Source organism: Acomys minous (assembly GCF_964271855.1).
Source record: "Acomys minous genome assembly, chromosome: 2".
NCBI lineage: Eukaryota > Metazoa > Chordata > Mammalia > Rodentia > Muridae > Acomys > Acomys minous.
This window is the reverse complement of record NC_140484.1, coordinates 143,854,692-143,926,113: the sequence shown is the minus strand read 5'-3', so window position 1 is coordinate 143,926,113 and position 71,422 is coordinate 143,854,692. Positions and strand designations below refer to the sequence as shown.

Genomic DNA, 71,422 nt, shown 5'->3' with positions numbered 1-71,422 from the left:
AAGACATCTTAACACAAAGCCCTGGTTTGATTCCCATTGTGTATGTGTGTGTGTGTGCGCGCACACACACACACACACACACACACACACACGCATGTGTGAATATATATTCATATATATGAAAGAGAAGACTTTCTAAATTAAAAGATATATAGTCTCTTAATGTTTCAATATTTGCTAGAAATCTGGATTTATCATTTGGAAGGAAAAGCTGCTTTTTATTTCCTATAGTGTGCCTCTGCTGTTCTTCTTAAGACTTATTTTCCCTATAGACAACTTGAAAGGTAATTTCTATTTACATTTATAACTAATTACATTAGGCATAATGTTAGTATGGATCAATTGAAATTCCTTTCATAGGAATATATGGTGTGTGTGTGTGTGTGTGTGTGTGTGTGTGTGTGTGTGTGTTAGTAAAATTGGGGGGAAAAAGTCTGGAGGGAAATTGTAGCAGTTTCCCACTCTCTATCACTTTCCAACACTCTAGAAGCCACTGACTTCCAGATACCGTCTGTTCTCCACGGGCTATAGCACTGATGGTCTGCGTGTGTAATTCTTAACAATGAAAGGAAAAAGGGAATGTAAGTTCAACTGGACAGACTGAAGCAAAATGTTATCTTCCGGGAAATCTTACCAAAGAGAAAGTAACACATGTCATTCAAAGCAAGCTGGATGGAGCGGAGGAAGACTCTGTCATGCGCTGTGGGTTTCCCCGCTCTCCAAGGCATTAGTTGCCACCTAGCAGCAGAGAAGGGAACCTCGGGGCTGAAAGTCTAGGAAACACTTCAAAGGGCCCGTAGCTTTTGGTGTTCGCAACACCGGGGACATCACTGGCCTACCTTGGGATTGACTTTTTCTCTCTCTTTGAGGAAAGAACACAGAACAGAGCAGATTAATATGTCTGAATTATTTATAAAATACTCCCTCCATCATGAAATGTCTATTCTGTTACCCTGACCACCTCAGCAGCAAGCCAAAGGAAAAGGAGCCCTGAACCGTCCCCAACAAGTAATGACAATAACTGTGGAGCCCTGAACCGTCCCCAACAAGTAATGACACTAACTGTGGACCATAGGGAGAAAGACTCGTTTTTAGTACAGAGAGCACTTTCCCAAATAACCTCAGAATACATTCCTGTTTTTTAAAAAAAAAAAAAACCATAGCAACTGCTAGGATAGTAACAGGAAGTTCATTTACAAAAAAATAGAAAACACTTATAAAGGATGAAATAATTTCTTCATGAAACTATTATCCGAATGTATTTTTTTAAAGATGTCTTTTTTTTTTTAATCTCAGTTTAAGGCAGAGGCAGGCAGATCTCTGTGAGTTCAAGGCCAGCCTGGTCTACATAGCAAGCTCCAGGACAGCCAAGACTACACAGAGAAACCTTGTCTCAAAAAAAAAAAAAAACCAAAAGAGAAAAAAATTCTCAGTTTATACTTCTGCATTTGTGTGCATGTGTGGCGTGTGTGTGTGAGTTCAGGTCCGTGTGTACCGCTGTGTGCCTGTGGAGGTCAGAGGACAGCCTCAGGTGCTGGTCCTCACAGTCCACCCTTTCTTGAGTCTAGGATTTTTGTTGTTCATTGCTGCCTGCACCAGGCTAGCTGGACCCACAGTAGTCTCCCGCCCCTGTCTCCCATTTCACCTAAGCTGGGCAAGGGTTAAGTGTGCGCCACTGTATGCAGCTGACCTATCTCCCCCTCCCCCGCCCCAGGTGTCTTACTTGAAGCCCCACTGGCCGTGGGTTTCCTTGTGTCGGGTCGGTCACCCTGGGTTCAAGGGGGTAGCTGTACTGTGCTTCACCAACCTTGGCAACTAAACAAAATAAGTAAAGTTGGCAAAAAAAAAGAAAGAAAGAAAGAAAAGAAAAAGGAAAAAGAAAAAGTCAAAATTAAATATTTAGGGGCTGGGCATGGTGGCGCACAGCTTTAATCCCAGCACTCAGGCAGAGGCAGGTGGATCTCTTTGAGTTTGAGGCTGGCCTTGTCTACATAGCAAGACGCAGGCCAGCAAAGGCTACATACTAAGGCCCTATCTCAAGGAGGAGGAGGAGGGAGGGGGGGGGAAGAAGAGGAGGGAGAGGAGGAAAAGGAAGAAGAGAAGACTTCAAGAGCTAGGGTTTTGTTGTTGTTGCTTTTTGTGTGTTTGTTTGTTTGTTTGTTTTCTAGAAGGGTTACTTGGGAAACGAGAGTGGAGGGGGCGGCTCAGCATGCCCTTCTAGTCTGCTGCTCTTGAGATAGCTCGGCAGTAAGCAGGGCTCCTACAACAGTTGTCTCAACAGGTCAACAGCAGCTTTGGGAAGTTCAGTGGAGTCTCAGAACAGTGATCACGAGAGCTAGCGCGTGCGCCGTGCTTACCACATGCCCAGCAGGAACCTGAGCACTTTATGGGAGAAATCCCCCTAATTGTCACAATGCTCCTAAGAAGCACTGCCTATCTAATCTATCTGGGTTCCCTGCCCCCCCCCCTGCCCCCGACATTTCGGTATGTTCACTATACATGGGTTTTGCCATGTGGTTGAAAATGTAATCTCTCAGCATTTGGCCATTATATTCTCTCTCTCTCTCTCTCTCTCTCTCTCTCTCTGTCTCATTTGTGCTTCACCTCTGAGGTATCTGTTCACTTCATTAGCTCATTTATTTGTTGTTTTATTAACGTCTTTGTATGTTCTAGATATTAGTGTGCCGGATGCATAGCTGGCAACGGTCTTCTCCCGCCCTGCAGGCTGTCCCTTCATCTTTTTCTTCCTGTGCAGACGCATTTTGATTTAGTGAGATCCCGTTTGTTCAGTGCTGGTAACGTTTTCTGAAAAAAAAAACTGAATCCTTGCCTGTGCCTGTGTCTTGAGGTGTTTCTCTTACCCTTTTCTCTAACCATTTGGAGTTTTGGGGTTTACGTTGTCTTTGATCTATCTGGGGTTGGTTTTAAGCGCAATGCTGGGGGTCAGGTTTTCTGACTTGTTCGTGCGAGGCACGCATTCTACCACCGAGCGTCAACCTCCACATCAATCTTCATTTACCAGGCCTCTGCAATGCAACATGAAGCGCAGAGAGGGCAAACACATTATAAAAGACTGCAAAGCTTAAAAGCAGCTAAACTTAAACACAAACTTAGATCTACTATAATCAACCACGACGTTGGATGCCCCAGCACACTCCAGACCATAGACCTGAACCCCCAACTTTGGGTTCCCAGCTGTGGTGGTGACCACTGTCAACTTGGCGGGATCAAGAATCATCTTGGAGGCAAGCCTGATGGGGCGTGGGAAGGGCTGTCTAGCTTACGTAAGGTGGGGCCGCCTACTGTAAAACTGCACTGCAGCATCCCACGGGCTGGGGTCCTCTGCTGCACCAACAGAAGAAAGGAAGGCAAGCACAGATATCCGTCTTCTTTGTTTTTTTTTCCCCATTTTAATTTTTTTTATTTATTTTTTTTCCTCCTTTATTAATTTATTCTTGTTACATCTCAATGGTTATCCCATCCCTTGTATCCTCCCATTCTTCCCTCCCTCCCAATTTCCCCTTATTCCCCTCCCCTATGACTGTTCCTGAGGGGGATTACCTCCCCCTCTATATGATCATAGGGTATCAAGTCTCTTCTTGGTAACCTGCTGTCCTTCCTCTGAGTGCCACCAGCTCTCCCCCTCCAGGGGACATGGTCAAAGGTGAGGCACCAGAGTATGTGAGAAAGTAATATCCCATTCTCCACTCAACTGTGGAGAGTGTTCTGTCCATTGGCTAGATCTGGGTAGGGGCTTAAGGTTTACTGCCTGTATTGTCCTTGGCTGGTGCCTTAGTTTGAGCGGGACCCCTGTGCCCAAATCTGCCTATCATAATGTTCTACTTGTAGGCTTCTAGGACCCTCTGGGTCCTTCTACTTTGCCTTTCTCCCATGATTCTCTCATCTAGAGTCCCACTAGAATGTCCTCTCCTCTGTCGCAGTTTCCTGGTAAGTGAAGGCTTTCGTGGGACATGCCTGTTGGGCTAATATGCAGATATAAGTGAGTATATACCATTTGAGTCTTTCTGCTTCTGGGTTAACTCACTCATTATGATCATTTCTAGCTCAATCCATTTATCCACAAATTTCGGGAATTCCTTGTTTTTAATAGCTGAATAGTATTCCATAGTGTATATGTACCACAGTTTCTTTATCCATTCTTCTATTGAGGGACACTTAGGCTGTTTCCATGTTCTGGCTATTATGAATAAGGCTGCTATGAACATGGTTGAGCAAATTTTCTTGCTGTGTGCTGGAGCATCTTCTGGGTATATTCTTTGATCCTTGGGTATGGGCGCCCTGTGACCAAACCACTGCCTCAAGCTTCTACCTTCACCTGTTCCCTGCCATGAGGGACTGAGCCCCCAAACTGTGAGCCACGATAAGCTCCCCACTTCACTAAGCGCATCTGTCAGGGCTTTTGCTGTAGGAACAGGAAAAGTTAACGAATACACCAGTCTAGACTCCATGCACATGCCCGCCATGTATTTCATCCTGAACCTGGATGCCTGACATCCCAAGCCCTGAAATGTGAGGAAAGTATCCACAAGTATGGCATAAACTCCGCTATAATAGATGTTGTTTTTCACATGGAGAAAGGGAACCATATGCCTCCTACCCCCTGGTGAAAATTTGAAGTGATGTTGCATGTGGGTCTAGGGTTGGAGTCATTGGTTGAGATGCCGATGGAGGCCATAAGAGGGCACTGGGTTCCTGGAAACTCAAGTCACAGGCTGTTGGGCACTAGGACCTGAACCCAGGTCCTCTACAAGAGCAGTCAAGTACCTTAACCTCTGAGCCGTCCCTACTCAGGTCCTGGAAATTACCCTAACCTGCTTCAGAACAGTCTGGTACCACTTACCAACAGCTTTACAGGAGCAGTGCTCTGCTCAGTTTGGCTAGCCCAAACATTTCTGATCAACTTTTCAGCTCCCAGCTAGCGATCAATAGACATGATCAGCCAATTCGTATTTTGTGTTAGGGCTGTAGGAAGCCAAAGGGAGCCGTCACACCTGCCTGGGAAGATTAGTTAAAGCCGCCTATCTTTCTTCCTGTATCCTTTTATGTGTTTGTGCCTGCATACATGCATGTGGAAGTCAAAGACACATCAGGGGTCAGTTCTCTCTTCCCATCATGTAAGTCTGAAGGACCAAACCCAATTTGTTCCTCCACACTTTTTTTTAATGTGATTTTTTTTTTAAATCCATACAAAGAAGCTGGCCTCGTGCATGAAGATTAGCATCATGCCAGTTACGACTCTTCTAACTACATTTCACTGGGCAGTTTGTGTGACACACTCGGTATATATGCAGTGGGAAACACGGCATGGTTCTTGCCTTCCAGGGGCTTAAGGTTTAATAGGGAGAGACAATATATAAACAAGCAAGTGAAGTTAAGTATGATGAGTGATAAAATGGGACTCTGTCTCAGTTTTGGCTGAGGCTCCAAGTAAGTCAAATGCCAAGTATTCCACCATAAAATGGAAAACCACCGAGCGCAGAAAGCCTCAGTCCCCCTACAGCTCCTGACTGTCTGCCCACTCTGGCGTTAACGGAAATGTGACTCTAGAAGATTTTTAAAGCAATTTCAGTGTGTTGTGAGTAAACAGCTTTTTCCTCCGTGATTCCCAGGGAAAGAAACTACAAGGGCTTGATGTCATTTTGCTACATAACCATAGAGTCAGAGACCACAGTGGACGGGTGCCTGGCTTACAGTGAGAGATTCATCCAGTCAGTACTCACACAGCTTTGCCATGTAAGTCACCTTTCTAGACACACACACACACACACACACACACACACACACACACACACACCACACACACCACACACACACACACACACACACACACACACACACACACACACACACCACACACACACACCAGTGAGCAGAATGGACAAAAACTCTGAGACTTCCTAGAGCCAACATGCTGGTGGGAATTTTGCTGATGCACTGAAAACTCGGTTTGGGGTTTGGTCAAAGTCCACAGCTACTGAGGTCTGAGGCAAAGTATTCCTCTGAGAGCGTTTCTTTGGATTATAATGCGGTACTGAAAAGGTTCACATTGAAGGATTTTTTTTTTAAATCCATACAAAGAAGCTGGCCTCGTGCATGAAGATTAGTAATTAGCAAAGAGCTGACGGCCAGACAGACCGTTTACCCCAGTGTGAGAGGAAGACTGACGTATGTTCCCAGTGGAGCAAGAGGGGAGTCCAGAGGACGCAAGAAGTCACTGCACTGTGGGGAACTGTAAACACCCACGGCTAAGAGCTGACCTTTCGTCATAGAACTGAAACCGCTGCCTTCCAGCTCTCCTCTCCCTTCCGGTTTCACCCCAGAAGACAGCAGGGGCACAGTCACCCATCGCCCCATTGCTCAAGCTCGGGAAGACAAGAGCCTTCTCCTTTAATGTTTTTATTATCGTGCTGAATGTGTCCCTGGTTTCAGGTTAGTAATCCACTAATTGGCTTGAGTTGATTTGTTGGCTTTTTTTTTTCTTTTTAACTAGCTAGACCAAAAATGTCATGAGGTTTTGAACATATTTCATTTGAAAGCATGGAAGAATTACGTCCACACTGGGTTTTTTTACCATGTGGGGGAACGAACTTTCTTCAGCATAGAGTTACAGTTGTTACATAGATCACCACAGACATTTGCAGGTCCACAGGAAAAAAAATCCAACTCTACTTTTATTTAGAAGTTACTCTTCTTTGGCTTCTAAAAAGCCTCTAACAGCTCAGCAGTTAGGAACATTGGCTGCTCTTCCAGAGGACCCGGGCTGGATTCCCAGCACATACGTGGTAGCTTATAATCCTTCGCTAACTCCAGTCCCAGAGGAGATGAAGCCTCTTCTGGCCTTCACCAGCACTATATGCACATGGTACATGCAGGCAAAGTACCCACACATGAAAAATAAATAAAAAATAAATTAATCAGGCATAGTGGCGCACGTCTGTAATTCCAGCACCTGGGGAGATCTCTGTGAGTTCAAGGCCAGCCTGGTCTACAAAGCGAGTCTAGGACAGCCAAGGCTACACAGAGGAACCTTGTCTTGAAAACCAAAAAAGTTTAAAATTTTTTAAAAATAAAACTTAAAATCCTGGCATTGCTTAGTAATGACTTTAAAGCAACATGGTTTGCCAAGCTGGTGTTTCTACAACACGTCTTTATTGATTGAATTTTGAGCATCATTAGCCAAATCTTCAAGAACAGGCATAGAAGAGCTAAAACCGAAACATGTGCTTTGGGGCCTTAAGGGAAGAGATAGAGACAGAGAGACAAAAAGAGAGAGAGAACCAAAACTCCATGCCTCTTCTCTTGGCCTATAAATAGAGCTTTTTTGTGAATAAAGAACGAATATCGTATTATTGAAGATAAAAATCAAAAGGGCATTTTTTAAAAAGAATGATAGGTCCGTACCTTTTCATTAATGTAATCAAGATTTAGTGAACACCATATGATATCCCAGGCTTTGTTCCAGATACTATGAATGCGTCAGTAAAAAATTTTAAGTGAGCCAGTTGTGGTGGTGCACACTTTTAATCCCAGCACTCAGGAGACAGAGGCAGGTGGATCTCTAAATTCAAAGCCAGCCTGGTCTACAGAGTGAGTTCTAGGACAGAAAGAGCTACACAGAGAAACCCTGCCTCAAAACAAAAAATAAAAAAACAAAAACCCAGAAAGTAGTATTCCTATCTTTGAATATTTATATGGTTTCCTGCTATACATTTACAATAAACACAGAGCTACACACACATACACACACACACACACATACACACACACACACACACACACACACACACACACACACACCAGCTTTTATGTGAGCTAGTGTCATAAGGATTTTTTTCTTTGTATCCAGAAAGATCTTTCCTTAGTAGGAACACAGTAACAACATTACCATGCCTACAAGTTAATGAGAAAACAACTACAAGTTAATGGGAAAATAAAGGGCAAATCATTAAATAACATCTTTAATCATTAAAGTAACATTGAAGAAACACATAAAAAGGACAAAATAAACTCAGATTAGAAGGTTTTTATCTTTCTGCTCATCAACTTGACAAGCTAGAAGGAATTAACAGTATCCAGTGCTGGTGAGAGTACATATATATATACATACACACAAAGTGGCCTGTTCAGCACCACAAACTATAAGTTGAAATTCAACCTTGTAACTAATACATTTATTCTAAGTGTAAATGTGACTTCCCTTTGACCTTACAAATTTTATAAACTCATGAAGTACTCAAAAGGTACAAGTGTATAAGAATAGTTGTTGTACTAGTTTTAAAACAGCAAAAACTTGGAAAATAACCTAATAGCTCACTAATGAGTTCAAGGCCAGCCTGCTCTACAAAGCAAGTCCAGGACAACCAAGCCTACACAGAGAAGCCCTGTCTGGAAAACAAAAAAACAAAACAAAACAAAAAAACCCAACTCCCCCTAAAATAAAAAAAAGTTAGAAGTACTTTTTCAAAATAACAAGAGGCTGCGTGTGGTGGCACACACACTCAGGAAGCAGAGGCAGGTGGATCACTGTGAGTTTGAGGCCAGCCTGGTCTACAAAGTGAGTCCAGAACAGGCAAGACTACACAGAGAAACCCTGTCTCGAAAAACAAACAAACAAACCAAAAATAAAAATAACAAGAGCCAGTGTTGGTGAATTTAAAGAACAAAACAATTCATAAAGGGTTAAGAACATATAATGGGGGAGGGGCGGTTTAAAAACTGAGAGATTAAAGAAAACAAAACAAAAAATAGTAACCAGGTTCAGACAATTAGTGCACCTGCTGTCAAGCTATGACTGAACCTGAGTTCAATCCTAGAATCCACACGGTGCAAGGAGACAACCACCTCCTTCAAGTTGTCTTCTGACTTTCACTTAAGTGTATTCAGGGTCACAAACACACACACAAACACAATAAACAGATGTAAAAGCAAAAAATGTGTTGTATGTGCACATATACATGAAATATCAGAATGTGATACTAATTGCTGTGAACCTGCACATTTAAGCGATGTGTTACTCCACCTGCCAAGTTCAGATCTTAAAGACCCTTACCTGACTCTGGGTACTCATCGGTCTGTAGATGTAGGGAGGCAGAAAGCACAGAGTCGCATCATAATTCCTAAGAAAACTCGCACCTTCCCTCTAGTGGCCCAATCTACCAGGTACAGCATTTGATTGTGGACTGTAACAGGCCTGGGGAGCTCAAGGTCCGCAACAGCAACTAATGATCATAAAATGAGTGATACGAAGGATGGGCTGTCAAAGTACTGCTAAGTGCTCAAGTTACTCAGACCAGGAATATGAACACATACACACACCACACACACGCACGCACGCAGGCACACACACTACAGCTTTGTGGCCTTTTATGCAGCCTCTTTCAGTCGGATAACTCCCCAAACCTCTGTCTGTGACTGACATGCTATGGGGGACCCCTGCATCATCCAGAGCTGGGGTGACAGTGCACAGCAGAGTGGACCGAAAGTTGGCGAGCATCTGCAATCCAGAGAGGGAAAAAGGGGCAAGGAAACTCAGTGCGTGGCGTGGTGGCCACGCCCCGGCTCTCTCCGCGCAAGGGCATTCGATCCCCGGGGTTTTCCGCCAATCCCAGTTCCTCGGCTCTCGAAGGCCCCGCCCACCTAGAGCTGGAGGGCGGGGAAGCTCTAAACACCGATCCGTGGCTCTGGGATAGACTGCGCTTCCTGCGCCGCTGCCGTCAAAACTCCGCAGGCGTCTCTGACGATCACCGAACCATAGTTGGGGCCGTGCTTCTGTGTCCGCTGCCGGGTCTGGTTGTCGCCGCGCCGGAGCTATGGTGTGTTGAGCCCCCGAGTCCTCGGAGGGTTTGGGGATGAGGTCCGCTGTCGCGGCTGGGGATCGGCCTCTGTTCCCAGCGGGGCGGGGCGGTGGGAGAGGAAGCTTGGCTCACGCACGAGCTCCGGCAGTGATTCAGCATCTGCGGCCTGGCCGGCGAGGAGCGATCTGTAGCCGGGGCGGCCTTTCCACTTTACACGGGGTCCAGGCTCTTCCCCCTCGGCCAGATAGCCGCCCTCGCACCTCAGTTTACTTCGGTGGCCGATTATAGGGGGGCCCGGTGGTCCCTCGTGATCTCCATTGGAGGGAGACGATAGAAGTGGGGGTTGCACCCGACACCGCCAGCGCGGACTGGAGCCTGCACTCTGGTGCTTAGACCATGCGCATTCTCCTCCTGGGTCCATTTAGAGCGCCGTCGGGAAAGGCTCCATTCAGTCACTTTGATGTGTCACCTAGTCAAGATGAGAGGGGAAGTGGTGGGATCAGGTTCAAAACGTAGTGCCCTGGGCTGCTTCCGTTGAGTCCGCCATTCGAACCCCTCTCACCCTCACTAACACTCTTCTCCCATGTGCAGACACACTTGCTTCAGTAATGACACTGTAGCGGTATTGGTTCTGCCGCGGTAACTGTTTGTGCCCACCTCTTTACTGGGGATTTGCGTATTTGTCCGTTCCTTCAGTGGCAAGGTGCGGGGCGAGAGCGCAAAGTTAAACCAAACATACCTTTAACCAGAGTGTAAAGAGAAAATGATATATAGGAAGCCGAGTGTGGTGGCCCATACATGTAATTCCAGCACTCGAGGCAGAGGCAGGCCGAACTTTGTGGGGTTGACGCAGGCCTGACCTACATAGTGAGTTCCAGGGCAGCCAGATTGTGGAGACCCTGTCCAAAGTATGGATATGGATGGACGGACGGACAGACAGATAGAGTTGGGCATGATAGCACACACCTGTAATCTCAGCATGCGGAAGGTTGAGGCAAAACTTCAAGGTCATCCTCCGCAGTATATAGCAGATGAAAGCCAAACTGGATGGCGTGGGGCTTCACGTCAAGGCCCTGCTGGAAGATGTGCTAAGACTGAGGAGAAAAGATGGAACCTTCGAGAGATAGACATTTGAGTCCATCTAAAGGAAAGGCCTCTGGCACATTATTAGAGCCCCGTGTAAGAGAATGGTGTAAGGGAAGAGGAAGAAAAATTGATGTGTGCAGACTTTAGCACTGTGAGTTAGGAAGACCCTGCTCCAGCCATCCCGACAGCGTGTGCATAGTTAGGTAGAACTGCCCTACAAAGGGGGTGCCGTAAGAACGGCTTAGGAAAGCAGCACCAGCAGAGCCTCAACAACTGGACGGAAACACCTGTTGCAATGTAAAAATGTGAGGTGTGTAATGGTCTCGTACTAATCTGTCTGTCTTCCACTTTCAGTTTCGAAACCAATATGACAATGATGTCACTGTTTGGAGCCCTCAGGTAAAATGTTTTATGCCACATCTGTGAAGTGACGTTTCATGGCTACAGGAGGTTCAGAAACTTGTGAGATTATAACCTGGGCTTAATCTTTATTGGTCAGGAGGCTAAGGCCTTAGGATCATGGAGTTGGAGAACAGTTTGAGCAGTTTAGTAGAACCCTATCTTTAAAAGAAAAGGAAACAAAGCATGTGAGATTATGGGCTATAAGCTTTGAGTTGGAATTAAAAGTAGTTTGTTGGTTTTAAAAAGTGAAATTTAATTCTGCTCATCTGAGATCTGGAAACTTTAAATTTTAATTTGTAGAAGGATCTTCTAAGGTGACCATCAGATTTACTTTGTGTGTGCGCGTCTTTAGGGCAGGATTCATCAGATTGAATATGCAATGGAAGCTGTTAAGCAAGGCTCAGCTACAGTCGGGCTAAAGTCCAAGACACATGCAGTGTTGGTTGCGTTGAAGGTGAGTGAAATGGTAGTCCTGTCTTCCTCCCCCAGGAAACAGCTATCAAAGGTAAATTTTACCGGTAAATAATAAAGCTGTAAACTAAACTACCATACTGTGTCTCTATTTAGAGGGCACAGTCAGAACTGGCAGCTCACCAGAAGAAAATTCTCCATGTTGACAACCATATCGGTATCTCAATTGCGGGTCTGACTGCTGATGCTAGGCTGTTATGGTATGTATGGTCCTGAGAAAAGTAGGCATTTTGATTCGTGATAAACGATGTTTTTTAAAAGTACCTGCATAAGATACCTTAGGAAGTTATTAGTATGGGTGTTTGTCTGCATGTATGTCTGTGCATCAGTGTTTCCCTCAGAAGCCGGAAGAGGATATTAGATTCCCCTGATATTGGAGTTCCAGAAGGTTGGGAGCTGCCGTGTGGATACTCGGAATTGAACCCAGGGCCTCTGAGGAGCAGCTAAGCTCTCTCTGCAGCCCTCAGAACATTGTACTTGGTAATTCTGTAAATGCCTTAACGGGTTTGGGTGTGTTACTAAGTATTCCCGTTTCCTAGTTCTTACCATGGTATTAAACAGCCTGATGCTTTTGAAAGTCTCCGAATGTGATAGTTGTTGACATATATATTATTTCAAGCCCTGTACAAGTAATTAATCAGTTGTCTCAGAGGCTTACTGCCTCCTTCTGCTAACCTAGGCCTAGTCCTGGAAGCTTCTAGCCCTCATACAATCTGACCTGGGCCTAGAATGTTCTAGCCTCTGAGACTCACAGCTTAATAAGCTCACCCTTACTTGTTCTTTCTGAGCTCTGGGCTGGCCGGTTCAACCCAGCTGTTCTGGCTCAAACTCCTCTCCCAGCTGATTGATTTAACCTGGCTTTTCTCTCAGCCTGGAACTGCTCTGCTTGGCCTCAGACTAACTCAGCATCTGCTCTAATCTTCTGGCTTCTTCCCATTGTCAGGCTCGGTCCGTCTTCATTTGAATTCTCTGCAGCCCATCTCTCTATTACTGTCTAGTCAAACTGCCTCCTCTTAAACAGCTGCCTCTTAAGTAGCTTCCCTTTCCTCTCTTCTCGTGAGAGTTGAACGTATCCTATTCTTCTTCTCTGATTTGTCACCTTCTCTGCCGCTCAGTTAGACATCACTTTCAGACATGGGTGCTTCCTTCTACAAACTAACTTTACCTTTGTTTGGGATTAAAGGCATGTACCACCACGCCTGGACCCAAGCTTTTCTTTACCTAACACTTGCTCTTCACCAGGCTGGCCTTGAACTCAGATCTGTTTGTCTCTGTCTCTGGATTAAAAGTGTGTCTGTATTCCAGCTGGATCACACAGACCTAGAAGGCCTTTGGATGTGGTCTCTTGCCAGAGCAGCCATGCTCTGAATTAACATTCCTCTACAAAGCCCTCTGTGCCTAAAAGCTGGACACCCTTCTGTTCAAGGATGACCTGAACCAGTCTCGTTTTCTTCACCATGTCAATATTTACTATACATTGATTGTCACAAAGCTCAATAGTATATAATACGGGACTAGAAAGATGATTCACTTGTAGATCTTGGAACTTAAATCCCATTTTATTTATAACATGAGGTGGGAAATAGAGAGTAAGGTAAATTTCTATGACTGTCCTGAGGAGATCACTGTTTCTTCGTGAGAAACAGCACCTAAGTGAAGTGGTAGGACTTGGTGATCATACCAATTACATTCTTGCCTCATAACTTAATATCTGAGACTGGACTAATTAAATAACTTCTTCCAATAAGTACAACACTTAACACAGGGCCTGGAGAGATGGCTCAGAGGTTAAAAGCACTGGCTGCTCTTCCAAGGTCCTGAGTTCAATTCCTAGCAACCACATGGTGACTCACAACCATCTATAATGTGATTTGATGCCCTCTTCTGGCCTGCAGGTGCACATGCAGGCAGAGCAATGAATGAATGAATGAATGAACGAACAAACAAATCTTTTTAAAAAAAGAAAGAAAAAAAGAAACACTTAACACAGGGGCTTTCAGGAAGATTGGGGGTGGGGTGGGGGCAGAAGGGGGACTAAAGTGAAAAGTGACCAAAGCTAATCTCTTCACCATGGTTTCATTAGGAAAAAGAGAAGAGAGGAGTGACAGCTGTGTTGCCATCCTAATTCTAATTCAGCTAGTCTCTTTTAAGTCGGTAGTGGAGTGACACTATATGTATTTCTGCTCTCAAAATACAAAGTAAAGTATGTTGTCAAACATGATGCTTAATTTGGGTATCTAAAATAGTAGCATACCAATATTCAGTTAGTATGAAAGCTTCATTAGTAAGATGCTATATGTGGTTTTGGTGTTGCCTTTGATATATGTTTTATATCTAGAATACATTTTAGCACATTTAACACACTTTTAATAGGCACTCCAGAGGCAAAGCAGGCGGCTCTCTGTGAGTTTGAGACCAGCCTGGTCTGTAGAGTGATTTCCAGGGTGAACTAGAGCTACACAAAGAGAAAAAAAAAAAAAAAAAAAAAAATATATATATATATATATATATATATATATATATTCGAGGCCTGGGGTTTGACTTCCACACTACAAAAACACCCCCAAAATAAAATGTGGTCATCAGATGAGCTGTACGTGCACCAGGAGCCACTGTGGAGAGAAGGAGCACAGCTGCCTCTGATTATTCTTTTTCATAGGCACAAGCTTTTGTCTCCTCTGTTTACCTGGCTTGGATCTCCTCTAGGGTGGTATTTACATCAAGAAAAAAACAAAACTATCCCTCTGTTTTCTGAATCAAAACCTAATATTAAGGCCTGTGGTTGCTAACAGTGGGAAGGACAAGAAAAGACAAGGTACTTCTCTATTCTGTAAGAGCTCTGAGTCTAAGATTTTGTACAAAGAAATAATTTGGTCATTTATTTAGTTACTAGTTTATTAAGCATTTTATATATTATAAAGCTGGTTTCAAACTTCTTCATTTTCCAAACACTCGATTATAGTGATGAGCTGTCCTGCCTCACCTGGTCATTTATTTTTAACACTTTATGTGCTCCCAGAATTTAGTACACACACAAAAAAGGGAATCTGTTTGGTCATATCTTAGCTTTGTTATTTTCATATATGTACTCCATGGAAATGTTTTCAGGAAAGCAAAATGGAGTCAGACTGCTTTGTTTAAATATTTAGGTTATATTCATTCTCTGTGATATGAACTAATTTTATTTATTTATTTATTTATTTATTTATTTATTTATTTATTTATTTTAGCAATTTTATGCGCCAGGAGTGTTTGGATTCCAGATTTGTATTTGACAGACCACTTCCTGTGTCTCGCCTTGTGTCTCTAATTGGAAGCAGTATCCTTTATGTTGGCCTTATAAATGTAAACTGTGAAGTGTTTGGTACTCAGTGCTTGTCTTGGTTATTTGGAATGTGAGACTATAAATCAGATTGTAAAGGTTTGAGGAATTTAATTACTCTTTCACTAGCCTTTGGAAGTAGTTGATATTTCTAAGACACAGCAGTCCAGTTTAAGGGAGCTGTGGCTCATTTTTCAAGAGTAGAGTTCTGAGTGGCGCTAGCTCTCCCCCGGAGCTCAGCCCCTCCATCCAAACCAAATGCGTGTGTAGGAAGGGAGTCTTTGTTAGTGCTCATTCTTGGCTTTGGTAGAATCCAAACTTTGTGTAATATTAGGCCAAAGGAATACTGTCCTGTCACTTTCTTCTAGAAGATTGTGGAGCAGTTAAGAAGCGAGAAGTTGACAGGCGGTGGCGGCACATACCTTTAGTCCTAGCACTTGAGGGACAGGCAGGTGGAGTTCTGTGAGTTGAGGGCCAGCCTAGTCTACATAGTGAGTTTCAGGACAGTCAGGGCTACATATTGAGACCCTGTCTTGAAAAACCAAAAAAAAAGAAGAAGAAAAAGCTAGAAGTTTTCAGTGTATTACGTGTTGAAACGGGCTCCTTAACTAGTTTCAGAGACCCAGGTCCCAACACAGCGGTATGGCCGGAGACCCTATGGCGTTGGGCTGCTTATTGCTGGTTATGATGTAAGTTCCTGTATTACCTAAAAATACCTGACACAAACAACCTAAGAAGGGTTTGTTTTGACTTACGGTTTGAGGAGACAAAGTTCTTTGTAGTAGGGAACTGGAGGTAGCCAGTCACGTCACATTATCACATTACAGTTAGAAAGCCAGAAGAGATGAATGCTGCTGTTCAGCTCCTTTTCGCCTGTAGTTAACAGGACAAAGCCAGTCATTGTCTGAGTGAGTGTCTGGAGCTGCGCCTGGTGGCACAAGCCATTAATCTCGACTCTAGGGAGGCAGAGGCAGGTGGATCTCTGACTGCAAGGCCAACCTGGTCTACAGAGGGAGTTTTAAGCAGCCAGGAATACGTAGAGAAACCTTGTCTTGAGTGGGGGAAAACTATTTGGAAACACCCTCACAGACACACTTAGAGATGTGTCTCCTAGGTGATTTAATCCAGTCAGATCGACAATGAAGATGAACCATCACAGCTATCACAATTACATCCCCACAGTGTTTAAAGCCTAGGAATGTTGTAATCTTTACGTCAACCAAAGTGAAGAATTCCACAGTATGTTTTCTACTTACAGGACATGGGCCCTCACATTTTCCAAACCTGCCCATCTGCTAACTATTTTGACTGCAGAGCTATGTCTATTGGCGCTCGTTCTCAGTCAGCTCGTACTTACCTCGAGAGACATATGTCTGAATTCATGGAGTGTAAGTATACTTTGGCCTATTTTATTTTGTTTACTTTTGCCTCTTCTAGTCTTTATACGGTTAGCAAATCTACCCTAAATGAGGAAAACTAACAGTTTTTAGTTTTTATAGTCTTTAGTTTTTAAAAATCTTAAGTTCATAAAGTGTTATTTGTAGTACATGCTAACTTTTATTTCTAGCTACTAAGAGAATTTTATCAAAATATAAATGTGTCTCCAACCTTAAAAATTCTTGTTGGATTTGGTCTCATGTAGGCCCTGGTTAGAGTTGAAAACCATTGTCCTAGTTGCTCTTCATTAGTGCTGTTTACAGCTCCTGTAAGTCTGTTTCTTCTTCAGGCCACATGGAATCTCTGCGTTAAGTGGGTCATAAATAAGTAAAAGTATAGCCGTGGGAAGAGAGAGTGAGGGTGTAGGATGATGAGCTAGTTTTTCAGGGCTTTGCTTTGCATGGAAGGAAGGCTAAGATCAGGGCTTGTACGGTTTCTCTTCCTGTCTCCTACATTTTCCTGTGGCAAGATAGTATCCTTGAAGGAACTGGAGTTCCCAAGATCACCCAGCCCTTGGGAAATACTTGAGGACTGAGGTCTTGGCAAGTAGTCATTGCCTAGCAGAGACAGTAGCTTGGTCACGGAGGAAACAGGAGCCTTCAGGCTCTCTTGTGTCCCACCCTCTCCTGAGTGTCATGGCGGCTATGTGATGGTTCCATGGCATTTCCGTCCAAGGAGTTTTCCTTGCCGTCTCCTGTGGGTAGCCCCGTTGTAGGCTAGGTAACATCTTTGATGCATGCACATGGGATTTTGTTAAACTTAAGTCTTCCAATGGTGTTTTGTAATATTCAGTTTATAAGTGTTGTGTTTCTTTTGTTTAATTTATTCATATTTTATTCTTTTCATAATGTTTTTTAAAAGATTTGTTTATTATGTAGTGTTCTGTCTGCATATAACACCTACAGGCCAGAAGAGGGCACCAGATTTCATTGTAGATGTTGGTGAGCCATCATGTGGTTGCTAGGAATTGAACCCAGGACCTTTGGGAGAGCAGGCAGTGCTCTTAACCTGTGAGCCATCTCTCTAGCGCCCTCATAATGTTTTAAACAAGGTTTTTTCAATATCATTTGTAGATTGCTCCTGTAAGAAACTGTTTTACTCCTAATGCTCAGGGGAAAACATTCATTTATTCTCTTAAGTATGATGTTAGTGGCTGTGAGATTTTATAGATGGACATTTCCTTCAAATATTAGTTGAATGAGTCTTTTTGTTAAGTAGGAGTTGGTAGTTTATCACATGCATGATACATCTGATTGAAATGGACATACATTTTTTTCTCCTCTTAGCCTGTTAATGTATGGTGTTACATTGGCTAACTTTTCAAATGTTAACCAACTTTACATTCCTGAGAAAAACTACTCTTGACTATTATGCATAATTTTTTTTCCTTGTTGTTGGGTTCTGTTGGTGGTGTTGGTGGTAGAAATGGTGATAGTGGTTTGGTTTGGTTTGCTTTGCTTTGGTTTGGTTTGGTTTTTGAGATGAAGTCGCACTGTGGAGTTGAGATTGACCTGGAACTCTCTCTGTAGCTCAACCTACTCATAATCCGCAGCCCCCCCTTCCCTCCAAGTGCTAAGGTGGGAGGGGTGAGCCACTCATTTGGGTGTCTTTATTCATAGAGGAGATTAGCCTGTAATTTTCTGTGATGATTTTGATTTTGGTATTAGGTAGTACTGACCACATAAAGAGGGTTGTTGGAGACCCTTTAATGAATATAAGAACCAGCATTCTATAAAACACACTTTAACAAACTGGAATGACATTTGTGAACCAGGACTTTTATTTAACCTAGTGAAAGAACAGACGTTTTGTTTTGTTTTGTTTTGTTTTGTTTTGTTTTGTTTTCTCAAGACAGGGTTTCTCTGTGTGCCCTTGGCTGTCCTGGACTTTCTTTATAGATCAAGTTGGCCTCAAACTCACAGAGATCCACCTGCCTGTTCCTCCCAAGTGCTGGGATTAAAGATGTGCGCCAGCACACCTACATAGAACAGATCGTATTTATTACTAAAAATGTCAAATAGTCATTGTTGGTTGATATTAGGTTAGGTTATGCAGCTAACATTATGCTTTTGGCTATTTTATTCTGTGTAGTTTGTCACTCAAGCCACAATTTCAGACTGCGGACTTGATAATTAAAAGAAGCTTTATATGATGGTGGAATTAGAAATTATTTTTAATTTATTACACACAGGCAATTTGGATGAACTGGTTAAACATGGTCTGCGTGCCTTGAGAGAAACGCTCCCTGCAGAGCAGGACCTGACCACGAAGGTAACTAACTCACGGTTCCAGCTGTAGGAGTGATAGTGTGGTTCAGTCCTCAGCCTCAAGAGATAAAACAGTGGGCACTTACGTTATTTTGATTGGGCTGCCTTGGCTCATTGTTTCCTTTCTACTCGCCAAATTATCTGGTTTTGAAATGTCATGTTTAAATTGGGCTTGGGTTTACACACCAGTAAAATTTCTTCAGTTTTATTTTGTTTTGTCGACAATAGATAGTCATGTCTTTGTCTTTTGATTATTATTGTATGTTTGCTTGTTTGAGACCAAGTCTCATATAACACAGGCCAGCCTCAAACCTGCTGTGTAACTGAGGATGACCTTGAACTCCTGGTTCCTCCTTGGCAGGTGCTAGAATTACAAGCTGGCACCACCCTGCCCTTCCTGTATTATTAGAATTGTTACAAATGTATATGTATACAGACACTCTGTAGGTATTGAGAGTATAGTACAACAAATATCTAGGCTTCATTACAGTCTGACAATATATCCATAAATAAATGGCATGCTATACTAGAAGGTGACAAATGCTGAAGAAATAATAACACAACAGAAAGAGTGAGCAACTGAGCGTCGGCCAGTAGTGTGGTGGGTATAATTTAAAACAGTGATCAAGGAGGGCCTCACTAACAAAGTGAAATTTGCAGGAAAGAACTAAAGAAGGTATGTGAGCCATACTGGTGTCTACAGTAAGATTATTCTAATGAACACAAAAAGTCCTGACGCCAAGTTTTCCCAGTATTCAAAGAAAGTCAGTGAACAAGAAGAAAATGAGAAGGCAAGAAATCAGAGATAAAGAGGAGGCCACATTATGTCTGTCCAGAGCAGTGATAGAGAAGTAGCCAGTGTTAGAGACTGAGAAGTTAGAATCTGCTCACAAGTTTGTTAGGGTTGGAGTAGGTGCTTTCAACGTTTTTGACCTGATTAACTGAAGGAAAGGGTTATGATTTTATTGAGATGGATATTAGACTGGAAGTAACAGATTTGGGGAAAGGAGCTATAGAAGATAAAGTCAGCTTAGGATATATAAAATTTAAAATGCCTGTCTGTCCAGTTGGTGATAGAGAAGAAGCAATTTTCAGTGCCCACCAGCCTTCTGTGGTGAGTAGCCTAGGTCATAGGTAAACCTTTTGTATCTATCTTTACATAGGAATGACATCTAGAGAGCAGAGTAGGTATGGTTTCTAAGAGAGCAAATGGGTGATCAGTGTGGGCGCTCTAACCCTAAGAGAGGGAGAGATTAGCAGGTGCCACCAATAGACTCAGGAAGACCCGAGGTAGAGGAAACCTGGAAAATGAGGCATCCATGAGAGCAAATAGAGAACTGTTAATAAACCAAGAAAGATGCTAATTAAAAATTACCCATTAGCAGTGGTAGCCTGAGGACTTGACAGGCAGTTTAAATTTATTCAGGAAGGAAGGGATGGAATCTAGAGAGAGGAATTGAAATATCTCTTTACAGGAGATAGGGTTTTGTTTTGTTTTTTCCCTGTTGATTATCCCAGAAAAATACAAAGTGCTGCTTCGGAAAAGAGATAGCAAATATTTTCCACTGTTAAAGATTTTTAGGATGGAAGAAATTATGTCACATTTGTTGTATAGTTATGATAATAATTCAGTTTAAAATGAAACGGTTATTTAAGAAAGATGAGAGAAGCCGGGCATGGTGGCGCACACCTTTAATCCCAGCATTTGGGAGGCAGAGGCAGGTGGATCAATGTGAGCCTGGTCTACAAAGCAAGTCCAGGACAGCCAAGGCTACACAGAGGACACTTGTCTCGAAAAACTAAAAAAAAAAGAAAGAAGGAAAGAAAGAAAATTAGATACATAGATAGATAGATAGATAGATAGATAGATAGATAGATGGATGGATGAGGGAAATGTCCAGAACCTTGTCTTTTATCAACACAGAAGTGGAAGGATTGGCTGTCAAGAGGAGGTTGGACTGTCGTTCATGGTGATGGGAACAAAGACAGTCTGGACCCCTCTGTCCGTCTTCCTGTTGCTCTAGTTCCTCAGTGACATAGAAAACAGGTTTCCAGCTGTAGGGGAATAGAGAATGTTAGAAGAAAAGAGAGAAGAGAAGGGAGATCGGGTAGGGGTGAGGTTCAGTGACGGTGCTTGCTTCTGACACCAGCCCTCAACACTGGGGGAGGGGGAGGGGATGCTGGGGGTGATGTATAAGTTGTGTGATCATAAAAGATCAGGGAAGTCAGCCAACGCTACACAGAAACCCTGTCTCAAAAAATCGAAAAAGAAAAAAAAACCCTAAAAACCAACAACAACAACAAAAAACCCCCAACAGATCAGGGAAGAAATGCTTGGGTTTACTACATTTAAGTGTGATAACATTGTAAAGCTGTTGTGTTAGTCATTGGATAATTACTATTAAGTATCAAAATCAGCAGTTCTCAGACTCCTTTAGGGGTCGAATGATCCTTTCACAGGGGTCACATCAGATATTTACCTTATAATTCATAACTAGCAAAAGTATAGTTATGAAGTAGCAATGAAAATAAATCCACGATTGGGGTCATCATAATGTGAGGAAGTTTATTAAAGGGCCACAGCGTTGGGGGTTGAGCGCCGCTGCTCTAGGGCAAGACTGCTGCAAGCTGGCGTGGGCCTTCGAGGCTACTCACAGTAACCAAAAGTGAATATTGAAATTCTGTAATTGGAAGGGCCATAGTTTCCTGCCTCTTTTCACTCTTACATACAGTTTTTAAAACTTTGAATTTAAGTGCTATATAGATGTTTTCTTTTGCCCAGCATTTTAATATATATATTAACTTCCCTCCCCCCATCAGAATGTTTCCATTGGAATTGTTGGTAAAGACTTGGAGTTTACAATCTATGATGATGATGATGTGTCTCCATTCCTGGATGGTCTTGAAGAACGGCCACAGAGAAAGGCGCAGGTATGTAGCAAGAGCCTTCAGCTCTGCTGTAAGCTGCGGTTCCTGTCACAGCCACGTCAAGTCACTGCTGTGTCTTTAGTTCGTGAGGTAGGTCAGAATTGAAATAACAGCTTGAAGGCACTGGGTGAGTCAGATAGTGAAGGTCAGTGATCTCCATGTACACATACTTATTGCTAGGTAACTAGGGGAACCCAAGATGTACAGGCTTAGACCTCTCACTTCTGAGTTCTCTATAGACTGGGGTCTGGCTAGATGGGTTTTCCCACCACGGCTTTCACTTGGGATCTCACAAATTCTGCTGTCTAACTGACGAAGGGGCAGAGCACCCAAGATGACTTTATTCCCTACTGTCTAGCTACCCAGAGAATCTGCTAGAAGCCTGCAGACTGCTATAATGACCAGGCTTCTGTGTGTGTAGTCTCAGGGCCTCTCATGAAGTGGCCGGGCAAAGCTTACAAAAGTGAAGGTTGCCAGCCATTCCTAAGGCTAGAACTCAGGACTGATACAGCCTCACGTTAGCGCACTCTTCAGGTTAGAGTGAGTGACAGGGCCAGCCTGCATTCTTCTGAGAAGAGTCTGGAAAAGAGGACATGTTGGGAGCTAGTGTTGGACACTTAAGCTGGCACTCCATAAATAGTGACAAAAGGCATTAAGAAATATTGATTTAAAAACAAAACAAAACTGAAATGGGCTGGAGAGGTAGCTCAGAGGTTAAGAGCACTGGCTGTTCTTCCAAAGATCGTGAGTTCAATTCCAAGCAACCACATGGTGCCTCATAACCGTCTGTAATGAGATCTGGTGCCATCTCTGGCAGGCAGGCACACATGCAGGCAAGATGTTGTATACATAATAAATAAATATTTAAAAAAAAAAAACGTGGAAATCTAGAGTTATGAGTCTTTCCTGGGAATATGCACTTGATTCCCCCCCTCGGCCCTATCTCCTGCCTCACCTCCACGCTGGTAGGATTACAGGCATGCGCCCCGCACACATTTGCTGTTTATGGATGTGGACGGCATGGCTGTGGATGTAAAAAGTGATACAGAAAATTTTTCTACACGTTGTAGGATCATGCTTATAATCCTAGCACAGTGAAACCCTGTCTCCAAAAAAGGTGGTAATGGTGGTGGAGTTTCTTCCAGCTTGAGTTTTTGCGTTTTTCTAAGTTTGGCAAAGATGCCGTTGGTGCTGTTTGGGGGTATGATTTGCGTTTCAGTTGTCAGCGAAAACCAGAAGTTAGGAAGACGGCTCTAAGAGTCCCGTGTCGCTGCTTTGTTGGTGTTTTTCTGTCTGTTGGTTGAACAGAAGGAAGTCTAAACGGTGCTGGCTGTGTCTTAAGCATAGCAATGAAACATACGAAAGGCTGACCTCTTAACATCAAGACATGATAAACAGTAGAATTAATTGTTGATGATCTTTATGTTAGCAGAACTGAAATTACATGTATATTATTTTTTAAAGCTTTATTCAAAAAATTTAACAGGATATTACACTAAAACCAAGTATCTGCAGTAACTTTTAATCTCTCTCTCTCTTATTGTAACACTTGTGATTTAGGAGTATATAATAATGTTCACTTTACATCTTTTCATATCTTTCTTTTAAGCCTTCACAGGCTGCTGATGAACCTGCAGAAAAGGCTGATGAGCCAATGGAGCATTAGGCATGAAGGACGCAGGGACAGGAGGACGCAGGGCACACGCTGGTGACGGCGATCCGCAGCTGCACAGTATGGGGTGCTTGTATGTTTCAGGAATCAGTCCAGATGTGAGTTTTCTCCAAGCAGCTTCACAGAAACCATATGATGGGGCGTTTTCTTTGAAAGGGTCTACATAATCATTTTCTAGAACATATAGGCATCTGTACCAATGTTTTTATATTAAGAAAATAGTGTCTTTGCAGTTTTAAAGACAGCTGTGAAATAAAATTGTTTCACCTCCTGTTGTGTTGAGTTTTTGTTTCTAAGTAGTTTCAACTGTAGACGGTGGCTATTTTACAATGGTCACTTGTCATATCTGTCAGATTATATTGTTTTGGCTTCTTTTAAAGTGATGCAGAAAAACACTGACTATCAACACAGCTTTAAACAGTTTAATTTGCTAGCATGTGGACTGGCTACATTGCAAATCCATGCAGGTGTTCTTAGAATACAAATTTCTGGGTGCAGATCTGGGGGGTATTGCAATTGAAACTGAGAAGCCAAGCCAGGCTTGGGGGTGCAGCTCTTGATCCCCGCCGCTCTGAGGTGAGGCAGGAGGATGAGCAGTTACGGCCCATGCTCTGTTGGAAGGCAGTGTAGGAACACGAGCCTGTGTGAGGAGGGTGGGCTGCAGCTGCTGCAGCTGTGTCCGGAGCAGCAGTCTGTGCTTGGGCAGCGCTCAGCCTCGGTTCAGTTGCCCTACTAGCCCCCTCCCCCACCAAAGCATGTTATTAAAACGAGCGATTTCTTTTTTCCAGCCAGCAGATAGCAATAGTTACGACTCTGAGCTGTGAGGAACTTGGCAAAAGTAACAGAAGAGACAATTTAATCTCAGACTTTTTACCCTGCCCCAAAACTAGCATGATCTGGAGGTGGCCTTCTGTGGGTCTCCTGAGCCATGGATGTGTATTGCAAAACAGTTCTCTTAAGCCATGGAAAATGAAATTAGAGTAAAGCCTTTTTAGAACTAGATGTTTTCCATGCTAAGGCCTGCAGCCCCTCTTGCTAGAGCAGACAGGCGTCTGTGGGTAATAAAGCAGACTTTACACCTAATTCTCTCAGCAGCTGCTGGCTTTAGGCAGATCACTCAGCCCTGCTTTAGAGAAGCTCTTGGGGAATAGTGTAGTTAAAAGAGAATTTATAACATAGTATAAATTCAAATTTTAAGACTTTTACAAAACTTTAAAAAATCTCAGTTGCTTAGATTCTTTTATAACTTTTTGAAGGGAAAAATAGAAAGAAAGCAAAATGCATACGTACACAAACCCTGTCTGCTTTATTAATGGTTTCTGATTTGTATGTGTGACGTCAGACTGTACTGGACATAACCTCAGAGATCTGTCATTAAGAATGGGAACAGCTGGGCGTGGTGGCACGGATCCCTGTGAGTTCGAGGCCAGCCTGGTCTACAAAGTGAGTCCTGGACAGCCAAGGCTACACAGAGAAACCCTGTCTCCAAAAAAAAAAAAAAAGAAAGAGGGACCAGGCTACGGAGCCATTGGCTGTTAGTGGAGTTGCACCAAATACACACAAAACACAAAATCTGCACACATCCTGGTGTCCTGGGCGTGTAGGCTGTAGAGGGAGGTGACTGCTAATAATGGATAACTCTTCCTCTGTGCCGTTCTCACTTTGCTGACTGATTCGCTTGTTAAATGATAGAAAATGTGCTTTAAGGGGGCTGGAGAGATGGCTCAGAGGTTAAGAGCACTGGCTGTTCTTTCAAAGGTCCTGAGGTCAATTCCCAGCAACCACATGGTGGCTTACAAGCATCTATAATGAGATCTGGTGCCCTCTTCTTGCATGCAGGTGTACATACGTGAAGGCAGAGCACTGTATACGTAATAAATAAATAAATCTTTAAAAAAGAAAACGAAAATGTGCTTTAAAAAAAATTTTTTTTAAAATCTGTTTCCCAAGTATAAACTATCCCTTGGCTAGAACTCAACTGAAGATTTAAAAAGTGACTGAATTGTTTGTTTGTTTCTCTGTATAGACTTGTCAAATTGTTGACCAGGCTGGCCTCAAATGTACAGAGATCCACCTGCCTCTGCCTCCCTGAGTGCTAGGATTACAGGTTTGTCCCACTATAACCGGTGACTGACCTTAAGTATAAAGACAGTTTTATTAGTCCGCCTCCCCCAATAGGTATGTGGTTTTAGTCTTAAGACACTGATTTTAAATTGTTTCCTTACTTTGGAACTAGGGAAAAAATTTAGTTAAGAGTCTCTTGCTAAGCCTGGCGGTGGTGTCGCACGCCTTTGATCCCAGCACTCCAGAGGCAGAGGCAGGCGGATCTCTGTTGTGAGTTCGAGGCCAGCCTGGTCTACAGAGCAAGTTCCAGAACCGCTGTGCAAGCATGAGTTGCAGCGATAACCCTAGCACTGTGGGATAAAAGCCTTGCTGCTGTGCCACGAGTGAGAGGCCTCGTCTCAGGGCAGTCAGGGTGTAGAGCAGAATGCCCAGCCTCCTCTGGCCTCCGCTAGTAAGTGCACGTGTGTGGCCCTCACACAAAAGCTTTCCCACATCAAGGGCCTTACAGACTTGCTTGTGATGCACTTTTACTTAGTCTGTCGCACTGTCACTCCATTTAATCTCCTGTGAGTCACTGACACAGAGATGATGTCCTCTGGAATCAGTGTCTTCATGTGCAGCTCTGAAGAACTGGCGCAGTCAAAGCTGAAAACGAGATAAAGAACTTACGTTCTAAGCTCTTATTGTTTGGCCATTAAGCCATTTGGAGCAAGTCTCTTTAGTCCTTTGGTGTCCTCAACTTCTATCATTTTATAATTCTTGATACACAAAGTTTTTTTACATTGAAGTAATTTGTGATTTGGAAAGCATTTGAGATGGTATGGGTCCATGCTAGGGTAAAAAAAAAATCCCCAAAGTATACTTTGCAAGAGTTAGTGAAGCTAGCCAGATGCAGTGGCGCATGCCTTTAATCCCAGCACTCTGGGAGGCAGAGGCAGGAGGATCGCTGTGAGTTCGAGGCCAGCCTGGTCTACAAAGTGAGTCCAAGACAGCCAAGGCTACACAGAGAAACCCTGTCTCAGGAAAAAACAAAATAACAAAAACAATTAGTGACGTTACATAAGATCTTGATGTCTGGGTAAGAAGCTCCATGTTTTAGAATGTAAAGCCATGCACCTTACCCGTGGCATGTTGATATGCAGGCCTACAGTGCTGTGTGTCATACTTTAAGTTTCCGCAGTGACTCGGTCATAAAGAACCCTAACGTTTAACATAGTGAATGCTTATGATTGGTCTACACCACTGTGGCCCTAACTGACTTTTCTCATTACTAAATCTAATCTTTATACCTTGCTTGGTGTCATTTTTTTCCTGTCACCTCTTAGTAAGTCAAGTGAGCTTGGAAAAGTAATAACTGAGTTTGTAGTGATTTCATGTGGCAAAAAATGAGTACACAAAAGTAACATTCTTGAATGCATCTCATCCTCACCAAAGTGAGCTTGTGCTGAGTAAGGAAAGATAATCCCAAATATTCCGTTGTACGAATAATTCTGTTTATATGTTAGACTGGATCCTGGCTGTGACGTGGATCGGCAGCTGGGGGTCTCAGCAGTGCGACTGTTCTTCATCTTGACTGTTGGTTGTTGTTGACTATTTCTTAGGTCTAGAGGGCTTTTCTATGACCCAGCTAGTTCCCCAATAATTGTAAGAGACCTGTGGCTTTATTTAAACAAGCTTTAAGCACAGTAACTGGGCAGGTACCCTTAAACTAGTTTTCTGAGTAGTCTGGCTGCCTCCCAGCTGTCCTCCCCAAGTTCCGTGCCAGTGTTCATCCTGCCTGGGCTGGATCCGCTCTCTCTTCCTTCTTCTCTCCTCTCCCCTCCCGACTTTGATCTCGACCTTAGACCTCAGGCCTGGGACCTGAAGCTCCGCCCAGTTACAGGCTGCCCAGCCTTCTTTATTAACCAGAGATAATTGGGGAGCAAAGTTTACACAACAAAGACCTGTGTATGTGAAACTGCAGTCTGGACTGCAACCAGATCTTGGGGCCCAGAATTTAGCATTTGTATACATGGCACCAGACCAACCCGTAGCAGTCAGTGATCATGTAAAACTGAACGTGTTGTCTAGAAGCTGGTACATAAATGAGATTATATAAACTGGTGAGATCTCAATATAAAGACAGGTCTGTTTCCTGCAAGACTGCACAAAACAGAGGAGCTGGGTGAAGAGACTATCGGGCTTGTCAGAATCATGTTATCCTATAGTTACCTAGGTTAAAAAGTTTTTTTTTTTAAATGCACAGGCCAGATGTGATGGCATGTGCTTAAAATCTCAGCATTTGGGAGGCTAAAATAAGAGCAGGAGAAGGAGGGTTGAAGGTCAGCCTGATCTTACACAGTAAGACTGTCTACAATTTAAAAAAAAAATCCATCAGAGAGGTCACCTTTTTTTTTCTTCCTTTTTTTTTTTTTTTTTTTTTTTTTTTTTTTTTTTGGTTTTTCAAGACAGGGTTTCTCTATGTAGCCCTGGCTATCCTGGACTCTCTTTGTAGACCAGGCTGGCCCCGAACTCACAGAGAACCTCCATCCTCTGCTTCCGGAGTGCTGGGATTAAAGGTGTGTGCCACCATACCCAGCAAGAGGTCACTTATAAGTGCTGTAAACATTGAGTTCCGGTGGAATTTTTCTTCTAACTTACTAGTTCCATAAAGAATTGTCCGAATAGCTGCATTCCGGATAGACTGGGATACCATGTGCTCTGTGTCCCCAAGGGAGGTGAGCAGGTTACGGGAACCAGTCCTATCAGAGCTTGTATGCACAGTATGTGTCCGTGTGGCACACATCTGGAACTCCAGCTGCTCACACACTGAAGACCACCCACCCTTTCTTCAAGTCCAATCTGGCAATTTGGGAAGACCCTGATAAAGTTTTCAAATATTTCATTAATGATTGACCAGGACATTGGCATGATATGGAAACACAAATGAACAAAATCTAATGTGCTGTGTCTAGTTGTAGCTGTAACAATTAGGCCTTTGGAGACAAGAAAAATCCTTTGGGGCTTACTATCTCCCTTCATGCATACGAACTTCTAAACTATGAAAGCATAGCAAGAGGCCATGCGTGCAATAAGGAGTAGAAATAGTAGGTGTCAGACAACTTCTAACATTTAGTAGCTCCAGGTGGACTGAATAAAGTCAGATTCAGATCACCAGAGCTGTTAAGTCCTCAAGTGTATTTTCAAATAGCCTAGTCGCCGTATTAAAATATCTAAAATCGTCTGCCTGAAAATGGGCTGATTTCCCAATTTATAAGTGAAAGCAAGAAGAGGGTTCCCTAGACTTTTCTTTCGCACAAGTTTTAGTTCCCGGGAAGACATTTCCAAGGAACTGTTAACTGACCACAGCGCTCAAGGCAGCTCCTGACTCACAGGGAAAATTGAAATGCTTGCTCACACTGTTGCAGAAACCAACCCGAAAGAGGAAGAAGACAGCGCACACTCCCAGCGCGCAGCCGCAGGACGGTGGAGGAGTGTCCCCTCTGGTTCGCCGTACGCGCCCGGTGGCCGCATCCTTGTTCGTCTCCCCGCCCCCTTCCACGTCAGCCCAGGACTCGGTGGAGCCGTCGCGGCAGCCGCTGGCTGGAGCGGTAGTGGACGGTCCCGCGTTCCTTCCCGGCGGCCGCCGCCCCTCGGAGCCAGGTAGCGGCCAGAGCCCGGAGCCACCGGGCTGCGGCGGCCGACCCGGGCTCGGCGAGCCGCCGCATGGGGAGACGAGGGGCGCTGGGCTAGGCCGCGGCGGCGGGTGGTGGGGGCGGGGAGCTGGGCCGCGGCCGGGGCACCGTGGCACCGGGGTCTGCGTGGACGGAGGCCGGGAAGGGGCAGCCGCGGCGGGGGCGGGCGGGCGGGCTCCGGGCTGCTGCTGCGTCTTCGCTCGCGGGCTGCCTTCCTGGAGCCGACCCCGCTGTGTGCCGTGTGGGAAATCACGGCCCCGTGACGCGGTGCTCCGAGTTGTCACTGTTGTGTGGACCTCGACTCCACAGCTGTCCACACCCGGGGCCCCGGAGCGGACGGGGACGGTGTGGTTGTCACTAGAGTTCGCGGAGAGACGGGTGGCCAGCGTGCAGAAAGAACTTCGGGCGGCATAAAGATCACGACTGATTTGCGGAATTTGTCTTTTTTTTTTTTTAACCCCTCCTCCTAATGCTACTTACTCACTTTTGTAGATTTTTTTTTTCCTGGCACCTTTCGTCCTTTTTCATCTTGTACCGGGTTGATTTATAAACACAGAAACCATGACGGCAGCAGAGAACGTGTGCTATACGTTAATTAACGTGCCAATGGATTCAGAACCCCCGTCTGAAATCAGCTTAAAAAACGACCTAGGTAAATAGTTTCGTAATTCAAATGGAAGTCATTTTAATTGATAGGTTAAATTAATGTGACGTCTTTACATGTCTCTATATTGTGTAATATTTAAATCCTGTCAAATATTATCTCCCTCAGACGTTCATCGTTTCTTTATGGTGAAAGCATTTCACGTCCTTTCATTGAGATTTAAAAAAAAAAAACTATACAGTACATACTTGTTAACTGTAGTATGCAGTATCATACCAGCACTGTTATTTGTTACTGAGTAGTCATTGCTCAGCCTTTCCCTTCCCTTCTTCTCTGCACCTCTGTGAACCACCATTCTTTCTTTCTCTTTCTTTCTTTCTTAAGTAATAGGCCAGGACAGCCTCAAACTTATCTCAGTTCTCTTACCTCAGCCTCCCTAGGGCTGAGGTTATAGGCACAGGCCACTAGTCAGCTTTTACTTCCAGCTTTTATGACGATGCAGGTTGAAAATTCTTACAATTTTTTACTCTCACCCCCTTTTTCACTTGAGGAAGTTTCTTATTTATTTTTGTGTGCGCGCAAATATGTGCTGGTCGGGTTTGCTTGGTGTGTGCTGACATGTGAAGGCCAGAGGTAAATCTTAGGTGCCTTCCTCAGTCACATTCCACCTTTCTTTTTTTTTTTTTAGACTTTCAGTTGCTTAAGATTTATTTTTAATTATGTGTATGGGGTGTGCACGCGTGTGTGCAAATGCCCGTGAAGGCCAGAGGTGTTGGGTCCCCCTGAACTGGAGTTACAGTCGATTGTGAGCCGCCCAGTGTGGATGCTGGAAATGGAACTTGGGTTCTCTGCAAGAGCGTTGTATGACCGAGCCTCTCTCACTGGCCCTGAAGCTTGCCAGGTTAGCCCAGCTAGCTGGCCGGCAAGTCCGGGGATCCTCCTGTTTGCACCTTCCCAGGGCTAAGGATCTAGGCGTGTGCTGCCCCTGACTTTTATGCAGTTGCTAGAGATTGAGCTCAGATCCTCATTGCTTATGTGGCAAGCACTTTATTGGTTGAGCAATATCTCCAGCCCCTCCAAAAACTAGGTGTTTTGTTTGTTTGTTTGTTTTGTTTTCTGAGACAGTGTTTCTCTGTGCAGCCCTGGCTTTCCTAGAACTCTGTAGACCAGGCTGGCTTCAAACTCAGAGATCTACCTGCCTCCTGAGTGCTGGGATTAAGATTAAAGGTGTGCACCACTACACCCAGTACAAACAACACTTTTAAAAATCATATATTATAACAATACAGTTCAATTACATACTGATTTGATACCTACACTTAAGGTATGACCACAGGAAAACATTAAAACTCTGTTTCCTATAATTAAACCATTATGTTTCTGTAAGAGAAAAAACCTTGTAAATATAGTAAAAGCATACAGCTCGTAACATACAGTGGGATCTGCGCTGAGGTGTTTCAGACAACATTATTTGGTGGCATGTGTTATAAGGCATGTCAGGTGTAATATGAACATGTCATGTGCCCAGAACTAAGCTACAGTGAAGTCAACACAGGCAAGTGCTGCCAGAAATACTGCGTTCATTAAGTGATCTTGAATTTTGTGTGTTTAGAAACTTCACTCTGTGTGCAGCCCCAAATCAGGTTGTGAGGGACAGTTGAAGAAGCTAGGATTAGGGGCTAGCATGGGGCTCATCAGTTAAGAACACAGCTGCTCTTCCAGAGGACCAGCGTTCAATCCCTAGCACCCACATGGCGCCTCACAACTGTCTGGTTCCAGTGGATATGGCGCCCTCCTCTGGTCTGCAAGAGCACTACACACATGTGGTCCGCAGACATACAGTGGATATGGCGCCCTCCTCTGGTCTGCAGGAGCACTACACACATGTGGTCCGCAGACATACATTCTGGGAGAAACACCAGAACACACAAAATCATAAAATAAGTTTTAAAAGAAAGAAGGAAAGAAGACGCTAACATTAGGCTAGGAAGATGGCTCAGAAAGTATAAACCTTTGCCACCTAAGCCTGACAACCTGGGTTTGATCCCTAGAACATGAGAAACCTAACTCCTAAAGTCAGCCTCCGTGTGCATGCTGGGCATGTGTGCCCGCACTCACATACTCACATACATACAACAGTAGTTAAATTAAAAAAATACAGCTAGAATCCAAGTAAATGTGATAGTTTAGAGTGAAAATCTAGACACCAAGAGACTTATTTACATTTCACATTCCCTTATAGTTTGAAAAACTAAAATTTTTTGGAGTTTTGTTAAAGCTTTTTAAAAGTTCTGTATACTTGTGTGTGGTCATGTGCACATTACTGCAGTCCTCTTAGGTAAGAAGAGGGTGTGACCTCCTGAGAGGGAGCCACAGGTGGCTGTGTGCTGCCCCGTGTGGGTGTGAGGAGCTGAGCTTGGGACTTCTTCACGGGCACGTGCTGCTCTTCACCTAAGCTGTTTCTCCATCTCCCATCTAGACTTTCTGAGAATGGCTTTAGTAGACCTTGTCCTATGAAAAAGGAAAATTTGTTCCCTTTAGACTTGCAGTATTGGTTTACAGAAATAAAATAATATCCTAGTCTTATAAAACTAAAGGAAGAAAATAATGTATTACTTGTTTCTCAAAAAATGGTGTTTGCAAACAAATGAAGTCAATACTAAACTGAACATGAACACTCCCTACAAGTTTGTATTTTCATTTTGAAAGATTCTTGTTTAGTTGTTTTGTTTTGTTTTTTTCTTTTGAGACAGGGTCTCTCTGTGTATCCTTGGCTGTCCTGGAACTCACTCTGTAGACCAGGCTGGCCTCGAACTCACAGCGATCCCTCTGTCTCTGCCTTTAAGAAAAGTTGGGAAAAGCTGGGTATGGTGGTGCACACCTGTAATCCCAGCACTCTAGAGGCAGGCAGGTGGATCACTGTGAGTTCAAGGCCAGCCTGGTCTATAAAGCAAATCCAGGACAGCCAAGGCTACACAGAGAGACCTTGTCTTAAAAAAGAAAGAAAGGAAGAAAAGTTGAGATGAGGTGGCCATTGGTTCAGAGTGTTCGCTGCTCCAGGAGAATGAGGTCCTTCCTGCACCAGCTCTGGACGCCGTACACTCGCTTGTCACTCCAGTCCCAGGGACTTACACGTCCCTCTCTGCCTCTCCTGGAACCTGCACACACTTACACAGATACGTACACGTGAATAAATTAAAAAAAAATGTTTAGGTTAGAATGAGAAAAACGTGTAGAATTCGTTTCTGATTTTGAGTAACAGATAGTTTCTGTCTCACACTTCCAGTGTATCAGCTGTTCCCTCTCCTTTCCCTCTGATCCCTGCCTGAGCTCTGCTATCTCCACACGCCTGGAGTAGGAAGTACTTAGGGTAGTTTTAGGTGAATTGAATTGATACTTGAAATTTTAAAACAAAGGGGAAAAGTTGAAATTTTTGAAGATGTGGAAAGGAACACTATATCTTTCTCAGTTTGAATCGTTAAAATAAAGGGAAATTGAAGTTGAGGCACTTACAAGACAAATGGTACGTGTATTTTGTTCGGTGTTAAATTTGCTTTTGAAACTGTTCTTATAAGTTGAGGTCTACTCTGCTAAACTTTTGGGAATTTATTAATTTGTAAAAAGAAGCAGGCATCAAGGCTATAATGGTCTGATTTTACTGCTTTAGGGCTTTGTGTCTTTTAGATTATCATACAGAGTAGGAACAAAACACTTGAAAACATCCGGAAAGGAGCTGGGACATAGGGCTCAGCGGTAGAGTGCTCACGAGCAAGGCTCTGAATTCAGTGCTGGGACCAGAACAAAACCGAGAGAGGAGGTTTGGAGTGAAGAAACAGAAGACCTTTTAGGCTCTGACGACTTTAAGCCACTTAAAACCCTGCTTTAACTAGTCAGCTAACATGAAGGCTTTCCCTGTTCTGCAGCATAGGGAAATATAACTACAGGTAATAAAATATAAGTTGTAGGGTAATAAAGGACATTGGAGGAGTTGTGTCTGTTTTTGAGACAGGTCTCATATAGCCCAGCCTGGCCCTCAGCTCAATGTGTAGCTGAGGTTGACTTTGGATTCATGACAGTCCTACCTCTGCTGCAGGATTGCTGGGGTTCCAGAGAGTCCCACCAGGATCATGGCAAGGAACTGACTTGCCCAGCGTGACTCTTCAGAAGCTTAAGCTCTGCTTATAACCCAGCCATTGGCCGTGCGCTGTCCCTTTGATGAAAAGAACTGCCTTTAAAATGCTGTTAGGGATTCATTTACTTACATGTGTGAATGTTTTGCCAGCACCTACGTATATGCACCACATGTATGCCTGGTGCCCGCAGAGATCAGAACAAGGTCTTGGATCTCTGAAACTGGAGCTAGCGATGGTTTTGAGCTGCCATGAAGGTGCTAGGATTCCCTCAGGTGGCTTCTCTGCAAGAGCAGCAAGTGCTCTAAACCCCCGAGCCACCTCCAGCCCAGCACCTCCTGATAGCCGTTCTCATAATTAGGCCCAATGACCATTGTTGTTCTATGATTGCCATGGGATTAAGTCTTTTCTCTCTTCCCCTCCTTCTTTCAAATATTTGAGGTTTTATTTTTAATTTATTTTATGTTTACTAGTGTTTTGTCTTTGGAGATCAGAAGAGGGTGTCAGAATCAAACCCAGCTTCTCTGCAAGAGTAGCCAGTGCCCCTAACTTCTAAGACATTTCTCCAGCTCTTTTTTCTGTTTGTTGGTCTTTTGTTTCTTGAGACAGGGTTTCTCTTTGTAGTCCTGGCTGTTCTGGAACTCGGTTTGTACACCAGGCTAGCCTGGAATGTACAGATTTGCCTGCCTCTCTACTGCCCAAGTGCTGGGATTAAAGGCATGTGCCACCACTGCCCAACCTATTAATGATACAAACAATTATGGTAGCAATGTGCTTAATCTTTATGTCTATCTGCCTTTGAATTTTGGACCCAGAATATTTTTTGATAACATTCATTTTTCAGTATTCATAGTAATTCAAATTATAGCTTGATTTTTTTTCATTATTTATTTATTTATTTATTACACACACAGTGCTCTGTCCGCAGGTATGCCTGCAGGCCAGAAGAGGGCACCAGATCTCATTACAGATGGTTGTGAGCCACCATGTGGTTGCTGGGAATTGAACTCAGGACCTCTGGAAGAGCAGCCAGTGCTCTAAACCTCTGAGCCATCTCTCCAGCCCCTTGATTTTTTTCACAAAAGATTTTATATTGAATAGTTTTTATAACCTTAGCAACATAAAACTTCCATTTTATTATAAATAATATATTCAATTAATTTTTTAAGGATTTATTTATACAGTGTTCTGCTTGCATGTACACCTGTATACCAGAAGAGGGCATCAGATCACATTATAGATGGTTGTGAGCCACCATGTGGTTGCTGGGAATTGAACTCAGGACCTTTGGAAGAACAGACAGTGCTCTTAACCTCTGAGCCATCTCTCCAGCCCTATTTTTAATTTAAAAAATTTTACATCTTTTTCCAATAGTTTAGATGGACAAGAAAAGAAAGACTCTAAAGTTACACAAAGTTTTAATATTACTTATTCTTTTAATTTTCAGCCTTTTTATGAGTATTGAGGATCCTTTCCTAAATGTTTAACAAACGTCACTCTGGTGATATCACCCCTTTAAAAAATAGTTGTAACTGAGAAAATATACACAAAATAAGCTATCTTGAATTTAGAAGTACTTAGTAGGATTTGCTTAGGTTTTGGGGTTTTGGTTTTGTAGGTTTTTTTTTTAATTGTTGTTTTAGTTTTAGTTTTAGTTTTGCCACATCTGTTTGAAAACCAAAGTCATGGGCTAGAGAGATGGTTCAGAGGTTAAGAGCACTGGCTGTTCTTCCAGAGGTCCTGAGTTCGACTCCCAGCAACCACATGTTGGCTCACAACCATCTATAATGTGGTCTAATTCTCTCTTCTGGCATGCAGGCCCTACATTGCAGGCAGAGCACTGTATATATAATAAATAAACTAATTAAAATTAAAAAAGAAAAGAAAACCAAAGTCATGTGATACAGCTATAGGTTCAGAAACTCTTCATTAACTCAGATGGCTAGGGACCAGAAGTCTAATCCAGGACCTTCAGATCATGTGTAATCTGAGATTCAGAGACAACATAGAATCACAAATATGTTCATTGGACTCATAACCTTATTACCACAGCTGATAGTAACTTTGTTCTGTTCATAACTTTTTAAAGCTTTTAAAACTATCTAAGTAACTAACTTTGTTTTGAAATAACTGCTCTTTTTAAATTATCGAATCAGAGAAAGGCGATGTGAAGTCAAAAACTGAAGCTCTGAAGAAGGTGATCATTATGATCCTGAATGGGGAGAAGCTTCCAGGGCTCCTGATGACCATCATTCGCTTTGTGCTGCCCCTTCAGGACCACACCATCAAAAAGCTGCTTCTGGTCTTCTGGGAGATTGTTCCTAAAACAACTCCAGACGGGCGGCTTCTGCACGAGATGATTCTTGTGTGTGACGCATACAGAAAGGTAAGCCAAGCCTTAGCCGCTTGCCTTGTTTGTTTGTAATTATAAAATTGTAATAGATACTGCTAGATTTCAAAATGAAATCTTTGATGAGGTGAAAATTTACAAATATTTATTATTGGATTGTAAACTGAAAAATGTGTTCAACCTATGACCTGTAGCTTAGGCCAGGGATAGCTGTGAATGCTGCCCAACATAAAAACCTAATACGCTATCAGATACTTTTTGGTGGATTTGGGGGTGGATTTTTATTTGGTTTTGTTTTACTTGGTAACTATTATATGAGTCTCAGAGTAAACTTTGTAGATGACAGTCTTACCATAATGTTAAAAGATTGGATACACTTGTAAAATTTACTTTAAATAATTTGTATTGCTGTCTCTTCCTGTATCTGTATATTTTATGTTATTGAAAAGATGATAGTGAAATGCATAAAAATTGCTTCAGTCAAGAGGCTGGAGAGATGGCTCACAGGTTAAGAGCACTGATTGTTCTTCCAGAGGTCCTGAATTCAATTCCCAGCAACCACATGGTGGCTCACAACCATCTATAATGTGATCTGATGCCTTCTTCTGGCCTGCAGGTGTACATGCAGGCGGAACACTCTATACATAACAATAAATAAATAAATCTTAAAATTAAAAGAAAAAAAAGCCAGGCGTGGTGGCGCACACCCTTAATCCCAGCACTCGGGAGGCAGAGGCAAGTAGATTGCTGTGAGTTCGAGGCCAGCCTGGTCTACAAAGCAAGTCCAGGACAGCCAAGGCTACACAGAGAAACCCTCTCTTGAAAAACCAAAATAAATAAATTAATTTTTAAAAAGAGGAATCAGAAGGAAATCAATAATCTAGATCTTTTTCTTAAATCTAACTTTTTTTAAATTAGAAAGTTTTACATTTAAAACTTGATTTTTATAAAAAGCTGAAATTTGGGCCTGTGAGATACTTCAGCAGGTAAAGTACTTGTTGCTGAGCCTGACACCTGAGACTTTAGCACCCCAAGGTGAAAGGAGAGAATCTATTCCTCCACAGAGTGTGTGTGTGCGTGTGCGCGTGTGCGCGCGTGCGCGCACTCATTCAGACACAAATAAGTAAATGTAAGCTAAAACTCAACATTTCCTACTTTATTTTCTATCAGGATCTTCAGCATCCTAATGAGTTTATTCGAGGCTCTACCCTTCGTTTCCTTTGCAAGTTGAAGGAAGCAGAGCTGCTAGAGCCTTTGATGCCCGCCATCCGTGCCTGCTTGGAGCACCGTCACAGCTACGTCAGGAGGAACGCGGTCCTGGCCATCTACACCATCTACAGGTGAGCAGAGAGCCTTCAGACAGAGCTTCCAGTGTGGGCGGTCACACGCCTTATGTACGTGTAAATATGCTTTGCTGATCAACATGGTATTTACTATGATTAAATTGTTACCATAGAGAAGTCAAAAAGATCTGGGAATTGTTGGCCCTAGTTTCTGTATGACAACAGTCAGCTGGAATGGCACAGTGCCGTTTAAAATTATTGTATGCAGGCTAAACACTGGGCTCACAACAAATTTATAGTATGCTTTCTAGTTGTAAGACCATGGCCGTCATTCCTAATTGTATTGCTGCAGTTCACTTAGTTCATTTATTCACTTGTTAAAGGCATTTCTTTTTTTTTCTTTTTTTTCTTTTTGGTTTTTCAAAACAGGGTTTCTCTTGTGGTCCTGCCTGTTCTGGACTCACGATGTAGACCAGGCTGTCTTCGAACTCTCAGAGATCTGCCTGCCTCTGCTAGGATTAAAGGCAAGCGCAGCCACACTGGGCCGGCATTTTACTTTTTACCTTATTTTGAAATCTCATTTTGAACAGTGTGGGTCTTGTCTTAGAAGGCTTGAGGAAGGACTCTTGTTATTATAATAGCCGAAAATTTAACCTGGACCAGAGGTGCATAGGAACACTGAGTCAGGAGAAAGACAGGTTGAGGCCAGTCTGGGAAGCTTAATGAGTTTCTAAAAATAGAAAAAGGTTAGGGATATGGCTCAGTGAGTGTTTAGGTGGAAGGAACAAGGCCTTGACAGTCATTAGAGTAAAATAATGTAGCGGAAGATGTTTAACTTTAAAACAATTGTAAGATTCAAAGAAAGCTAGAGTGTCAACTGTTAGATCATGGCTATCAGTCCATTTAGAAGTAGGTTATGGAGCTCAGGGTAGAACTCCATAGCAGAGTCCTTAACTCTGTGTGAGTGTGGTCTTGGGTTGGATTCCTAGCACTGCCACTTGAGCTAGAGTATTATTTTGTGTGTGTGTGCACGTGTATTTTTATATGCGTGTATGTGTGTACTCAGGCCAGAGAACAGGTATTACACATTGTTCCTCAGGCGCCATCAACCTTTAGCTGTGAGCTCTCTCATTAGCCAGGAACTCACCCATAGTCTGGGCTGGCTGACCAGAGAGCCCAGGCATCTTCCTTCTTGTCTTCACCTTCTCAGCACTGGGATTACACCAGGCTGGCTTAGAGTTCACAGAGATCTACCTGCCTCTGCCTCCCGAGTGTTAGGACTAAAGGTGTTTACCATGACACCCAGTATGGCTTTCTTTTGGTGGTGGTGGTTGATGTTGATGTTTAACTATATATATTTTTTTTTTTTAATTTTTTTTTTTTTGGTTTTTTGAGACAGGGTTTCTCTGTGTAGCCTTGGCTGTCCTGGACTCGCTTTGTAGACCAGGCTGGCCTCGAACTCACAGCGATCCGCCTGCCTCTGCCTCCCGAGTGCTGGGATTACAGGTGTGCACCACCACGCCCGGCTAACAATATATATTTATATGAATGAGTATATGAGTGCCCTGTCTTTATGCACAGCAGAAGAGGGCATCAGATCGCACTATAGATGCTTGTGAGCCTCCATGTGGCTGCTGGGAATTGAACTCAGGACCTCTGGAAGAGCAGTCAGTGCTCGTAACCGCTGAGCCATGTTTTTTGTGCCTCCACCCCACCCCACCCTTTTTAAAGTAAATTCTAAGGATGGAACTTAGCCCTGCAAGTGCTTTAATAGCTAATGTATCTCTTCAACCCCTGGAATATTTTATAAGCAAAATATACAAAATAAGTATAATATTTTGTACTTTAATATGTTACTTGGCTAAAACACAATTTCATTTATCTTAATGTTATACTACCTGTTGACAGGGATGATATTTTGTTGATAATGTAATTGAATTCTTGAAAGTTACCATAGGCACCATATATATTTTAGAAATTTAAAGGGCACACAAAGATGAGAACAGTTATAGGACAATTGAAAATTTAAGCAGTAACCTGGCTATATGATGCAATTGGACATTTTTAGAACTATGGAAACAGAAGCTGTTATGATGTATACTTTATTACATTTCCTTTAGTTTTTAGTTTAGTTTTGTTTTGTTTTGTTTTTCCAGACTGGGTTTCTCTGTGGGGCCTTGGCTGTCCTAGAATACACTCTGTAGACCAAGCTGGCCTTGAATTTAGAGATCTGCCTGCCTCTTGTCTCCCAAGTGCTGGGATTAAAGGCATGCACCACCACTGGCTGGCTTTACATATCCCTTTTAAAAATTATTGTTTTGGTTTATATAAATGGGTATTTTGCCTGCATGTATGTGCCTCATGCCGAGGAAGGCCAGAAGAGGGCTTCACATACCCTGGTAGTGGAGTTACAGATAGTTGTGAGCCACCATGTGTGGCTCTGTGTCCTCTGGAGGAGCAGCCAGTGCTCTTGACCACTGAATTTTCTCTCCTGCTCTTATATAATATTCTTTATTCTACTATTTATCATTCTGCATACTATAAATACTTTTAAGTTTCCAAAATAGTGTTGTTAGTAAATACATGGCACAGATAGTGAAAAGTTTTGTTCCCTATGTAATTGTTAGCAAAGGTTGTGATATTGTGAAGATTGATACTATGTTAACGGATGAAATTTTAACCTATGATTTCTTCTCCTGCTTGTAAATAATGTGCAATTTCATAATAATTGTGTTACAAAGTTCAAGTTTTAATGTCGATAATGTGTGGAAAGTAACTAAAATAGGAAAGTGGAGTTTTATTTAATATGGATGTTACCTGTTTTGTTTAAAGAAATTTTGAACATCTTATACCTGATGCTCCTGAACTGATACATGATTTTCTGGTAAATGAGAAGGATGCAAGCTGCAAAAGAAATGCATTTATGATGCTAATTCATGCAGATCAGGTAAAGCACCCAAAAATATGTTCTTACTATAGTTAAATGAAAATTAAAAATACTACAAGGTCCTCAGCATGTTTTGTTTTCCTTATTGGTGTGTCTCTTTTTCTTTCTTTCTTTTTTTTTCTTTTCCTTCTTTTTTGAGACAGATCTTAGTGTATATATATATATATATATATATATATATATATATATAGAGAGAGAGAGAGAGAGAGAGAGAGAGAGAGAGACACACACACACACACACACACACACACACACACACACACACACACACACACCATGCTGGCCTTGAACTCACAGAAATCCATCTACCTCTGCCTCTGTCCCCTAAGGTGTGTGCCACTATGCCTGGCTTCAACATGTAGCATGTTTTTAATTAGTAGGTTGGTTTGGAGTACCTGTGGTTTGAGGGCTACAGAGTAAGGCAGGTTAGTCAGGGCTACACAGAGAAACTCTGTCTCTAAAAATAAAACAAAAAAGATATTAAGGTCATGGTTCTGTGTGTACATTGTCTAATCATGAGGTTCCCTGGAAGATTTTTCTTTCCAGTCTCAGTAATAGGAATATAGCTGTATTCTTTATTCATTTTGGGGTTTTTGAGACAGACTCTCCCTGCGTCACCTTGCTGGCCTAGAACGTCTTTGTAGATGAGGCCTTAGTTTACAGAGATCCTTTGGCTTCTGCCTCTCAGGTGCTAGGGCGACAGCATGCGCCACCACACCCAGTTATGAATAACTATGTGCTCTTACTTTTCTCCCATTTCCTTCATTAGTTTTATATTTCGGGGAGATAGATATAGACACACATATCTATACCTATATATAAATTTCAGATTTTGTACTAATTCATTATACCAAGTGATGAATATAATATATTCTTTCTTTTTTAGGATCGGGCTTTGGATTATTTAAGTACATGTATTGATCAAGTTCAGACATTTGGAGACATTCTACAGTTGGTTATTGTTGAACTAATTTATAAGGTAAGAATGATGATTTATGGGAAAAAAAAAACCAAGGATAGTTAAAACACTCCTATACAATAAAAGAACTTCCAGAGGTATCACCACCCCTGATTTCAAGCTGTACTGCAGAAGTGTAGTAGTTAAAACCAAATGGTTTTGGCAGAAAAACAAGACAAGTTGATCAATGAATCAAAGACCCAGAAGTAAATACAGAGACCCATGGATTTTTGATAAAGAAGTCAGAAATACACAATTGAAAAAAAAAAGTCTTTAACAAATGGTGCTGGTCTAACTGGATGTCTACCTGTAGTAGAATGCAAATAGATCCATATCTATCACCTGGCCCAAACCTCAAGTTCAGTGGATCAAAGACCTGAACATGAAACCAGATACCCTGAAGCTGATAGAAGAGAAAGTGGGGAAGAGCCTTGAAGCATTGGCACAGGAGACAACTTTCTAAACAGAACACCAACAGCTCAGGCTCTAAGATCAGCAATTAATAAATGGGACCTCATGGAATTGAAAAGCCTTTGTAAAGCAAAGGACACTGTCAACAGAACAAATCGGCAGCCTACAGAATGGGGAAAGATCTTTACCATCTCCATGTCTGACAGAGAGCTAATACCCAAATTGTATAAAGAACTCAAGAAAATAGACATCAACAAACCAAATAATCCAAGTAAAAAATGCAAATCAAAACTACTTTGAGATTCCATCTTACACCTGTTGGAAAGACTAAGATCAGTAATGCAAGTGACAGGCCGTGCTTGCTGGTAAGGGTGTGGGGCAAAGGGAACACTCACTCCTCCACTTCTGGTGGGAGTACAGACTTCTATAGCCACTTTGAAAATCAATACGGTGGCTTCTCAGAAAATTGGGACTCGATCTACCTCAGGACCCAGCTATACCACTCCTGGACATGTACCCCGAGGACACTCCATCTTACCACAAGGACACTTGCTCCACTCAGTTCACAGTGCATTGTTCATAACAGCCAGAAAGTGGAAAAGCCTAGATGTCCCTCAACTGAAGACTGGATTTTAAAAATGTGGTACATTTACACAATAAAGTACTACTCAGCTATTAAAAATAATGACCTCATGGAATTTGCAGGCAAATGGATTAAACTAGAAAAATCATCTTGAGTGAGGTACTCCAGACCCAAGAAGATGCGTGTGGTATGTACTCACTAATAAGTGGATATTAGCTGTAAAATAGAAGACAGTCATGCCCCAGGTGTGGTGGCGCACGCCTTTAACCCCAGCACTCGGGAGGCAGAGGCAGGCGCTGTGAGTTTGAGGCCAGCCTGGTCTACAAAGCTACTCCTCGAAAAACAAAAATAATAAAAAATAAAAAACAACCATGCATGATCCATAGACCCAGAGAGGCTAAGTAACAAGGAGGGCTTGGGGGTGGAATGTTGAGGCCCATGGGTCTCCCTGGGAAGGGAAGTAGATTTCTCTGATGGGCTGGGTGTGGGTAGGATTGGAAGCAGGATGGATCAGATGGGAGGCAGGGAGAAAATACTGGAAAGCAACTGGATTTGGGGAGCATCTCACAGGGAAGGTAGAAACCTAGTGCTGTGGAAACTCCATGGAATGTGCAAGAGCAACTAGCAACATCTCCTGGTAATGAGGGCCACGAAGCCTGAGCCAGCCCTGTAACCAAGCCAGGCCTCAAGTGAGGGAGTCGGACACCAACCCAGCCACAAAACTTCCAGCCTACACTTTGTCCTGCCTTCAAGCATCACTGATACAGGAGCAGATGGAGAGTCCCCCAGCCACACATTAGGCGGAGCTCCGGGAGTCCTGCTGAGAAGGGAGAAGAAGGAAGGGGGGGGGGGAACACCAGAGAGTTCAGGGCCACAACAAGAACACAGCCCACGGGCCCACAGAATCAACTAACCGCGACTCAAGGGATCAAGGACCCTGTAGGGGTCTGACGTAGGTCTCCTGCTTATATGTTATGACTGCTTATATCTCAGTGTCATGGGATTCCTGACAGATCAGGAGCTGACTCTTGCCTGTTTGTGAGACCCTTCTACTGGGGCGCCTCATCCAGCCTGGATGTGATTGCCGTATGTGCCTGGGCTTTCTGTAGTTTGTTATGCCTGTTTGGTTGATGTCCTTGGGAGGCCTGCTCTTTTCTAAGGGGAGGTAAGGGGGCAGTGTGGATCTTGGGAAAGGGGAGGGAGAGACTGGAGGAAGGGGAGGGAGGGGCAACTTCAGTCAGTATAATATATGAAAGAAGAAAAATGATTTTTAAAAGAGTGATAATTTATGATATGTAAATCAACAGTTTAAGACAATAGTCTTATCTGGAGTATGCCTCAATTGCTACGACAGTTTTTAAATTTGATATTGTACATAGTTATTGTGAGCTGCTGGCATGCCTCAAGGGATAACTTTTTGTGGGTCCCAGGGCTAGAACTCAAGATTATCAGGCTTCATGATAAGTGTCTAAACCCACTTAGTCTTCTCACTAGCTCTAATAATAATAATTTTTAATTTATGCCTTCTTAAGGCCTTTTTTTCTTTAATAACTTGATTGTGTTCCACAAGTACTTGCTTTTATTCTTTTTAAACCTCTAAGAAATTAAGCAGTGTAGCTTAAAGAAATCATTGTCAGTGGATTAAAATTAGTCTTTAGAATAAAATGCAAAATTGTTCTTTTATATATATCAAACTGCTTTGAAAAACTAAAAAAATTAATAAACTTTATAAGTAGTTTGTTTTTAAAAGTGATTAGTCAGGCCCAGTAAGGTGGCTCAGTGAACAAAGGTGCTTGGGAAATAAACCTGATATCCTAAGTTTCAACTACAGAACCCACATAAAGGGAAAAGGAGAGACAGGGAGCAATTTTAATTCAGAACATGGCTGTTCTGGCAAGAGATCACATCCAAAGACCTTCTAGGTCTGAGATCTGGCTGGAATACAAACACGCTTTTAATCCAGGAGACAGAAGCAAGCAGATCTGGGTTCAAGGCCAGCCTGGTATAGAGCAAGTATCAGGTAAAGAAGAGCTTAGGTCCAGGTTTGGTGGCACATGCCTTTAGTCCCAAACAATGAAGGTAAAGTTAGTTTGTAGAAGGAAGCACTCATGTTTGAAAGTGATGTTTAATCTTGTGGGAGAAAAAGTAACAAATCAGAGAAAGATTTGACAGAATAGGATATACCCAACTCAGGAGAACAGAGTGGAAAAGGAAACTGCTTAAGGAAGCAACACAGAGAGAAGAAAGAGAAGGCAGTTTTACCAGGATAGTATTAGAGAGACAGATTGCAGAGTTTAAGGAGGGGCCAGGAGATTAGAGCAGATTACTGAAGTTAGTTTGAGGCCAAGCAGAGCAATTCAGAGACTCAGAGAAAAGCCAGATTGAATCAGTCAGTCACTGGGAGAGGAGTTTGAGCCAGAACAGCTGAATTGAACCAGCCAGATCAGAGCTTAGAAAGAACAAGAAAGAGTGAGCTTGGTAGTAACTCTCAGAGGCTAGAACATTCTAGGCCTGGGTCAGATGGTATGGAGGCTAGGAGCTTCCAGGACTAGGCCTAGGTTAGCAGACAGAGGTGATACACCTCCAAGATGAAAATTACTAAAGGTGAATAAAAACGGTGCTACAGTTTGGATGTGGTTAGGGTGTGTCCCCAAAAGTCTTGAATCTCAGTGTGTGTCAGTGTAGAGGTATTGGAACAGAAGAGGTGAAGCCTAGTGGGCAGTTACTGTGGTACACTGCCCTCAGAAGATAAAAGTGGCTCCCCTGAAGCCCTGAGGTATCTCACAGGACACTGTAGGAAGAGCAAGCCGTGGGGCGTGAGCCAAAGCTCAGTGGTAGAACACTGCCTGCTCACACAAGGCCCTGGATTTGTTCTTAGGACTGTTAAAACTGGGGAGAGGGCCAGCACTTTAGTGCCAGCATTTTTGCTGTTGGGGTTTTGTCCAGGTTGGAGGGCAGGGTCTTGCCTGTGCAGCCGAGGCTGTCTTTGAACTCCTGGATTCAGCTGTCCTCCTACCTTGACTGCACTTTAGTTTTCAATATCTTTTGAGAGAGACAATCTTTCGATTGTCATAGTATTCTGATAAAACAAAACCTAAATATCATCCAGGCTGTCCTCGGAGTCACAGCCCTCCTTCCTCCACTTTGTGAGTTCTGGGTTTCAGGTGTTTACTACTCTCGGCATGTCTTCTTTTTGGCTTAGCACCAGAATAAAAATTTAGATAAAATGTAGTCGGTTATCAGGGCGTTTACATAGTGTAGCTGATGAGTGTGTTCTAGCTTTGCTTACTTTGACTTTTCTTGCCTTGTTTAAATACACATGTCTTTTATAAGCCAACTGGAGACTTGTGAAGCAGTGAAAATATAAAGTATGATAAAATGGATAAATGTACAAGTAGCTATGACAGTTACTTGAATTTTTAATTGTTTATGTGTGCATGCACAGGTCGTGCATACCTATGGCAGTTAGGATAACTGAGGCGCTGGGGCTTTCTCTGCTTAGATGGGTTCCAGGGATCGAGTGCATGTCATCAGCGTGCTCCACAAACACGCTTACCTTGTGAGCCGTGTTGCCAGCTCCTGTGACAGCTGTTTGAAATGCAGCATTTCTTTCTGAAATTATCAGATGAGTTACATCTCATCCCGTGTTGGCTGGTTTGTTGTTATTGTTGCTGTTATTTTGTTTTGGTTTTTCTAATCTTTGAAAGATTATTCTTAACTATTATATTGTATTTTACTTATTGTTTAATCGAGGTAACATCTTACTATGTATGTAACCCTAGTTGGTCTGCAACTCAATATGGAGACCAGGCTGGCCTGGAATTCCTGCTTTTTCCTAAAAGCTGACATTAAAGGTGTGAGCTACCATGTGTTAAAAATTTTCAAGGCTAGGAGTGGGGACTGTTACATGTATAATGTCCTTGAAATCAGCTGAAACCTCAGTGTTTTCTTTTCCAGGTCTGTCATGCTAATCCATCAGAAAGGGCCCGTTTCATCCGCTGTATCTACAATTTACTGCAGTCATCTAGCCCTGCTGTAAAATACGAAGCTGCAGGGACACTGGTGACACTGTCCAGTGCACCAACTGCAATTAAGGTACTTTGGGGTAACATGATCGGCCGCCTGTGGGATCGCTCGTGGTTCAGTGACACTGCAGTTCCAGATGTGCTTCCATACCTGTGTAGCTGGGCACTTCTGACACTTACACACGACATCTACAAAGTCCCTGCTTGAGAACCATACACCTGAGTTAAGGGGGAAGGGCAGTCCATACCCCCCTATGTACACACACTGATTTACGTAAGTGCAGTTCTGTGCTGGGCTGCATTCCTATCTACCATTGTCCACAAAGCCATGGACACATGGTAGAGAGGACCACAGATTTTGATGAAATGATTTGCCTCCTAACATAATCCAGCCTTTTCTTCTGGCTTTCACACACTTATGGAAAAAGAGAGAAAGACATGAAGAATAACAGTATTTCTAGGTTCTAGAGGATTATACTGATCTCTTAAGATTTCTCTTCATAATTACATTAAAAACTGGGACTATAAGCTGGGCATGGTGATGCAGGCCTGTAATCCCAGCACTCAGGGATGCAGAGGCAGACAGATCTGTGAGTTCCAGGACAGCCAAGGCTACACAGAGAAACCCTTTCTCCAAAAAAAAAAACCAAACCAACCAACCAAATTGACTCTGTAATGAAGACTTCTAAACAATTTCATTGCTGATCTTCAATAATAGATTATTGCATTTCTTTTGTCTATTCCATCAAAACTTTCTTCAAAACCTCTAATATGTTCAGAGAATAATTCTAGAAGGCCAGCTGGTATAAATTGTTGAATTTACTGTTTTGCACATTAATACTTAAAACAATTTTTGTTTAGAAATAATTTTAAATGTATAGGGAAGTTACAGAAATAGGGTAGAGTTCTTATACATTGCTCTTCTAGTGTCCTGTAATGTTTACACCTTGTGCGGTCATCATAATTGTCAAAACTAAATTAACATTGAAATGGTATTGTCAGATAAACCAGATTATGTTGAAATTTCTCTCCAGGTTTTCGGTTAATGCCCTTTTCTTTCTCATGATCCACTCTAGGTCCCGCAGTTTATTTTGTTGTCTGCCTGAGCCTCCTCTAACCTGTAAGGGCTGTTTTTATGCCTTCATAAAGAATTAGCAGCTTGTTTGTAAGAGACTCTAGACCCTGAGTTTGTCTCGTGTTGTCTCACAATCACCGAGATTAGGCATTTGGGGCAGAATGCCACAACACTGACCTTCTACTGTCACATGTTCTCAGTGTATGATAACCGTGTACCTTATTCATGACCAGTCAGGGAAGTGCTGAGTCTCTGATTTTCCCATTCTTCTGATTTTTTCATTTGTATTAAAATATATATTCGAGGTACTTTGAGGCTATAGATCTCTTGTTGGCTCCTCAGATCCACTTAATTTTAGCACCAGTAAATGGATTTCTCTCAGCAGTGGCTACTACTAGATATTCTGAGGCTGACTTCATAGTGCCTCTTGTACAGCCACTGTGGAATTCCTACATGAGGAGGCACTGACCTTCCCATTCCTTCTCTTTTTCATTTACATCACTTATATATTATGGATATTTATTTTATGCATCATAATCCAGTGTTATCATTATTTATTTTGTTAAAGTTGTTCCAGCCTTGACTATTGAGAACAGTTCCTTTGATTTTAAACTCCATCATTCTACAAACTATTTGTATCTTTAAAATCTTACATAAAGGGGGCTGGAGAGATGGCTCAGTGGTTAAGAGCACTTGCTACTCTTCCAGAGATCCTGAGTTCAATTCCCGGCACCCACATGGCAGCTCACAACTATCTGTAATTGCAACTCCAGTTCCAGAGGATTCAACACCCTCTCACAGACATACATGCAGGCAAAACACCAATGCAAATAAATAAATAATTTTAAAAAAATCTTACCTAAAGGCACAGGCAGGTAGTGGATCTCTGTGTGTTCAAGTCCAGAGTGAGTTCCAGGACAACCAAGGCTACACAGAGAAAGCCTGTCTTTCAGAAAAAAAACCAAAGTAAATAAATCTTACATAAAAACAGTAATAAAGCACTAGGGATGTAGCTCAATTGCTAAAGCACTTAATTGGGATGTGCAAGGCCCCAGGTTCAGTCAGTTCAGTCAGTCAGTCCTAAAAAGTTTAAATATATGCTAACATATTTCATAACAGGTTATTGTTACATTCTTGCTTTTTGTCACTGTAATAAAGATAAAAAGATGTATTAAGCTTTATCTCTGATGTGAAAAGTGTTTAATAGCCATTCTCTGTCCTCTCTGCTCTGTTTCCAAGGTTTCAGTCATAAGTATTTCCACCTGTGGCAGCTCTTTTCCATCCTTGACTTTGTAATCCTTCCCATGCCTTGTAGAGTAACACTGAGGCTTGTTATAATTAGGGGCCAGACATACACAGTCCTTCAGCCGAAGTGCATACATGCTGGTGCAGAGGCCCCTCAGTGAGCAGCCAGGGTGGAGACGTTCTTATTTTCACAACATTTGACGTTTAGGATGCGCTCCTTTTTTCTGCAGGCTGCTGCTCAGTGTTACATTGACTTAATTATTAAGGAGAGTGACAACAATGTCAAGCTCATAGTTCTGGACCGATTGGTGGAACTGAAGGAGCACCCTGCTCATGAGCGGGTCCTCCAGGTAAGTTTTGTCGTCCTTTAGTTTTATCTAGATTATTTAGATCACTCCCTCACCTAGCCACTGTAGGTAACCTAACTAGAACCTGAAGCCTGGCAGTGTACATGTTGGGCAACTGAGTGCAACTCTTAAATCACCATCTCCGTTTATGTCTTTTATGTTACATTGATTTGCGGAAATTAACTTAACTGGCTTTCCTATAAAATGTTCTTCCTCCTGGATGTGCCTGGTTACTTTGTTGTCATGTCACTTAGCTTGATCCTCTGAGTCCTGTATTTTCCATGAAACGAGTTGGATCTAAACCTTGATAGAGTCAAAGTGTATGTTGTCGGCTTGGCTGTGTCACGTGTGATGTTATCACTTCATGCCTCAGTACACTAGGAGATCTACTTCCTCCAACACTACTGATGTCATTAGTAATCGGGGTTGAGGTGCTCAGGGGCAAAAGCGCTATGGTGCAGTTATTAGGACATTTTTCTTATGAGGACAAAGCCTGGTGTCACTCTGTGGTTTCTGTTCCTTTTAGGATCTGGTCATGGACATTCTAAGAGTACTGAGTACGCCAGACTTAGAAGTGCGTAAGAAAACGCTGCAGTTAGCGCTGGATCTTGTCTCTTCTAGGAATGTTGAAGAGGTAAGGCAGAACATTGGTGACAGTATCTGTAAGTCGCCCAAATATGATGGAATTCTCACTTGTGTTTACTTTTCCCCCGTAGTTGGTTATTGTCTTGAAGAAGGAAGTAATTAAAACAAATAATGTGTCTGAGCATGAAGACACTGACAAATACCGACAGCTCCTTGTGCGAACACTGCATTCCTGCTCTGTCCGATTTCCAGACATGGCTGCAAATGTTATTCCTGTGGTATGTAATTCTTATCATCTTACTTGTAAGAGATTCTCTAGGTGTTTTTATTTTTGAGTTTTTTCTATCTACTGAAATTACAACCATCTGAGATAACAAAAATCTCATTGTACATTTCTGATTTTTATGAGTATTACTATGGTATACTAGGGTAAGAACTTAGATTTCTTTTTTGTTGTTGTTTTTGGGGTTTTTTTTTTGTTTAGGTTTGGTTTTGGTTTTTTGAGACAGGGTTTCTCTGTGTATTCTTGGCTCTCTTGGACTCACTTTGTAGACCAGGCTGGCCTCGAACTCACAGCAATCCACCTGCCTCTGCCTCCCGCGTGCTGGGGTTAAAGGCATGCACCATCACCTCTGGCTAAGAACTTAGATTTCTTTCTCTTAAATGTTCATCAAAAACTTTGCTGTATGCTGGCCTATTGAGACCTGTACTAGTACCTGTCTCAGCCTGTGTTTTGTTCTTTATTTTGAAATTCACTAATTTCCATTCTTTATTCATTCATTTATTTCTGGCTTTATATAGTTTTCTTTCTGGAAATTATGTAACTGTTTGTCCTGCTTTTTTCCTGTAAGCTGATGGAATTCCTCAGTGACAGTAATGAAGCAGCAGCTGCTGACGTCTTGGAGTTTGTTCGTGAAGCCATCCAGCGCTTTGACAGCCTGAGGACGCTGATTGTTGAGAAGATGCTGGAAGTCTTCCACGCTATTAAGTCTGTCAAGTAAGTTTAAAATACACTTAATGTAAAGGTGAGCATTTTCGTTGATTTCTATTTTCAAAGAGTCAATTGGTAGAAAATAAAATTAGCGAGGAAGTAAGACATACTGTGCACAACATTATCCATTTAATGTAGGGATTCATAAGGTATAGGATTATTTCAAATAATTGTGAATCCCAGAGTGACCAAGAAGCATTTTTTTTAAAGATTTATTTATTATATGCACAGTGTTCTGCCTGCATGTGTGACTGCCTGCCAGATGAGGGTGTCAGATCTCATTATAGATGGTTATGAGCCACTGTGTAGTTGCTGGGAATTGAACTCAGGACCTCTGAAAGGGCAGCTAGTGCTCCTAACTTCTGAGCTATCTCTCCAGCTCCAAGAAGCATATTTTTTAAGTTTTGTACTTAAAATCACCTTTTGGATACCTATTATTTATGTCACCTTTAGCATTTAATTGAAAAGAAGGTTTGAAACCACAACCTGGATCTAACAGCATGTTAGATTCAATTAGCTTTATTCATGAGAAAGGGTTGTTGAATACGAATTTTGCTGTATTTATTGCATTTTGTGGGTAAACTGCAAGAAGTGTGTAGTTGGATGGGACCAGTACAGAATTGGTTCAGTAATGTGAAAGTGACTGAGATGTGTACATACATACATACATACATACATACATACATACATACATACATACTATATATACATAATATACATATTATACACATATATGATGTGTATGTATGAAACTAAATAAGATTTGCCCTCTTTATGAGGAAAAAACTTATATATCAAAGCTTTTTTTAAATAGCTGTAATCTTCTGGGGCTTTAGTTTCTACGATTGATTTTGTTTTTCTAAATAAATTCAGTTGAAACCTCAGAGAAAGGATGACTAAAATTTCATCCAGTTTAACATTTTAAAATAGAAAATTGTTGCTGTCTTTGTTAGCTGTCTTAGTTAGGGTTTCTGTTGCTGTGAAGAAACACCATGACCAGGCCAGCTCTGACAAAGGAAAACATTTAGCTGGGGCTGGCTTACAGTTCAGAGGTTTAGTTTATTATTGTCATGCAGGGAGACATGTGCTGGAGAGGTAGCTGAGAGTTCTACATTTGGATCCATGGGCAACAGGAGACCACTGTGTGCCTGCCACACTGGGCGGAGCTTAAGCATCTATGACCTCAGAGCCCACCTCCACAGTGACACACTTCCTCCAATGAGGCCACAGAGTCCGTGGGGTGTTCCTGTTCAAACTAGCACGTTAACAGGGGTGAGGGAGTTGTGTTGTTTTGTGACAGGACACTGCTGTGTAGCCTAGGCTGAGTGCCCGTGTTACAGATGTGTGCCTACCACAGCTGGTTGACATTGCTTACTTTACTTTTTATGCCACCTTGTGCGCCCTAGGTAAACAACTGTCCTAGTGAGGTGACCCTCAACTCTGACTTGATATTCTTCTGTATATATCACCCTACTCAACATTTTGTCTCTTGGCAGTGATCACAAATAAAAAGTGAAATGAAATTAAAAAATTATATTCAAATAATATATTTCTCATAGTAAAAATGAAAAAGCCAAATTTATTTTAACTGCTCCCTAAATGAATGCTGTGGGGAACAGTTCGGTAAACCCTTAAGTCTTACTGCTCAGCTCACTAATTTTAGAGTATGCCTAATAACAGTGAATGCAAATAGCACTTTTTCTTGCAATTTCTGGAGGGAAACAAAGCTTCCCATTTGTTAGAGTCTTTCTGAACTGTTCCTCCTCCAGAATACAAACTCATGGGAGTTTTTTGCCTTCGCTTAACTTCACAGAGAAATGGTCTTGCATCAAGATTTGTGTTTCAGGTCTTAATTCTTGCCGTAGGATTTACCGAGGCGCACTGTGGATCCTGGGAGAGTACTGTAGTACAAAGGAAGACATTCAGAGTGTGATGACCGAGGTCCGCAGGTCCCTTGGGGAGGTAGGCTTTACTCAAAGTCTTCTTTGTGTGATAGTTTATGCTTTAGAAAGCTCTGCCAGGCCGGGCGTGGTGGCACACGCCTTTAATCCCAGCACTCGGGAGGCAAGAGGCGGGCGGATTGCTGTGAGTTCGAGGCCAGCTTGGTCTACAAAGTGAGTCCAGGACAGCCAAGGCTACACAGAGAGACCCTGTCTCGAAAAGCCAAAAAAAAAGAAAGCTCTGCCGGGCGGGAACTGTAGCTCAGTGGTGGAGTCCGTGCCTGACACATGCAGCCCAAGTGTCAGCCCCTAGCACAAACAAAAGAAAATCAGCAATTAACATTCATGTGATAATTCACTTCTGTGGTTTTGTTAATAATAATAATAATAATAATAATAATAATAATAATAATAATAATAATAATAATAATAAATATTAAAATTATTTAATAAATAATTTGTTAAAAATAATAATATTATTATTGTTGTTGTTGTTATTGTTATTATTATTATTATTATTATTTTCTGAGATAAGGTTTCTCTGTGTTGTCTTGACTGTCCTGGACTCACTTTGTAGACCAGGCTGTCCTCGAATTCACAGCAATCTGCCTGCCTCTGCCTCCCAAGTGCTGGGATTAAAGGCGTGCGCCGCCCTGCCTGGATGAAAATTGTATTTTCATTATCCAGATAAATAAACCTCAGGCTATGGAAAATTAAAAGTGCCCCCTGCCTCCATGAGAACCATTAACACCTGTTCAAATTATTATTTATTTACCTTTGGGTAAGATTTTGTTTTAACAGAATGTCTGTGCAGCTAACAAATTCATTTCTTTGCATATTCTTTTCTGTATATTTTAGGGTTTTTTGTTTTTGTTTGTTTGATTGGTTTGACTTTTTTTGTTTTTTCAAGATTGGGTTTCTCTGTGCAGCCCTGGCTCTCCTGAAACTTGTACTGTAGACCAGGCTGGCCTCAAACTCAGATATCCACCTGCCTCTGCCTCCCGAGTGCTGGGACTGAGCTGTGCCCTGCTACTGCCACCACCACAGCCTGACTTTTTTTCTCTTTTTTCTTTTTTCTTTTTTGAGACAAGGTGTCACTATGCAGCTCTGGCTGGCCTGAAACTCACTACATAGACTAAGCTGGCTTTGAGCTCAAGGATCTACTGATCTATCTACCTGTCTCTGCCTTTTAGGTGTTGGCATTAAGAATGTGCACCACCATGCCTGGCAGTAGCTGGTACAGTCTGTTATTGCCAATGTGTTTTGAAGAGCAAGGCTAACTTTAGACTGTTTATGAACTGATACTTGAATATTCATGGTAGAATACAATAACTACTTTGTCAGGAGACTCTACTAATAACTGTCAGGAATTAGCTCTGAGACTTTCAGTTTAAGTTCCTTAGTTGCCTAAACTTTTTTCGAGTCTAAAATGAGAGACATAAAACAGGTTATAATTAAGGACTCTCAGCATTACATACATAAGAATTTTAAGACAACAACTTAAAAACAAAAAACAAAACAAGCTGTATCATAGCCATTTGATCAGCTAAAAGGGTAGTTGGTGAAATTGTTTATACGTTTCACTTTAGAGGGATGAGTGTTGCTTTGGTTCATATTTCAGGGGAAGAGATGAAGAGGAGGAGTGAGGTCCAGTGGGCATCTTCTTTATTAGACAACATCCTGTGCACTTTTCTATTAAGGGATTGTTCAGAAAGAATTAAGATTCCCCTTAATAGATTCAGAAATGAGGCTCAAAATTACTTCACTGTGTTACTCAGCATCATTAAGTAGTAGGTGGTGGTGCGGAATTACATCAGCATCACCAGCTGTAAACCTCTTCTTCCTGCAGAGCTCCAGGTTCCAGAATCCCTCAGGAGAATGCCTTCTGTATACAGTTGATTGACTGTCTCAGTGTAACTTTACTGTTGATATTACTGAATCAGTGTTTCCAATTGACCTTTAGATCCCAATTGTAGAATCAGAAATAAAGAAGGAAGCTGGTGAGTTAAAATCAGAGGAAGAAATAACTGTTGGTCCAGTTCAGAAGCTGGTTACGGAGATGGGCACCTACGCTACTCAGAGCGCACTCAGCAGCTCTAGGCCTGCCAAGAAAGAGGAAGACAGGTAACAGCAGCCGCCGCCGCTGGCCGCTGGGTGAGGCAGTTGTGTGGCTGCTTTTAGTTTTTGATGCTTAAGTGACAGTGTTTACCACGTAAGGTCCTTGAAAGAAGACGTGTGTAAGGTTTCCCCTGGCAGGTGTCTCTGTGATTTTAGTCTTTTCTTCCCACTTTTTTCACTGAAGTTAAATGTTCTTTTAAAACGTACTTTACTCACATACGACATGCAATTTTCATTTAAGTCTGATTGTTTGTTAGTATCAGAAAGATATTTTGAAGTTTTGTTTTGTTTTACTATACTTTTCTCTCTTGGAATAGAACTCAGGGCTGCTCACGTGCTGGGCTAGTGCTCTGCCAGGGGAGCTGTAGTCCCAGCACAAATTGTCCGGTCCTAATCGATAAACCCACATTTTGATTTTTTTAAACCTGTTTATTTTGCTGTCTGTGCTTATAAGATGAGAAAAGTGATGGTACACTGCTATTGAATACTTTTTATGTGCTAAATAGTTTGTCTCGTAGTCTTGACAGCAGGCCTCTGAACTCCATTTTCAAGAAGAGGAACTTGAGAGCTAGAGAGAGCCCTGGAAGCAGCCCTGGGGACCTGCAGAAGCTGGTGCTTGAAGTAGCTTCTTAGCCTCAGTACACTATCCTTAACCAAACATCCTCTTCTTTCTGTCCTTTAGATTGTTATTTGAGAAAAGTATTAGTTATATATTCTTCTTTTTCATTTTGAAAACTATTGAGAAATTTAACTGAGATCCTTATCACTGAAGAGTGAAATTAGTGGCTCACCTGAACCACTTGTGCAGAGGCTTCCTGCTGCGTGACGATTTGTTGAGTTCATGTTTGTTGGTTGCTTTGCAGACCACCCTTAAGAGGGTTCCTCCTGGATGGAGATTTCTTCGTTGCTGCCTCCCTCGCCACAACTCTGACCAAGATTGCATTGCGCTATGTAGCGTTGGTTCAGGAGAAGAAAAAGCAAAATGTATGTTCATTTATTCTATATTTACCCAGTAATTGATTATTGCCCACTCCATTGAACAGTGAAAAACTTAAAACTCATTGCTGAAGGTCATGTCATAAAGGAGCTTGTGGCTCAGTAGGGGCTCAGGCACAGTAGTATAATATGACTATAAAATTGACAAAGTAATACAGAAATAATATGATTAGTCTCATGGGGGCTGAGGGGTTATGAAGTCACTTCTGTAAGCTAGGGTTAGTCACTGGCCAATGAAAGCCATGGCCTTTTCTCATCAGCATCTTTGCTGTTGCCTGTGCTATCCTAAGTGCTCTCGTAAGTGGTTCCCACCTGAAGCTGGTACCTAGTTGAAGCTTCTGGCAGCTGTGAATGTACTTTGATTTACAGTAGTGCGCCTCCAGTCTTCCAAGACTCATCAGTCCTCTCAGTATTGTTTTACATTTCATACCCACATATTCCTTATAAACTTTATGATGCATTGTTATTATTTTGTTGTAAATAGCAAAGCCTCTTTTTAAAAATTAAAGTTGGCATACAGACTAATGGACTTCACGGTTACATTTCCATACATGTCACTATATTTGTCCTAATTCTCTGCCCCACCCACCCCCAGCCTCACTCTCCGCCCTTGTGCCTCCCGCTCTGTCCTCTGCGGGTGTTCTCCCTAAACAACGTCCCCTTCTGCTCTCGTGTCACATGGATTCCACTGCTCTGTGTCCCTCCTGCCCTTCAGATCCTTCTCTGTCATGATCCTCTTTTTGGTCTTATAACCCCCCCAAAACATTTTGTTTTTGTTTTTTTCAAGACAGGTTTTCTCTGTGTATCCTGGGCTATCCTGGACTCACTTTGTAGACCAGGCTGGCCTCGAACTCACGGTGATCCACCTGCCTCTCTCTCCCGAGTGCTGGGATAAAAAACATTTTAAAGTTTGAGAGAAAGCATAGTATTTGTCTTCTTGAATTTGGCTTATTTTGCTTCATAAACCCTCTTTTTAGAAAATAATCATAAATTTTTGCCTACATTTGCCAAAAGTCCATAAATCCTAGCATTTACATGGCTTTAGCAGGAAAATCTGTGTTTGAAGCCAGCCTGAACTACATAATGAGACTTCATCTCAAAAATAAAAGAAAAATGTAAATATCCCATTTCCAGTATTCTTTCTGGTGTCTAGATCAAGATGAGACAAGACCAAATATTGAGAGTTGAAAACAAGACAAAATTCAAGCACCTTCAAAAGTTCTTTTTTCTTGAATTAAAAAATTCTGGTAGGGCTGGAGAGATGGCTCAGGGTAAAGAGCGCTGGCTGTTCTTCCAAAGGTCCTGAATTCAATTCCCAGCAACCACATGGTGGCTCACAACTGTCTATAATGAGATCTGGTGCCCTCTTCTGGTATGCAGTTGTGCATGCAGGCAGAACACTATGCATAATAATAAATAAATCTTTTTTTTAAATTCTGGTAAAAAGAATACATGGCCTGAAATATACCATCTTAGCTTTTTTTTTGGGGGGGGGGGGTTGTTTTTCTGAGTCAGGGTTTTTCTGTGTAGCTTGGCTGTCCTGGATGTGCTTTGTAGACCAGGCTGACCTTGACTTCACAGTGATCCTCTTGCCTCTGCCTCCCAAGTGCTGGGATTACAGGTGTGCACCACCATGGCCCACCTCCGTCTTAATAATTTTTAAATGTGGAGTTAAGTTGCATTAATTATATTTATTCACATGTTAAGTGACCATGGCTACCATCCCTCCCAGTGCTTTTACTATCATCCCCAAAGGAAACTTTGTATAGGGTAAACAGTAGCTCCTTTGCCTGCCTTCCTGCCTCAGTCCTTGTAACATTATTATACTTTATTTTAAAAAAAATAGTTGTCTGTGTGCACACATGAGCATGTGAGCTCACATGCACCTGCACATGCCGTGGCTTTGATGTGGCGGTCAAAGGACAACCTTACTTGTGAGGTAGGGCCTTGTTGTTTACCGTTGCACTGCGTGCTCCAGGTGAGCTGACCCACAGCCTTCAAAGGGGCTTTCCTATCTCTACCTGGCATCTCCCCATAGGAGATGCTTAAGTGACTTGATTATTCTTATAAGACAGTTAGTAAACAATTCTTTCAGAACCAAGTTTAGTGGTGTATGCCTGTAATCCAAGCACACAGGAGGCAGGAGGATTGCAAGATTGAAGCTAGATTGAGTCGCATAGCAAGAACTTGTCTGAAAAAATATATAAAGAAAAGAAAAAGAGCTCCCAGCATTATTTACCTACAACTCTTTTTCTTTAACTTGGAAGATATAAAGTATCGTCCTCATATGTATGGTACTGAATGTTTTTATAGTTTATTTTCTTTTTAAATTCATTTTTAAGATAAACAAAGAATGTTATAAGAGGATGTTGGTGGTAGAGAAGCTACTTAGCATATGTAATGCCCTAGTTTTGATTCTTATCACCATAAAAATTAATTTGAGTGAAAAGTCACTTATTATCACAACACTTAGCTATAAATTTTGTTAATGTTGTAGTACAGGTAGGTAGAAAATTGAAAGATGGGATCATAGAAACCCTCTAGAATTTGAATTAGCTAGTATCTGTTTAACATTGTTTTTACCAATTAAAAAATCATAATTCTGCCCTTTACAAACTGCAGTTTCACTCAGCGTTATAATGAATACTTCCCCATGTTATTTTTAAATTAAATTAAATTAAATTAATTTAATTTTGTTTTTTCGAGACAGGGTTTCTCTGTGTAGCCTTGACTGCCCTAGACTCACTTTTGTAGACCAGGCAGGCCTTGAATTCACATCGATCAGCCTGCCTCTGCCTCCCAAGTGCTGGGATTAAAGGCGTGCAACCACCACTGTCTGGCACCACACTTCCTCATGTTTTTATAAACCCTTCCTAGTCCTATTTGTAATATTTAATAGCTTTGTAATCCAAGCATCTACCCATTTTTATCTCAAGAGTCTAAATTGATTTCCTTATAAGAGGTTGCACCACTTTTAAATGATAGGAGAAAGTTTGTTGCTTTCAGTTCAAGGAGCTAGATTCCTTATAGTACCTAATTAATAGTTAGCTCTGCTTCATACAAAGAAGGGTGCTTGGTTTTCACTGTCTCATTATTAGCATGCCTCCATTTGTGCCATTTCTCCCTCTCTTCATTCTCTCTGTAGATAGAGGTGTCCTCAAATCACGGATTCTTAAAATATTTATTTATTTATTATTACATATACAGTGTTCTGCTTACATGTATACTTGCAGTCCAGAACAGGGCACCAGATCTCATTATAGATGGTTGTGAGTCTCCCTGTGGTTGCTGGGAATTGAACTCAGGACCTCTGGGGGAGCACAGAGTGCTCGTAACTGCTGAGCCATCTCTCCAGCCCCAATTCACAGATCTTATGCCTAAAGACTGTTGATTTACTTTAATTACAGCGTGGTCTGAGCTCAGGTACTCAGACTTGTGTTGCGAGCATTCTCCCAATTGCGCCATCTCTTCAGCCCCCTGCAGTTTTGAAAGCTATCTTTGTAACAGTTGAGTTCTCAGTCGGCTTCTGCCTTCCTAGCGAGAAGTCTTGTCACTCCTCTGCCTGTGCATGGTTGGTTTTGTGTTATTTTTTCTTACGGGTTTTAGCGGTTTGATTTGTCCATGGCTTAATGTGGTTTTCTTCACGTTATCTCGGTGCTTCCTTGAGCTTTTGGATCTAAGGTTTGTAGTTTTTGTAAAGTTTAGGAACATCTGATTATAAATTTTTCAGACACGGTTGTTGTTGGGGTTTTTTTTTTTGGTTTTTTTTGTTTTTTTTTTTTTTTGGTTTTTTCAAGACAGGGTTTCTCTGTGTAGCCTTGGCTGTCCTGGACTCACTTTGTAGACCAGGCTGGCCTCGAGCTCACAGTGATCCACCCGCCTCTGCCTCCCGAGTGCTGGGATTAAAGGCGTGCGCCACCACGCCCGGCTTCAGACACGGTTTTTAACACTCCCCCTCTCTCTCCTCCTCCTGAAGGCAGGCTATAACCTTGGGGACTTATACCTATTTCTGCTGGGTCTTCCCCTGGCCCCAGTGGTTTTACATATGTGTACATAAATCAGTCCTCAGCTGAAGACAGTTTGCCAAGGACATAGAGCATCTGTGTCAGGATAATATACATGAGATTAAAAATAGAAGATGAAATTCATTTGTGTTTTTTAATAGAAGGCCCAATAATGCAGATTTCAATATGAAGTCTGAGGAAAAACACTGAAGGTTACAATGTAGAAATGAAGATAGCAGGCCGGTACAGTGGCTCACACCTGCAATCCCAGCACTCAGGAGGCAGAGGCAGGCGGGTTGTTGGGAGTTCGAGGCCAGCGTGGTCTACAAACAAGTCCAGAACAGCCAAGGCTACACAGATAAACCCTGTCTCTAAATAAATAAATAAAAATGAAGATAGCAAAACAGGTGACTGTACTTACCATCACCTTGAGTGTCACAGCCTCACATGACGCGCCTCCTAATGCAGCACAGTTAGGAAGAATTGCAGCCGAGAGTAGTGAGCATCCTGCTGTGTGGGTGTGTGTGGGTGTGTGCGTGCGCGCCCGTGCTTGTCTTTATTTGTACTACATACATACAATGCCCACAGGAACCAGAAATGGCATCAAAGTCCCTAAAACGGGAGTTCCAGGTGCTTGTGAGCCTATGAATTTAATCAGGGTCCTGTGCAGGAGCAGCAAGTGCTCTTAATGACTGAGCCATCTCTTCATCTTGACTTTTAAAAAAAAATTTTTTTATGTGTGGTTAAAAACAAACAGGAGCCTGGTGTGGTGGCACACACTGTTATCCCAGCACTTGGGAGTCAGAGGCAGGTGGATCACTGTGAGTTCGAGGCCAGGCTGGTCTACAAATCAAGTCCAGGACAGCCAAGTCTACACAGGGAAACCCTGTCTCGAAAAACAAAACAAACAAACAAACAGAAGCCTGGTGTGGTGTCACACACCTGTTATCCCAGCACTCTGGGAGGCAGAGGCAGGCAGGTGGATTGCTATGACAAGCTCGCAATCTGAGTAGAGGCAGCAGTGATAGAAGTATCCCTGGGGCTTGTTGGCCAGCCATACTTGCCTAACCACTGGGCCTCAAGGCCCTGTCTCACAAAACAAGGTGACAGTACCTGGGGTTGACCTCTGTGTGCACCCTGTGAGAGTGAACACACCAAAAGCAAATAGGGCTGAACCATCAACAGTTGCTGATGAAGTACGTTGTTCTTTCAGCTTTTCTGGTGAACTTAAAGAGAAAACCATTAAAAAGTCCTTGCTGCTTTTCAGCCAAGGATCAGGGAAGCTTTAGAAGGCTGACAGAACAAAACAGGAGAAGGGATGTGGGAACAACTAGGGAAATAAAATCTAGGCAGTTTGTTTAATTCAGGTGAATTCTTGAATTGCCTGTCAATTTGAGTGGCATTACTGCAATTGCAGAATTGTAGCAATAACCGTTTTCTCTCCTTTTGTAGTCTTTCGTTGCTGAGGCTATGTTGCTCATGGCAACTATCCTTCATTTGGGAAAATCATCTCTTCCTAAGAAGCCAATTACTGATGATGATGTCGACAGAATCTCCCTGTGCCTCAAGGTCTTATCTGAGTGCTCACCTTTAATGAACGACATTTTTAATAAGGAGTGCAGACAGTCTCTTTCCCAAATGTTGTCTGCTAAGCTGGAAGAAGAGAAATTATCCCAAAAGGTAAGGTGTATATGGAAAGTCCATAGGATGCTTTATAAGTTGGGGTTTTTCCTTCTTAGTTTTGTTTCTTTTTCAGTCTTTGTAAATCTGTCCCTTTGAGAGATTTACGAAAAGCTGCTGTTCGTTCCATATAAAAAGCCATGTGCGTTGCTTCTTCAACACAGAAAGAATCTGAGAAGAGGAATGTAACAGTACAGCCCGACGACCCCATTTCCTTCATGCAACTAACTGCTAAGAATGAAATGAGCTGCAAGGAAGATCAGTTCCAGCTGAGCCTGTTGGCAGCGATGGGCACTACGCAGAGGAAAGAGGCCGCCGACCCCCTAGCATCCAAACTTAACAAGGTGAGGCAGGGTCACATGGACGACTTGTTTGTTGTTTGTTTGTTCGTGTCAGGTCGGGTCTCACTGTGTAGCTCTTGCTGACCTAGAACTAATGTGTAGACCAAGCTTGCCTCAAACTCACAGAGATTGGCTGAGCTCTGGCCCAGGTGCCGAGATTAAAGGCTTGTGCCACCATGCCCAGTTGAAAATTTATTTAAATTGGCTACTTAAGAACAAGTGAGTAAGTGTGGTGGCGCACGCCTTTAATCCTAGCACTCGGGAGGCAGAGGCAGGTGGATCCCTGTGAGTTCAAGGCCAGCCTGGTCTACAAAGTGAGTCCAGGACAATCAGGGATACCCGAGAAACCCTGTCTCAAAAAAACAAAAAACAAAACAAAACAACGACAACAACAAAAAACAAAGAAGTGGTTGGTTCTGCTGTGCATATGTGATTGTTGTTGTTGTTGTTGTTTTAATTAAATAACTAGTTACATAGGATGGAGGAGGCTATGGGCGTGTGTGTGTTTGGACCTTGGTGATGGCAGGCAGACACTGTAGCACTGAGCTCTACCTCCAGTCCTAGCACCAGTTTCCCAAGTCCCTGTGACTTCTAGGTCCATGAAACTTCATTTGAACCAGGCATGGTTGTACATGTCTATCCTATCAGCACTTACAGAAAGATTGCAAGATCAAGGGCAGTCTAGTCTGGGCTGCCTAGTTTTAAAAAAAAGACTGTGACCTAGTTATCCCTTGCCTGTCAGTGAACAGTCTCAAGTTGGTTTGATCATTAAAGATAAAAGTCTGTAATAGAATCAGAAATACTAATGCATTTTCTCAAAACTGGGAATTTTCATTTGTGAAGCTGAGACAGCAAAATCACAAGTTTGAGGCCAACTTGGGCTCTGATAAGACTTTGCTTCAAAAAACAAGTTAAGACTTGTTAGCAGCTGGGCTGGAGAGGTGGCTCAGAGGTTAAGAGAACCATCTGCTCTTCAAAGGTCCCAAGTTCAATTCCCAGCAACCACATGGCGCCTCATAACCATCTATAATGAGATCTGGTGTCCTCTTCTGGTGTGCAGGTATACATGCAGACAAAACATTATATAAATAATAAATAAATAAATAAATCTTTAAAAAAGACTTGTTAGCAGCAATCTGGCTTTTAACAAATGTTTTGATTTCTTCTCATTGTGGTAAAAATTACAGAACGTAAAATTTACTATTTTAACCTGGCCTTATTTTGCTTCATTCCACTGCTGAGGCTTGAACCCAGGACCCTGCTAAGAACTGTACTCTGCTGTTGAGCTCCATTGTTTCAGTCGCATTACTAATTTTTACATAATTGTACGGCCACCTGCAAACTTCTCTATGTCATGATACTGAATTTTATACCCATTAAACAGTAACGCTCCACTTCGATTTCCTTCAGCTCCTGGCAGCTACCAGGCCACTTTCTCTTTCTGATTTTGGCTCCTTCTACTGCTCATACAAGTGGAATTGCTGTGGTTTGGTTTTGTTTTGTTTTGTTTTTGACTGGCATTTTTCACTGAGTATAAAATAATGTCTTTATTATTCAGCATGCTCACAGCATATAAGCAATGTTATTTACTTTAAATACTTTTTAACACTGTTTATTTGTTTGGTGGGTTGGGGGTGGGGCATGTGCTCTATGGGAGGAGCTCAGGTTGTCCAGCTTGGCAGCAAGTACCTTAACCCACTGAGCCACCACACGCAGCTGCGGTCAGAGCTCAGCTCCACAGGATTTGATTCTCTCCTGCCTTGCAGATCCTGGGATTGAACTCATCAGGCTAAATGGTTTCCCTCATTTGTTGTGTCTATTTTTGTTTTGATAGGTCACGCAGTTGACAGGCTTCTCGGATCCTGTGTATGCAGAAGCTTATGTTCATGTCAATCAGTATGACATCGTCCTGGATGTTCTTGTTGTAAACCAAACCAGTGACACTTTGCAGAACTGCACATTAGAGCTGGCTACTCTAGGTGAGGACATTCATCCTAAGCACAGGCTTCTATATAAGAGACCTTCATGTGAACTGCTAAGAAAGGGTCCCCGGGTGTGGTGGCGCACGCCTTTAATCCCAGCACAGGTAGGCGGATCGCTATGAGTTCAAGGCCAACCTGGTCTACAAAAGCGAGTCCAGGACAACCAAGACTACACAGAGAAACCTTGTCTTGAAAAACCAACCAAACAAACAAACAAACAAAAGGCATAGCTTAGTTTACGATTTACAGTTTGTCTCCTTAAACTACCAGTTTTCTGAACCTTTGCCATACTGACTGACTTACCCTCTTCGTATGACTCAGGTGGGTTCGTTCTGAGTTTGGTACAGTAGCTGTTTGAATTTGTAGAGCACTTACCTCGCCTGTGTGGGGCTTGGGCTCACTCTCCAGTACCACACTCACCCAGCACCATGTGCATGTAGTACTCCCATCACTGGGCGGAGGCAGCGATGTTAGGGGTTCAAGGTTATTCTCAGTCACACAACCAGTTCCTAACAGCCTAAGCCACACAACACATTTACCAAGTAGTTCACTTAGTTAAAATTTAAATTGCTTTGGTAGAGAATTCAGTATTTTCCGTTACCTGCCACTTGTACCCAAAGCATTGTGTCATTATTAGCATTTTTCAACATGTGGGATTTTTTTTTCTTCTTGATAAAAACATATGATTAGATTCTCTGTAACTACATCTACATCTAGTTTTGAAAATGCAACAGTGTAGGGCCTCCAGGTTCCATGAGCTTATTCAATAATTAAGGGACATTAGAATATCAGAAATTATGCTTCGCCCTGTCTTCAGGGAGCCATAGTTAAGAGTGTACAGGTCTTTTAAAGATATCTTACTCCTTTGTAATGGTGTGTATATGGGTTAAGCCTTCCGAGACGTTTGTAATCATTTATTGAAATAAAAGGGTATACTCACAGTGCCCCTCCCACTCTTGAGTACAGAGTTATTCTGTGTGGAATATAGAATTATGACTATTACCTTTCAATAGAAGCTGCGTAGATTAGTATGATTGCCTTATTTTTCCTCATAATATTTGAATCATGTGTGTCTCATTTTTCTAGCAACTATTAACTTGCATATGTTCTAATGTGTTTTATGATTAATGTATGTGCTTTTTAACTATTTTCTCCCAGGGGATCTGAAACTTGTGGAAAAACCATCTCCTTTGACTCTTGCTCCTCATGATTTTGCAAATATTAAAGCTAATGTCAAGGTAGCATCAACAGAAAATGGAATAATTTTTGGCAATATAGGTATGTTTCTGTTTTATGGCATATGATAGTTGAATGTATTTTATTAATGAAGTTGGTAGTACACTTGCGGGCAGAACATGAATCCGTGTGTTTATAGGGTACTCTCTGTGGTAACCAAGCATCATATTATGTTCTAGATCTACCAGAGTGAGGTAGACTCCTCTAGATGGAGGAGTCAGTCCTCAAGAAACCACCAGTCAAATGAGGAGACAGAAATAATAACATAGTGTGACTAGGGCTAGTTGATACACTGCATGCCCTGGGGTCATATAGAAGGCAATGTAGTGTGGGAAGCTGTGTAAGGGAAAGGTTGTTGGTAAGGGATAACATTTCTACTGATCATAAAAGTTCATATCGGCCCTTGTGGCCAAGCACACAGGAGTATTTCAGACATTGAGATAAGCTTGTACAGAAGCATACAGTCAATACTTTCTAGCAGTTTCTGTTATAGGGATAGACTACCATAGGAGGGAACAACAGATCTATCTTAAGATGGTTTTAGGTCAATTAGGGGAAAACAGATAACTGTTTCCATGCATCATACTGAATGCAATGAAAGAAGCCTATATGAGAAGCAATGTGTGAGTCCATGAAAGGATTTGGTCATTTCTCAGAGTGGTGTAAGAGATTGGAAAGGACGCTAGGAAAGGCTTCACAGTTTACAATCAGTAAGTAATCCACAGAAGATTAATAGTGCCGCACGCCTTTAATCCCAGCACTCGGGAGGCAGAGGCAGGTGGATCGCTGTGAGTTCGAGGCCAGGCTGGTCTACAAAGCGAGTCCAGGACAGCCAAGGCTACACAGAGAAACCCTGTCTCGAAAAAAAAAAAAAGAGTGCAAGCAGAACAAATAGACAATAACTGTGTAGATGGCACAGGATGACTGCCTGCCTGAGTAGGCCTTTGCAGAAGCCAAGGGAGAGGGCAGAGGCCTAAACTGACCGAGCAGTAGTTAGAGTAGAAAGAAGGGGGTGAGAGTAGCCTTAGCACTCAGGAGGCAGAGGCAGGCGGATCACTGTGGCTCGAGGCCAGCCTGGTCTACAAAGTGAGTCCAAGACAGCCAAGGTTACACAGAGAGACCCTGTATTGAAAAACAAAACAAAAGAAAAAAAAAGAATACTTTTAGGGCTGGGTGTGGTGGTGCACGCCTTTAATCCTAGCACTTGGAAGGCAGAAGCAAGCAGATCACTGTGAGTTCGAGATCACCTGGTCTGCAAAGCGAGTCCACGACAGCCAAGGCTACACAGAGAAACCCTGTCTCGAAAAAACAAGAGTAGCTTTAGGGATATATTTTTAGATAGGGGACTATAAACCCTCAGTTTTCTCTGAAAGTAAAAAGACAAATTAGAAGAAAAGTAGACCCTAATCATATTATAACTTTAAATTGATCTTAGGGTTCTTTTGGGGGGACTGGTTTTTTGAGACCAGGTTTCTCTGTGCAGCCCTAGCTGCCCTGTAACTCACTCTATAGACCAGGCTGGCCACAAACTTGGAGAGCTCTTCACCTCTGCCTTCTGGTGTTGGGATTAAAGGCATGTGCCACCACTGCCTAGCTTTTTGTTTTGTTTTTTAAGACAGGGTCTCATTGGGTAGCCCAGACTGGCCTCAAGTAAAGTGACCCTTGTGCCTCAGGTCCAGCTGCTGGGTTATATGTGTGCGTCCTCACAGCCAGTTCAGAGACAGGTAATCTTATGTTACTAAATCTCAGCAACATGTATTCAAATCGTAGAGAAAAAGGGTTGGATTTATAACAAGGTCCCAACTATGAAATACGGAACTACTTGTGTATCTAATACACTATACCTGCTATATAAATATTCACCAACTGAACTGTTTTCTTAACAAAAGACAAAGTGTACCTGAGCCTAGATTCTGAGACTTAAGACCTATTGCTTATTAGGCAATTTATTTGACTTCTCTGCTTTCCTAGTCTACGAGATAGAAATAGTAAGGTAGGATTGATGGCACTGTTCAACAGGTAATATTTATAAAGCACTTAGGATCTAATGTATGTAAATATTTGCTAGTATCATAATTGTTTATAATTTTTAACTAACATCTATCCTCTGTGGGGTTTTCTATATGTATATTACAGTTTATGATGTCTCTGGAGCAGCAAGTGACAGGAACTGTGTGGTCCTCAGTGACATCCACATTGACATCATGGACTACATCCAGCCTGCAACGTGCACTGATGCTGAGTTCCGCCAGATGTGGGCCGAGTTTGAATGGGAGAATAAAGTTAGTCTTCTTTATAACTAGTGATGAGTTTTTTTTTTTAAGTAATTTCCACTAAAAAGCATCAGAAGTGAAAAGCAAACAGTTTTTTTATCTGTTGCTGTGTATTATCGTTAACTAGAAATCATGCAAGTACTTTAGTGGTTCCCTGTTGAGTTAAATAGAAGGAATCTTGTAACAGTACCTTGCTGTTAAGTCTTCAGAGCCAGACGTCTCCTCAGTGCAGACAGCACAGATGTGCATCCCCAGCCTAGCCCGTCTCAGCTCTGTAGCTAATTGGTTGAGGCAGTGTATACAAGATTCCCACTCTTCTGTGTCCTGATGATAATCTGTCATTGGCTCCAGTGTCCTCCAGGCTGTGCAAAGTCTGTGGACTGCTGGGAAACTTGCTTTGAGGTTTACTTAACACTATATTTCCTCAGTGGCCTACTGAAGGGCCTGTGTCTGCCAGCTGGCTTTGTAGGTGCCGTTTACTTCGTTATTGCCCACCCTTCCCTACATAGGTGGAAGGAAACTGTAGGATGAGACAGCAGTGATGCAGCTTCCGTGGAGGTTTACTGAGTCTTCTCCTCCGCAGGTGACAGTGAACACCAACATGACTGATCTGAATGACTATCTACAGCACATCCTGAAGTCGACCAACATGAAGTGCCTGACTCCAGAGAAGGTAGAACGTGGCTGCGTTTTCCTATTTCCTCTGCTGTGTTTCTATAATAATTCACCATGGGGAAAAGTGTGTCGCTCTGGAATATCTCAAAGAAGTTACCTCTTTCTGTACTGCATCATCCTACGTGTTCATGGTGATGGGACTTAACCCAACAGTCCGATTACTTGGTTTTTGGTTTTGGTCTTCGTCTTCTCTTGCCTTGCAGATAGAGACTCTGTCCCAAAACCTTTTAGTTATGATACTGGATTAGCAAGTGCCCCTCCCTCGTGAGCTCATTGTAAGTCAGGATAAATCTCTAGTGCAGTGGCTTTCTGCTGTATCTACATGAAGAAAGGCCAGAGCAAAGACAGTGAAATTGAATCTCCAAGGGTCTGTGTTGAGAATGTCTGCTAATGCAGCAGGGTGCATCTTACTAGTAAGAGAATTGTCTGCTGTCAGCTGGGCGTGGAGCTCAGTGACGGAATGTTTGCTTAGCATCCAGCACACGCGCGCACGCGCGCGCGCACACACACACACACACACACACACACACACACACACACACTAATCGAGTAGGTTTTAGTTTATATATTAGTTTCTTCAACAATTTCTAAGTCCAACAAAAGTCTTTCTTTATGGAAGTTAAAAAGCCTGGTATAGGCCAGGCAGTGGTGGCGCACGCCTTTAATCCCAGTGCTTAGGAGGCAGAGGCAGGCAGATCTCTAAGTTCAAGGCCAGCCAAGGCTACAGAGAAACTTTGACTCAGAAAAACAACCAAAAAAAAAAAAAAGGCCTGGTACAGGAGGCAATAAGTAAATAAGCACTGAATATGTAAATACAAATTTGAATAAGTACTTTCTTCAGAGTCATGTTTATTGAGTTTAATCTGCACAGGGAAGTCTTACTTTTACACATATATTTGTTTTGAGTTTTGGCAAACTCATAATGTCCTCTACCTAATACCATATCTGTAGAATTTTTGATAATAGTTTGCTTGTGTATTAGGGTTTGCCAAGGTGTAGTCTCTAGCAAAATGTTGAATTTGTCATACATTTCTCCCCAGGCTCTTTCTGGCTACTGTGGTTTCATGGCAGCCAACCTATATGCTCGTTCTATATTTGGAGAGGATGCACTTGCCAATGTCAGCATTGAGAAGCCAGTTCACCAGGGACCAGATGCTGCTGTGACTGGCCATATAAGAATTCGTGCAAAGAGTCAGGTAATAACACCCTTTTTTTAGATCATCTCTCAGCTAAATAAATGTAGGAAGAATTCATGTCTTTTTAGTTTACATCTTCTGTCTTATAATCATGTTTTGTGCTTGAGATAAATACACACACACATGCACATAGTATTTTCTGAACTTTAAATCATTTTTAATGGCTTACTCTAAGATACTGCCTAAAACATTGATTGCTGAGTGATGTCTGAAACAGATTCTGTAGAGTTTTGACAGATATGGCATAGATCTAGCAGTAATCAACATCACCAAAATTAACCCAGTAGAAGTTTCTGGAATCGGTTTTGTACATCCTTTGTTTTGTTGTTGAGTGTGATATGACCGGTGGAGGCTTAGTTAAGCTGGTATAACCTACTGTGTGGGCATTGTTTCAGTAATTACAGCCTTGTTGAATCTGGGGAATTCTCTCCCAGTGTGTATTGGCCTTGGATTAATCCCCAACATCACAAAACTTAGATAAAAAATATAATCATCTTCATTCTTCTTTACAGGGAATGGCCTTGAGCCTTGGAGATAAAATCAACCTGTCTCAGAAGAAGACGAGTCTATAAGAGTGAACAAGAGCCCCGAGGGCGTGGCTGGTGTGCAGGTGTGCGCTCACAGACTCAGCATCTCTGTGCTCTCTTCCTGCTTTATGTTATGTAGATGTGAGTTCATGCTGAATGCATTCCAGCCAGTAATTTATAGCCTTTCCCCTAAATCAAGAATGAGTTTAAAATTATAGTTTGTCTTTTGTCATAACAGTTCTGAATACTGTTCTCAAAGTATATAATATTTCTCATATGTTCCAAGACCATTTTCACAGTACAATAAACAGATCTATTCATAAATTTTTGTTATTTTATAAATAAATTACTTAATTTTAGATTTGTATCGGTGGGATTTTTTTCACTTAAGTCTAAATTACCATTATAAATTTAAATGCCTGAATTGTTAATATATGCATCCTTATGAAGAGAACTTACAGGGCTGGAGAGATGCCTCAGAGGTTAAGAGCACTGTCTGCTCTTCCAGAGGTCCTGAATTCAATTCGCTGCAACCACATGGTGACTCACAACCATCTATAATGAGATCCAGTGTCCTTTTCTGGTGTGCAGGCATACACGCAGGCAGTACATTGTATACATAATAATTAAATAAATCTTAAAAAAAAAAATAAGACAAGAACTTACAAAGTCAGTGATCTAAAATGGAACAGGTCCTGTTCAGTGTATTGTTGTTTCCTCATTTTCTATAATAAGATCAGGGTCTCTAAAATTCCTAGGGTCTTCTCAAACTTTGCTTCAGGGAGAAAGTCTCCAAATCACTTGAGAAAAAGTGGTCCATCTTTGGCTTAAAGGAGATATTACAAACTCTGACATCAACATACTCTTCCTGATGATCCTTAATTATTACTGAAATTAGGTATTCTAAAGTCAGTTTTTAAATCATCCACATTTAGCACTGGGTGTCTCTTAGTAATTACGGTCACTGATAGGACAGTAGGAGGATTAAGTTTAGGAACTCAACAAGATGTTCCATTTTCAGGTCCCCCCTGTGTGTTAGCCCTCCCCTCTCTATCACTTTGGGTAGGGCTGGGCAGCGCACACACCCTCAGTATGATTTCATTTCTGTTTGTGAACACAGTTTCCCTGGGAGTCATTGAGACTGGTCTCATCTTTTTGCTAAATCTCAATTTAAAAGCTGTCGTTCTTTGTCTCTCCTCTGGGACTTCACTCTTCTCTCCCCGAGAGTCCACAGATAAGGTCTGTGACGGAATGGAAATAACATCTTTTGTTTTCAGTGAGAACAGAATGATTTGTTGGGCCTGTAAGAAGAGCCATAATTTGTATGATGTCATAAATTTTGAAGCCACTTGCTGTTTGAGTCAGTAAGCCAGAGAATTACAGGACGTTTGCAGTCCTAGAGCGCTGAGACTCTTCAACAGTCATAGCTGCCAGCTAGGAGAGAGGCAAGGGCTGTGGAAAAGGAGCCCTTTGGATACACAGTCAAAGGGTGGAGACATTTGATGGCAGCTGAGGAATAAACGCATTAAATCGTTTCCCACACTCTGTTCTTTTGAATGTGGATTTCATTAAGTGAGGGTGGATATTCTGAACGAAAAGGAGTGCCCAGCTAGTAATTGAGGGAATGCTGCATGTATCCTTACTAGAGAGTCCTAGCGTGCATTAGCATACCATGGTTCTGAGAGAGTCTTCAGAGAAGAAAGCAGACTATCTTAATCTTCCTTCCCCATGGGACACCTGCTGACATAGCCTGTGTAGCCAAGGTCTCGTATTCCCAGCCAG

At 42.3% G+C, this 71,422-nt stretch overlaps 2 protein-coding genes across 3 annotated transcripts; both read left to right on the top strand.

The window, feature by feature from the left end:
- Positions 1 to 6,055: 6,055 nt before the first annotated feature.
- On the top strand, positions 6,056 to 23,671 carry PSMA1 (proteasome 20S subunit alpha 1). 2 transcript variants are annotated; one of them, XM_084773008.1, is made up of 10 exons: positions 6,056 to 6,450; positions 11,256 to 11,300; positions 11,656 to 11,757; positions 11,871 to 11,974; positions 15,005 to 15,093; positions 15,715 to 15,785; positions 16,355 to 16,484; positions 18,725 to 18,804; positions 21,621 to 21,731; positions 23,338 to 23,671. In XM_084773008.1, exons 1-10 carry the CDS (start codon positions 6,433 to 6,435, stop codon positions 23,392 to 23,394), a joined length of 807 nt encoding a protein of 268 aa, XP_084629134.1. In that variant the 5' UTR covers positions 6,056 to 6,432; the 3' UTR covers positions 23,395 to 23,671. The 2 variants fall into 2 exon arrangements, with proteins under 2 accessions (XP_084629134.1, XP_084629135.1); XM_084773009.1 differs by lacking the exon at positions 6,056 to 6,450 and adding an exon at positions 9,679 to 9,833.
- Positions 23,672 to 28,987: 5,316 nt separating this feature from the next.
- On the top strand, positions 28,988 to 69,999 carry COPB1 (COPI coat complex subunit beta 1). Its single transcript, XM_084772986.1, has 22 exons — positions 28,988 to 29,106; positions 29,631 to 29,790; positions 36,029 to 36,258; positions 37,393 to 37,562; positions 40,338 to 40,452; positions 41,339 to 41,431; positions 46,362 to 46,499; positions 48,980 to 49,099; positions 49,623 to 49,730; positions 49,813 to 49,959; positions 50,533 to 50,678; positions 52,538 to 52,634; positions 54,576 to 54,736; positions 55,594 to 55,714; positions 61,183 to 61,410; positions 61,575 to 61,754; positions 63,586 to 63,730; positions 64,892 to 65,011; positions 67,106 to 67,251; positions 67,826 to 67,915; positions 68,958 to 69,113; positions 69,626 to 69,999. Exons 2-22 carry the CDS (start codon positions 29,700 to 29,702, stop codon positions 69,683 to 69,685), a joined length of 2,862 nt encoding a protein of 953 aa, XP_084629112.1. The 5' UTR covers positions 28,988 to 29,106; positions 29,631 to 29,699; the 3' UTR covers positions 69,686 to 69,999.
- Positions 70,000 to 71,422: the final 1,423 nt, after the last annotated feature.

Bases quoted from the DNA above. Each gene is read 5' to 3' on its own strand.
- PSMA1 (XM_084773008.1), top strand. The intron at 15,786-16,354 runs GTAAGTTCCTGT...TTCTACTTACAG, and splicing joins TGCTTATTGCTGGTTATGAT to GACATGGGCCCTCACATTTT. The intron at 16,485-18,724 runs GTAAGTATACTT...TATTACACACAG, and splicing joins TATGTCTGAATTCATGGAGT to GCAATTTGGATGAACTGGTT.
- COPB1 (XM_084772986.1), top strand. From the start codon at position 29,700: ATGACGGCAGCAGAGAACGTGTGCTATACGTTAATTAACGTGCCAATG. The intron at 61,755-63,585 runs GTGAGGCAGGGT...TTGTTTTGATAG, and splicing joins TAGCATCCAAACTTAACAAG to GTCACGCAGTTGACAGGCTT. The intron at 69,114-69,625 runs GTAATAACACCC...TCTTCTTTACAG, and splicing joins GAATTCGTGCAAAGAGTCAG to GGAATGGCCTTGAGCCTTGG.